Consider the following 72,089-nt stretch of genomic DNA (forward strand, 5'->3'; position numbering starts at 1 on the left):
GGTCAAGATGTTAGGATTTACAGTGATAGTGCTTTGGGTTTTCATTATAGTTGTAAGCATTGTAATAACAATCAATGTTGGTAGGAAAGATGTACACTCTTAACAGTTTGTAATTAAATGCAATTTTATGGTTTGAATGCAGTTTTATGATTTGCACTATGTTTTTCTACACTAGAATTGACTATGTTTTAAATTATATTTATTTGAATTGATTTGCAATAGCAACCAAGGTTTGTTTGTACTATAATTGAGTATGTTTTGGATATGTTCTAAATTGAAATTATATTCAATTGAATTGAATGTTTTATATGGTTTGGGTTGTATAAATATTAAGTTATGTTACTTACTACCTCGAAATATATATGATTGTAGAATACTACCTGCATAATATTAAGTTATGCAACTTACTACCTTCAAATATCAACTTTTTTTTATAATACTGCCTGTATGATGGTAGTTTTTCCAAAACACAACCTACAAATATGTCTTACGTTACTACCTACAAAATTAATAATTTTCATTTGACTACTTATATATTACACACTTAGTAACAATCATGACAGACAATGTAAAAATCACTTAATATATTGCACGTTGAGACAGAAAGACACAAAAGTGTGGCCCAAAAGGTGCACACTGCACGTTGCACATTATTTATATTTCATTGTCATAAAAAGGTACAATATGGTCCCCAAAAGATGCACATGCATCAAAATTAAATACACATTTTGTATCAAAAGTATCATAGCAAAAGTAATCCTAATAAAAACATGTATTCGCTTCTCCTTTGTTCCTGCTATGGTTTTTTTTTTTTTCTGGTGCACTTGGTCTTTTTGGAGTTGGCCCTTTTGTAATTGGTCTTTCTGTTGCACTACTCTCATCATTCAGATCTACTTGCTTCCTTCTTGTGTTTATTCCTTTGGAGGATCTTCTTGACACCAATTTTGGTCTCATGTTTCTTCCCTGCAAAGGTAAAAGGATAGTATGTATTTAAGTAATGAATTTTATTATTATTATAATATATACATTCTACTTTACTCATTGTTCAACATTAGATTCAACCACCACATAGGTTGTCTCAGCTGCAACATTATCTCTATCTGCTCCAATGTTCAGGTTTTCAACATTAGCTGGTGTTTCATTGGGTGGTTATGGTGTTGGTGCTGGTGTTGGTTGTCTACAGGTTTTGTTGTTATGTCCTTGACCACCACATCTCTTACACCTACATTTTCCATTGTCTCTTGTCAGTTTTGTTAGATTTTGGTCAATTTCACCTGGTTCTCTTCTCCTCAATTTTTTTGGTCGCCTAAGGCCCTTCTTATTTTTCCAATCTTATGACATATGGTTCAGACATCCTTTTAAAAGTCTCATCAATTAAGGAATGTCCGGACACCAGACTAATCCTTAATTAATGGTTTTGAAAATAGATTCATGGAGTCGCCACCAATATTTTACTCAAAACATTGGAAAAAGAAAAGGTTTTTAAAGATCCAACTATGGCCTTGATAACCAGAATTGAGTTCGAGGGTCGGTTACGTGTAAGGAAGGTATTAAGCACCCCTACAACGTCCTAAATCGGTACCTATGATAAAGTTAACGAGATAAGAATTAATAAATTAAATATTGAATCCCCTTTATTAATATTTATTTACATGCTTAAAATATAAATTAAGCGATTAACCCTAAAATATCTACATTATGACGTTTATTATAACAAAAAAAGAGATAAATATGAGAAATAAAAGAAAGAGAAGAAGGTTGACTGAAATACCTCTTGAACGAGCTTTATTGAATCTTCAAATATGGAGAAGGTGCTTTGTGGCAACCTTTCGCACTATAGTATGCCTCACAAATCTCAAGAAATACAATAGGAGGGAGAGAGAATATAGAGATGCGACACAAATCTCAAGAAATATAATAAAAGGGAGAGAGATAGAGAATTTTCGTGCTCAAAGGAGTCTTATTCAAAATTTCTCTGGCTGCCTGGAAAACTGTGCCCTAGTCTTCTATTTATAGGCATCAGAAGGGGTCCAGAACGGCCCGTTCCAATTTCGGAATGGCCCGTTCTAGAGTCCGTTGTGGGTAAAATAAGAAACTGGAACGGCCTGTTCCAAAAGTGGAACGACCCGTTATGGGTTTAAATTTTACTTACACAAAGCTGTTCTGGAATGGCCCGTTCCAAACTAGGGGAACGACCCGTTCCAGTTGTAGAACGACTCGTTCTGGGCAAGTTTGTTATAGGTAAAATAAGAAACTGGAACGGCCCATTCCTGAAGTGGAACGGCTCGTTCTAGGTTCAAATCTTGCTCATAACAACCTGTTTTGTAATGGCCCGTTCCGTTTTGGGAACAACCCGTTATGGTCTTGGAACAGCCCGTTTTGGGCTATCAGAAATAGTTAATTTTGGGCCCTCTGATGTCCTATCTTGTTGTTTGTATGCCCCCGGATGAAATTGGGTGTCTACAGCTGCCCCTCTTTACTTGTCCTTTGGAATAGTTGTGTTGCTTTTCCAAAGGCAAGTAAAGACGTAGACATTTCGTCTGGGTCTTCTTCTCGTCTCTGTGTTGATGCTTCTACGTTGCTTCCCTTGGATAGGTATATTTGCTCGTATCAATACCATTTAGAGCAGTTGAGTGTTGGGTTGCATACTCTATGGGGTAACACGGGTGACAAGCTATACTCCTGATCTTCAGTCTTCGAGTAGATGCTCCATTATTTTTCTTGTGATAGTGTGTCCCTTTATTTATAGCTTGTTTAAGAGGGAGTATTTTTGTAGCCTCTCCAGGCTGGACTGATATTTTAAGGCTTCAGTCAACCTCTTCTAAAGGTAGGTAATCCTCTTTGTTGTTGTAGTATTTTCATAGCCTCCACAGGCCGTAGTATTTTTGTAGTCTCTCCAGGCCGTAGTATTTTCGTAGCCTCTCCAGGCCGTAGTATTTTCGTAGCCTCTCTAGGCCGAAGTATTTTCATAGCCTCTCCAGGTCGTAGTATTTTCATAGCCTCTCCAGGCCGTAGTATTTTCATAGCCTCTCCAGGCCGTCTGCTGGTGCTGATGATGTGATTGCCCCTTGATGAAGATTGTTGGTAAGTGGTGCCCTTGTGTTGGTGGGCAAAGGAGTAGATGGTTGACAGAGATTCTGGTGCTGCCCCTGCCATGTGAGTATTGTGATGCCTCTCCAGGCGCCTTCATATGGGATGTTTGGTAAGAGTTTGGTGTTGTTCTTGTCAAGGTGAGTATTGTAATGTCTCTCTAAGCGTTGTTTGTGGTAGGTTTTTTTCTTAATTTCATTTTTATTTAGCTTCGGCTCTTTCATCTTTGAACCTTGCCTTTTTCTGCTATCATTTTTTTTGAATGCTTCGGCTTTTTTGACATTTTCGAAGCTTGTCTTTTTCTCATGTTGCTTTTGTTTTTTTATTGTCAACATTGGTGGAGGAATCTATTCTCATGATGTTATTTGCTGAATCTTTATTGGTGAGTATTATTTTGGAAGTCACTCCTGACTTTGGTTAGGGAGCCATTTATGGTCTTGGAATTCTCTTAGATCATCCTTCATTCAGTTGAGGCGTAGGGCGCGATGGCCTCTTCATGCTTATGAGCTTGCTTATTCGGTCGACTCCGGTTCTATCCCGTCTTGCAGTTGATGTGTTTTTTTCTTGGTGGTTATATGAAACCACTTGTATGGAATACCCTTGTTGGGGCTATGCTTTTTGACATGATCTCGGATTTTAAGGCACTGTATAGTTGTTGATCTTTTTTACGAGTGCTTTAGCCTCTTGATTCCTTTAGCAAGTGATGGGTAGACACACACAAATAATGCAAGAATGCAAAAGAAAATGCAAAGCAAAAATGGATTGGATTTTTTTTTTTTTAAATTTTTTTTGTGAACTTATACCCTTTTGTGCACACTTGTGCCATATGCATGTTATGCAATGATGCTTCTATGCTAATGCTTACAATGCAAATTTATTTTTACTTTCAAGAAATTAATCTATGCGCATTGATCAATGACATGGATTGTTAACCTTTAGCCTTGTCGAATTCAGTGTTGCTTCTTGAACCTAAGGTTTGTGTAGTTCAGCCCTCTCGCTTGTACCAGATATGATATGTTAGCCCTTAGATTAGGTGTACCTAGAATCTGTTCTAGGACACCTCCATCTTCTCCTTGTGAGTGTTCACTGTGTATACTCCGTATATCTCTCAAATTTATCTTAATGCCATATAGGTCAAGAGAAAAGAGAGGAAGAGGATATATATATATATATATATATATATATATATTTTGTAAAAGTTTTGGTAGAAAGGATTTTTCAAAAATGATTTATAGAAGAATGGCTGGCCGAGGTAGGCTAGTGGTTTAGGCTGATGAACAAGCACATTCAAAGTGAGGAAATCATTTTTCGTGTTAGCTTATTATTTCCTTCAGAGTTAAGCGATGACTTGGGATTGCATATTGATTAAATGATCTTCTCGAGCCGCCTTTCGGTTTTCAACTCAGGATGCTGCTTTGTCCTAACTTTTGCCTAGGTTACTGAGATGTGTTCCCTAGCGGACATTTTCTTTTGATCCTTACTTTTGCCTAGGTTACCCTTTTTAATTGTGGGTTGCCTAGCATATCTTGCCCTAAATTTTGCGCAGCTCCCTTAGTGGGTTTCCTGTCGAGCCTTTGTCTTTGCAGCATTTGTGATCATTTTTCATTCCTTCATTAAAGGGGGATGCCCCTTGCACTGATTTCGTTCGGGCTTTGATCTACAAGTCATGCCAAGTTTGATTGATCTTTATGTGTTTTTTTTTATGGTGTATAAAGTCATTATTTCTAATAACGTCCTTATTTCAAATGTACTTGTTCATTTAGGGTTTGTTGACGAGGCTTAGAGTAGATAAAAGAGAGAAGAGAAATGAAGTAGAAAAGTCTATGGCATTAAAATGGAATTTTCAATTTACACATGCCCATTTAATGTAGCTCGAGGGCCGGGCATGCCCTGAGTTCGTGATTCATACACAGAGAAGTAGAGGGAGGTTGCCCCTTAGAGAGGCCTAGGTTGTCAGACTGTAGGGCTAGTCCCACACTTGCTTGGATGTGGCACTTTAGAAGATCTCGTGTAGAGGGAGGTCCTTTGGCTTCTTCTCTCATGAAGGTGTTGCCAATCCATATCCTGAGTCTTTCCTAAGAGGTAGGAATGGGTAGAAGCGATGATAGAGCTTTCCATGGAGTCTTATTTCTCAAAAGGAACATTCAAGCTGTCTCTCGATTTTCAGCTCGAACAAACATTGTTTTTTTTTGCCTAGTATGCCCTTTGCGGGTTTTCATTCTAGCAGTTTCTTAACAAGCAATGCTTCTCTCTTGTTGAAATCATCTTTCAAGAAAGCTTTATTCACTTTGCCTTTTGAGGGATTCGTCCTTAGGTTCTCTTTCTTAGCTTGCAACTCGTTAGGAGTGTGGATTCGTCCATTCCTATCCCGCTTGGATTTCACAGTTGCACGACACGGCTTTATTTTCTTTAGGGCAAGAGTTGGCGTCTTAATGATTGTGGAGTTGTTTATCTTAAACTCTTTATGCATGGCTTATTTTCCATTATTTTCGACTAACGCACATAGGTCAATTTCCTTTTTTATTCTCATTTATTCTTTTACAAGGAGGGATATGTTCTAAATGAATGTAATGCAAACATGTTGAGAAAGTTAAGAAAAATAAATATCAGTCTCATTGATTTGTTTATCTGTGAATGCTCAAATAGATTTTGACAGTATTGAGCGAGAATTTGTATTAGATTCTCAGAAGACTTACTTCAACAAACTTATCAAAGTAAGGGTCAAACCATAGTACTTTAAAGATGATTTGGTTTTTTTTTCTTTAAAGCGCAGATACTGTTGTATATTAGAGCATTCACCTTTCTTAACTTTCTATACATACGGCAACCTAATCCTCCTTAGCTAATAAAATAAAATGAATGAAATTAATGAGCTAATCTAGAATGCATGTCATTTTTTTGCCTAATTTTTATCATGTTTCTATTATCTAAAGGGGAATGATGCACGGTAAAGATGAAATTTCTTTTATTGATTTTTTTTACACAAAGGAAACTACCTATATGATGGAATGCTGACCTAAGAATGTACAAAGGGGTATAAAATTTTTATTATTTTTATTTTTATTTTTTATTATTTGTTTGCTTATTTTTAAAATTTCAATCCATCTTATTAGAACAAAATAATACAAACAAATGCACACACACATGCTCAATCAACGTATACCCACCAACAGTCGCGTATAAATCCATGATCTGTGGTCCCTGTTAAGAAAAGTGCATTGTACAAGGCGGTTCTAATTATCCTCACTGGTCTTAAGGCCCCCAAGGTGCCCCCATTATAGGGACCCAGTATCTCTGTCGCCGTCACCTGGCAAACTCTAAGGTCTGTCACAGTATTTTGGGCTAGAGTAACCGGTTATCACCTTGAGTGTGATTTCCGACAAGGCTCGCAGGCTCCAAGGCCAAACTTGGGCCGGTCGTACGTCAACCACTCCCTATATTTAATACCCTCATGCCCCCGGGTGTAGGGGGAACTGTTGTGTGCAAAGGTTTGTGTACAATTTGTATTCAAACAAGTGTCGAATTTAAATAAGCAAAACAAATATCAAAGCCAAACAAAGAAAACAAACAAGGTAAAGAGGAAAAATTTTTAAATTTTTATTTTTATTTTATTAACTTCATCATTTATTTGGGCCTGACCCTCTTAAAACGTCCCTAGTGGAGTTGCCATCTGTCGCAACCTGAAAATTTCCAATCTCGCGACATATAGTTCAGACATCCTTTTAAAAGTCTCATCAATTAAGGAATGTCCGGACACCAGACTAATCCTTAATTAATGATTTTGAAAATAGGTTCATGGAGTTGCCACCAATACTTTACTCAAAACATTGAAAAAAGAAAAGGTTTTTAAAGATCCAACTATGGCCTTGATAACCAGAATTGAGTTCGGGGGTCGGTTACGTGTAAGGAAGGTATTAAGCACCCCTACAACGCCCTAAATCAGTACCCTATATAAAGTTAACGAGATAAGAATTAATAAATTAAATATTGAATCCCCTTTATTAATATTTATTTACATGCTTAAAATATAAATTAAGCGATTAACCCTAAAATATCTATATTATGACGTTTATTATAACAAAAAAAGAGATAGATGAGAAATAAAAGAAAGAGAAGAAGGTTGACTGAAATACCTCTTGAACGAGCTTTATTGAATCTTCAAATATGGAGAAGGTGCTTTATGGCAACCTTTCGCACTACAATATGCCTCATAGATCTCAAGAAATACAATAAAAGGGAGAGAGAATATAGAGATGCGACACAAATCTCAAGAAATATAATAGAAGGGAGAGAGATAGAGAATTTTCGTGCTCAAATGAGTCTTATTCGAAATTTCTCTGGCCGCCTGGAAAACTGTGCTCGAGTCTTCTATTTATAGGCATCAGAAGGGGTCTAGAACAGCCCGTTCCAGTTTCGGAACGACCCGTTCTAGAGTCTGTTGTGGGTAAAATAAGAAACTGGAACGACCTGTTCCAAAAGTGGAACGGCCCGTTCTGGGTTCAAATTTTACTTACACAAAGCTGTTATGGAACGGCCCGTTCCAAACTAGGGGAACGGCCCATTCCAGTTGTAAAACGGCCCGTTCTGGGCAAGTTTGTTATAAGTAAAATAAGAAACTGGAACGGCCCGTTCCTGAAGTGGAACGACCCATTTTGGGTTCAAATCTTGCTCATAACAACCTGTTTTGGAACGTCTCGTTCCATTTTGGGAACAACCCGTTCTGGTCTTGGAACAGTCCGTTTTGGGCTATCAGAAACAATTGATTTTGGGCCCTCTGATGTCCTATCTTGTTGTTTGTATGCCCCCGGACGAAATTGGATGTCTACAACCATCAATGACACCCTTTGCTATTTGTTTAGCCCTCTATGCCCTCGACATTGATATCCTAGTGAAATAATTGGCTTGAATTTCACCAACTATATCTTTCAATGCCATGTCGCTAGTTGTGGCTTTCATTTTGTTAATCAAAACCTTGGCAACCCAGGAAGACTTTGCACATCTATTATGAAAAACCCTTCCACATTGTGTTTATCATGCAAAGTATTCAGCCTGTAAGTCTCCAAATTGCTCACCTTGCTCACATACATAGAGTACTCAACACAATGTCTACACCTTGCCCTGACCCTCCTTTTTTTGTTTAAGTCAAACCTTATCTCTTTTCCATTCAACACATTGTACTCTACAATAGCTTCTTTAAACTCATTAATAGAACCAAATTCCAATTCCAACTTTCATTTGAAGTCTTTATTCAACAAATCCATATTAAACCTCTCATATTTCCTACGTAGGCCATCCTCCTCAAAGTCATCACTTTTTAGAGTCTCACTAGCATACTCATGCTCAATATCTTATTCTAATCTTTGTGAATTATAAAATTCATAAGCATTTACAAAACCTTTGTTATGCAGTCCAAAATTCTCTCTATTTCTATTATGATCCTTTTTTCTACCACCTTTTCCTTTCTTTCTTTACAACACCAGCCACATCCCCAGCACCAACATCATTTGCAACAACACCAACATCAACATTCCCAATATTACCAACATTCTGAACACCATCAACTCTTTTATGTGCATCACTTTGTAGAGCACTTGGTAAGTCAGGGTTGTGAACACTATAAGCAACATCCTCTTCATCCTCAAAAACCCAAACTACTTTAACTCTGACATCTTCTAAGTCAAGGTTGTGAACACCATGCGCAACATCTTCCTTCTCTTCCTCAGGATCATCATTTTGTTTCCTTGCAACTGTCTTTTTTTGAGTACGTTTGACTCGACCAAATTCAGGAACTTCTATATCAAATTCATCATCCAATCCAGCAGCCCTCTCCTCTTGTGAACCATCCAACCAAGCATCCTTCACAGAGTCATCATCACTATTAGAGAAATTGTTCCCAACAACACCTTCGTTGCCACCGTCACAAACTGCAAACATTTCCACTTTCACATTGTTAGTAATTGCAAAGTTTGTCATGTCTAATGCAACACTATCACAACTTATCTCTTTGAAATAAGAAGCACCAAATTTTCACCAAGCCTAACAGAATGCTTTCCATATGCCAAGTCTTCTTTTACAATTCCCAGGGCTTCAAAATAAAAACCACCTATTGATGGAGTGAGACAAGTGAAGTGAAGAGGTTTGCTTCATTTTTCTCCTCCAAGCAATCGGATCTTCTTCCTTGATGAACAATTCAAGATTTGAAGAGTGATGAACAATCAAAGATGAAAGAAACCTAGACTAGGATGGAACCATCCAAGCAAGGAATCCAAAAGAATCTCCATGGACAAGCTTAGAAACTAGGGTTCCTAAGGCTAAAACTATGGACTCTAGGTGACTTTGAGGGAGAGAACAAGGCTGAAATATTTTTAGAAATTCTCATATATGTCAAAGTGATCTTTCATGATTGAAATAGGAGATATATAGGCACGAATTTGAAGAGAAGTGGCGCCAACCAAGAGAAGCCAAAGTTGGCGCCAAGTTTGAATTCAAATTTTGAAATTTGAATTCAACTTGGACGTCCAAGCTTTGGTGCCCCATGTGGCCGGTCCCCATCTAGAAGCCTAATTATATTTTAATGTAATTTGGATTTCATTTGAAGCTTCACATGTGCAGCAACCATTGGCACAAAACATGTGACTCAAATGCAACTCTAATTACACTAAAATGTAATTAAGTTTCTATGATCCAAGCCTATTATGTATTCCTTCAAAATTCCTAATCTAATGGCTTAAATACAATGGCCAAGCAAATACAATGGAAAGGAAAAATTACAAGAATCAAAATGAGCCCAATCTTGGGTACTAAAAGTCCAAAGGCCAATGAAGCCCAAAACTAGGCCCAATAAGCCTCAAGCCCAAAAAGTCCTACACTAAGGTCCATAATACAAGACCAAACAAAATGAAATCCTACATTACTCTACATGCAATAAAGGTGGTCATCCATGTAAGGCCCAAGTGAAGAGAACCCTAAGCCTACCAAACCCATTGAGCCCACTAAGCTCTGAAGCAGTCAAATCTTCAAGTAGTCTTTTGGTCATAGCTTTAGTGGTTGGACCCTTGGTCTATGCTCTTCCATCACCTATCCATATCCATATTCTTCACACGCATTAGCTCGTTGCCCCCAGCATAATGCATCACGGGGTCTAACTCAAAATGACCCCCGTGATGAATTATCAAATTGAAATCCATCAACACAACTGCAAAGAAACCAAATCTTTGTGTAAAAAAAAAACTCATCAAAAGTACCGTTAAAGCCTATCAAATTGTAAACCCTAATAACCTAAGCAACCACTTACCTTCAACACAGATGGAGAATGACAAGGGTTTTGTCAAGAACAACTTTGGTAGTGCTTCAACAACGACAACAACTTTGTCTATTTATGGCTACAAAATCTCACCTCTTTAATAATTTTCCTTCACCAATGGTCAATGAAGAACGGTGCTTCAAATGCAAGGAACAAAGAACCACGCAGAATGTGTGTTTCCAAAATAAAGAACAACAAAAACAGGGATGAATGACGAAAACAAAGAATGAGAATGAAAACATGCAGAATTATAACTTTTGAAGAACAAAAAGGAACAAATTGGTAGCTTATGAAATTTAACGTTGAAGTTGAACACGAATAACAAATAACCAATTTTTGAGTTCGTCAAATTCCAAAACCGAATGCACGAAACAAATTTTTTTAAAAAAATTTAAAATCTGACATGACCAATAACATGGAGACTAAGGTGGACATTAAGATGATATGGCAGACGCTGTAAGGTGATGACGTGACAGTACGTCAACCATGTTATCACTTAATATAGGGGACTAACGTCAAATACTAAATTGAAAAAATAATAATTAAATAATTAAAAAAATAGTAATAATTTAAAAATCGACCTAATTTGAGACAATTTAAACATATTTAAGCTTAGAAAATCATGTATATCAAAATCTGTTGAGAAAGACATTGACATGTTTTTTAACATAAAAAAGTGGATTATATTTTTTATTCCAAAAGAGGAGAACGTGTAATATTGGTAACTCTTAAATGGAGTGTAATTAACTCAATTTTCATCCATACCGGTTGTTGAGATTGGGTCGGATCTAAAATCCAAAACGCAACTTAAACCATGAGCCCAGGTACCCATTTACCATGCGGTACATGTTGCGTAGTTAGCTTGACAAACGACAATTCCTTATTACGCAAACGTAGGTTCAGGAGCCAGAGGCTCTCAACCAGCAAATGAAGGAGTTATGCTTATATTATGCTTCACGCATGCACGCTATAGGAGAATGAATCTGTGAATGGACTCGGACGCATTCAGATTTCAGTTCATTTCCTGGTTCACATACATCAGTGAATGTGAGCAAATTCTATGATCCAATCTCTTCTCTTGTTTTTTTCATCACTGAAAGAAAATGTCCGCATCGCAATCGCTCGGAGGTCCTTCCCGCTGCGGCCGAGTTGTCGGTCCATCACTTGACAAGATCATCAAGAACGCCGCATGGCGTAAGCACTCTCACCTTGTCTCCTCCTGCAAATCCACCCTTGACAAGCTCGAATCCCTCTCTGAGTCCGAAACGTCTCCAGGCGACACCCAATACCCTATTCCAGGTCTTTCCTCCTCAGACGCCGACTATGTCCTTCAACCTCTCTTTCTTGCGCTCGACTCTGCCTACCCTAAGGTTGTTGAGCCTGCTCTAGAATGCACCTTTAAATTGTTCTCTCTCGGCCTTATCTGCGGGGAGATCAATCGCCCTGATAATTCAAATGCTTCTCAGTCCGGCGTTGTTTTCAATATGATTGATGCTATTTGTAAGTCGGGTGGCCTTGGAGAGGAGGTAATTGAGCTGGGTGTGCTCAGGGTCTTGCTCTCAGCTGTAAGATCCCCCTGCATTTTGATCCGGGCAGATTCTCTTATTCAAATTGTGAGAACGTGTTATAATGTGTACCTCGGTGGGGTGAACGGCACTAATCAGATCTGTGCGAAAGCGGTTCTTGCCCAGATCATGACCATTGTTTTCACCAGAGTCGAGGAAGACTCCATGGATGTCTTCGTTAAAAGGGTTTCTGTCGGGGAACTTTTGGAATTCACTGATAAGAATTTGAATGAGGGCAATTCCATACAAATTTCCCAAAATTTTATCAACGAGATAATGGAGGCAAGTGAGGGTGTTCCTCTCAAACCATCGTCTGCATCACCTCCTCCGGAAGTGAAAAATGTCCATCCACCATTGCCCAAAGCAGCGGATGAAACAGGTACCGAAGAAGCTGGAACTGGAGCTGATGGAAGTAAAATAAGGGAGGATGGTTTTCTTCTTTTTAAAAATTTGTGCAAACTGTCAATGAAATTTTCATCTCAACAGCACCCTGACGATCGTATCCTCTTGAGAGGGAAGATTCTGTCCTTGGAGCTCCTTAAGGTAGTCATGGATACTGGTGGTTCAATGTGGCGCATGAATGAGAGGCAAGTAGTATGATACATACTAATCCTTACAACCACTATCTGTTGAATGAAATTTTTCATCTCTATACTTTGCATAATTCACACGTTATGAACTTTTATTCTATTCAGGGGTTCTTTGATTTGCGAATTTCACTTTTGTAGAGATATTAGTGAATTTCAAATACTCACAATTTTCGTTCAGTTTGAACTTTGATCTCCTGGCATGTTTTGTTGTAGATGCTTCCACTCGAACCCATTTAAAAGACAAAAAGTCATTTATGTGTACACGTTTCCTTCTTAACAGGATCTTGGCAAATAATTTGGTGAAAATTTGTAGCCCTTAAATTGTAGGGTCATTATTTTTTCTTTGAAACAATATTTCTGGGCTTCTTCGAGAGTGCTTTGATGTGTCTTCTACTTTGGAGCAAATTTTGAATTTATTTGGTAAATAAAAACAATGACCTTAAAATTTGGTTGAGGATGTCATTTAGGTAGTCCTTTGGTGTGTTTGGGAATTGGGTGGAGCGGAATGGTCCTATCTCGTAGGAAATCTCTTTGGCCTTGAACTTGTTAGAATGGGCTTATATTCATGGTTTTCGTTTACTCATATTTGCTTCAACAGAACTGCAGATTCTTATGTTAAGAGAAACAGCTCAGCCCTGCTACAGTTTTGATTTTGAATATTCCTTCTTCCTTGTTGTATCAAGAACTCTTTATTCAGGAGGCATCTTATCCTACCCTAGTTATATTCTTCTTGTTTTCTATTGATTATTGAATAAAATTGCATTTTTCAATTAAAACAAATGCTTTATTATTTCAAGGACTTAAGTTGTCTAATATGGTATATTTTCTGATTAAAAGGATAGGGAGGTGGTAAGTTAATTAGACATATAATGAAATAATTCTCAGAAATTTACCAGCTAGCTTGCCTATAATTTCTTTATTATTTGTACTTTCATTTCTCTTTATTTCCTATTATTGGAAAATGTTTATTTCCTCCCTAATATTCTCTTTGTTGGTTCAATTTAAATTGAAGATGTTTGGTGAAACTTCTTTCAGCTACTCTCCATCTCAATATGTTGGTCTCTTTGCTTTTTAATTTAGTTGTTTTGCTTTTTTTACTTTGCCTTTCCTTTCTACCCTCCATCTGTTCAACTCTTATTAGCAGGCCTTTTATTGGTCTTATATGCACATAGCCAGACAGGTGCATTTTTACCATCTTTTTCCTCAATAGGAGCTACTATAGTTGATGATAGTATGATCTAATCATGCTATCATGTGGGTGCATAGCATCATGATAATTGATAAAAATAGATAGCCTGTTACAGAGTGTTTTTGTGTAGTGGCAGCAATTGCAGATGAGATCAAGCATGGTTTTTGGTTGTATCAACAATTAATTGATCACACTAACAATGGGCTATAAAAACCCATTTTGCCTACCCCTTCATTTTCATGATGTAATACTGTGACAAGCTCGATGTTTTACTCAGTTAAGTCCAGGAGCATAATATTTAGCCATGGAATTTGTTAGCTTTGCACTCATATGGATGAAATAATTGTTTGAAGAATTGAGATTTAGAGAAATAAAGAAGGCAATGTGAATAATATTTGGCAGTCAAACAACCTTTAAATTAACCCCAATACAATTTTACATGAAAGAACAAAACACATAAAAGTGGACTTCTACTTCATGCGAGAGATGACTTTGTCTAGTTTTATGGCACTACTAGCTTTGAAAATTTGAACAAATATGTTTGCAATTGCAATAGGAATATTTTGGGAGATAAGAGCTTCTTTAATGTATATTTTTCCAAATAGCCCAAATACTTGGTATAGCTAGGTTCTATAAAGCACCGATACTTCAATTTGCTTCACGTATCCGTATCCGATACGTATCCGTATCCGATACTCTTGGATACTTCACCGATACGTGTCAATGAAGTATCCTAGTCTTTAAAAATATTATGAAAATTTTATTGAATTCCGATACTCTTAGATACTTCACCAATACTTATTAGTGATACGTATCGATAAAGTATTCAAATTTTTGAAAAATTATAAAATATCCATTACAGCTAAATAAGATATATAAACATGTTTAATATAGAAACATAGAAATATTTGTCTTTGATGAACTGTAAATGAAAATTATCTTCTATATAGATAATTTTAAGAAAGGAACAAAATTTGTAATATTATTTCTATTTGTAAACAATAAAAAGTAATTTATGATGAAATGATTTATAATTTATTTATTTTTAGTAATGTACAATAAGTATGTTTTTAATTTGGATTTGCAAAATAGCAATTATATATTTAATGTTTATGAATTTTGATCATAATTACATGTACACAATTATTATAATATATGAACATTGATATATATGATGACACGTATCTTACAAGTATCGTATCCTATATATTTTAAAATAATCGTATCGCCGTATCGGATACGTGTCGTATCCGATACGCGTATCGTATCGGTGCATCATAGGCTAGGTTCAATGCATCTTAGAAAGTACTGGTATCCTAATTGTTCCCTTGTAAATTGTTTTGCCATTAATTAGCTTTGTAATACTCTTGAATATAAATAAGTCCATTCTGCTGGGTGGAAAAAGAACACTCAAGCACATACAGAAAAAATTCCTTTCTCATTTTCTCATAAAATAATTAATAGATGTGTTTGTTAAGTCTCTGGGGGGGGTCTTGGGTTTGTTACATTTGGTAATATCTTGGTGCATATGATTTATATGATCCAGCTTTAGGGGGAGTGTAACAATATTAGCTCATAGAATGTACTTATCTCTTTGTGATCAATGACATTGACTTAATTACATATAAAAATGTTCCTTCCCCAAGATTTTTCCTTCAATATTATCATTAATAATTTGTCATGACAACTATGTTTGCTTCTACATGGTGCAGATTTCTCAATGCCATTAAGCAATATCTGTGCTTGTCATTATTGAAGAACAGTGCCCTCTCAGCAATGGCCATTTTCCAACTTCAGTGCTCCATTTTCATGAACTTGTTATCAAAATTCAGATCAGGCTTGAAAAAAGAAATTGGCATGTTCTTTCCCATGCTTATCCTTCGAGTTCTCGAGAATGTTCTTCAGCCCAGTTTTCTTCAAAAAATGACTGTTCTAAATTTATTGGACAAAATATCTCAAGATCCTCAGATTATTATCGACATTTTTGTCAACTATGATTGTGATGTAGATGCTTCAAACATTTTCGAAAGGTATCTTGCTTTTTGTAATATTCTGCTGTTCTTTTACCTTGATAGTTGTCAGTTTTTAAGAACAGACATGGGCTAATATTTCTGAAAGCAAAGATGATAATTTAACTTAATCCACCCCTATATATTATATACGATCAGCTATCTTGCACGAGTGTTTCTCTTTAATGAGAATGTTTTTAGGTTTTTTTTTATTGATTAGAAGATTTTTTGGGATTTTTTAACTTCTTTTTTATTTCAATTTTTATTTATAAATTAAATTAATAATATTTTAAAAATAAATTATCATAATTAAAAATAATCATGTGATAATATAAATTATTTATCTTAAATCTAAAATATAATTTATATGTTAAAAATATCTATTCATATAATTTTTAAATATAATTGATATATTCAAATATACTATTGATTTGTATATATGACTTATTTTAAACTTTAGTTATATATAATAAAAATTTAGCCTATGAAATGCATATGCTAAAATACTAATTAAACTTAATTACCAAACAAAAAATGATGATTAGCCTTGTTAATGCAAATTCATTGGATTTTTCCATTTATTGATAGAAAATTTGGATTTTGAGGGGATGGGGTGGAGTGAATTTTTTGGGTGTGGTCAGTTTCAAATTAGGTTTTTTGAAATACTTTATTTACGATTTGGAAGATTGGAATTAGTTATGTTAGAAATAATATACTATAAAGGAGAAGAGTTGTGCTAGGCCCTTGATAGTCAACAAAAAACTCATTGACCTTGCTAATGTTAGTTACCTTGAAGTAACACGCTCTATGGCTAGAGTACAATGTCAAATGAGCCAGAGTCGCTTCGTCAATGCCTAGATGTAGTGTTAATTGAGCAAAAATCTTCTCATTTTCCTAGATGGGTGTGGGTAAAGAAGCTAGTTCAGAAGTGCTTGATTAGGTTTGCAACTTGAAATATTTGTACTTTGACAGGTAAATCTATGCAGGTGCTGGACATTCAGAGGAGGAGGATTAACATTATTGGCCTACCAGAGACCAAATGGGTTGGAGAAAGAAAAGCTAAGGAGCTAGATACCACATGATTTAAACTCTAGTACTCAGATGAAGTTAGAGAAAAAATGGTGTGGGTATTTTTGTGGACAAGGATTGGAAACATAGTGTGGTGGATGTAAAAAGAATTGCGAACAAATCTTATCCTAAAAATTAGTGGTGGCATAGGAGATCATCAATATCATGAGTGCTTATGCACCAGAAGTAGGATCAAAGACACTTGTGAAAGAAAAGTTTTGGGAAGATTTGGAGGGTTGGTACAAGGCGTTCCACAAGAGAAAAAGATTGTCTTAGGCAGTGATCTAAATGAACATGTTGGTAATGAAGCAAGATAATTTTTAAGAGCTCATGGTGGTTTTGGAGGACTAAATGAAGGACAAACTAAGGTGTTCGCGTGTGTTACATCTAGGCTATATAGACATGTATAAGGGACTAACTACTAGTGGGATAACTCCAGGAAGCGAGACTAAGGACTTTCCTATAGGGATAGGATTACATCAAGGCTTTGCCTTAAGTCATTACTTGTTTAATCTAGTTTTGGATATGCTTACCAGGGACATATGAATGATTATCCTTAATTACATGCCTCTTGTGGATGATATAGTTATGATTGAAGAATCAAGGGAAATATTTAACTTTAAATTTAAGCTTTAGAGACATACTTTAGAAACGAAGGGTTTCTGCTTAAGTAGGAGACAAACAAAGAATATGCATTGCAATTTCAGCAATGGACAACAGGAGTATGACTTGGAAGTAATTCAAGTAAAGATGGGAGAAGATGTCATACCATAGGTTTCTAAGTTAAAATATCTCAGATCAATAATACAAAATGATGGGTAAATTAGTGAAAAAGTCACACAAGATACGAGTAGGATGGCCAAAATGGAAAAAGGCATTAGAGGTTATTTGAGATTGCAAAGTACCTCACAAGCTCAAAAGCAAATTTTATTATACAACTATATGTTTAACTAGATCCTATAGTTGTAGATGTTGGGTTTTAAGGGGACAACATGAGGAAAAAAAAAATAGAGTAGCAGAAATGAGATGTTATGATGGATGAGTGGGTACACAAGAAAGGATAGGATGCAAAATGACTGTATGCCAGAAGATATTGATGTTGCACCGAATGAGAAAAAGATAACAAAAATTTGGTTAAGGTGATTTGGACACATACAAAGAAGGCCTCTCTAGAAGCACCAACGAGGAGATTAAATTGCATGACTTTTAGTCCTGGGAAAACTTGGGAGAGGGAAACCAAGACAGACAACGAGAAAAGTTAAGAGGGGTCTCATGTGAATATTTATGAAAAAGTGATGTCGTGTGATACATTAGCCAATCACAGTGGGAAAAAGACTTTTGTTGTTGCTGTTGTAGAAATGTAATATAAAACAATTTTTGTGTCTTCACCTAACAACTTAAGCTTTGGGATTTTTTGTCTCATGACATGATATTATAGCTTCTATGAACAAATGGTCTAGAGTTTGATCCTTTCAGCTCCCATTCTTGTAATGAAAAAAGTTGAATTTTAGCATAAGGAAGATGGACCTGTGAAATATCCTCACTTCAAGCTCAAAGGGCTCTTCTGTTAGGTAGTGTCTTAGAGATGTAATATATAACTATTCATGTGCCTTCACCATAACAACTTAAACTATTGGAATTGTTAGTTTGTAACAACTTCTGATAAAAGGTTTAGTAATTTGGAGTAGAATGTCATGTTGAAGGCAATACATTGAGCTTTAGGGTCACACCCATTTCCCTGCTTGTTTAATGAGAAGTTTGCTTATACGGTGTATTTGGAGCACTGTATGCTTCCAAAGGCTAAAGCTTATTCAAGGTCTGCTGCAGTATGAACCTAGTAGACAGATTTTTTATTTACTTATGTTAGTTTGGTTTTGCATCTTCTTTTAGTATTTAAACTCTTATAATTCCATCAGATATTTGCAGGATTGTAAATGGCCTTCTGAAAACTGCTTTGGGACCACCTACAGGGTCAACCACAGCTTTGTCTCCAGCACAGGATATTACTTTCCGACATGAATCTGTGAAGTGCTTGGTCAGCATTATTAAGTCAATGGGATCATGGATGGACCAGCAGATAACAATAGGAGATTTAGATCTAGCAAAGACCCCTGAAAGCAGTAGTGCAGCAGAGAGTCATCTAATACTAAATGGAGAAGAAGGAAATGCTTCTGATCATGAGCTGCATCCTGACGTAAATTCTGAATTTTCAGATGCTGCCACGTTAGAGCAACGTCGAGCATATAAAATCGAACTTCATGTATGTATTACTTAGCTCAGAGAATGACAAGTTTGTTATATCATCATGATGCTAAACTATCCTCTTATACTAGCTTAGCATTGGGTGATTTTACCTATATACAAACCTGTATTGTGTCTGTACAATTCTCTTTTCCATCTCTCCCTCTGCTCCCGTGAATTCCATTTATACATAAGTTTGTCTTCCTGAGCTGCAAATTTTCATATTATGTGCTGATGCTTTTTTCTGGGTCAATTGCAGAAAGGCATATCACTTTTTAATCGAAAAACTTCCAAGGGTATTGAATTTTTGATAAGCAACAAAAAAATTGGTAGTTCTCCAGAACAAGTGGCACTGTTCCTGAAGAATACTGCTGGCCTTGATGAAACCAAGATCGGTGACTATTTGGGAGAAAGGGAGGAGTTTCCTCTTAAAGTTATGCATGCTTATGTAGATTCCTTTAACTTCAAAGGGATGGATTTTGGTGAAGCTATTCGATTTTTTCTTCAGGGCTTCAGGTTGCCTGGTGAGGCACAAAAAATTGATCGCATCATGGAGAAGTTTGCTGAGCGCTATTGTAAATGCAACCCTAGTTCTTTTAGCAGTGCAGATACTGCCTACGTTCTTGCTTACTCTGTCATAATGCTTAATACAGATGCTCATAATAATATGGTGAAAGATAAGGTTTGACCTTGCTGAATCTTTTATATTATTTCTTAGGCTCAGCAGTTAAGAGTATCAGAGTAGTGATATTACTTGGTTTCTAATCTGGGTGTGGTTTTGTTTCTATTAGGCTAAAATGAATTTTAGTCGTTGGTACATCCTATTTTCCTTATGGAATTTGAATATGTTAATTTTAATGAAAGAAAATTATACTAACAAGGGAATGTGATTTTTAGATATTTATTCTGAATACAGGTCAGAAAATATCAATTATTTTCTCTATCCATTTCTTTTATCTTATTTAGGTGATGTTAGTTATGGTAAATTATAGCTTTGTGTCAGGGAAACTCAGTGAACAAGAGGAGCTATCAGATATAATATCATTTTGTAAATTAATTGGATATCATTTCATTGTTTATAATTCTTATATTCTTCTATTGCTTTACAAAATTGAGATCGTAAATTCAGGATATCTTGTTTGTGATCCTATAATGCTGAATATAGGTTTGACCTGAATTTTGTGGTGTATATTGTGTTAATGGTTTTCCAGATGACAAAGGCTGATTTTGTTCGAAACAACCGAGGAATTGATGATGGAAAGGATTTGCCAGAGGAATATCTAGGGGCACTTTATGACCAAATTGTTAAAAATGAAATTAAAATGAATGCTGATTCTTCTGCGCCTCAGAATAAACAAGCAAATAGCTTCAATAGATTGCTGGGATTGGATGGTATACTCAATCTTGTGAACTGGAAGCAGAGTGAGGAAAAAGCAGTGGGTGCAAATGGACTTCTCATTCGGCACATTCAGGAGCAATTTAAATCAAATTCACGAAAATCAGAGTAAGATAAGACATTGCTCAATGTTTGAATTTTTATTTTTATTATTATTAATTTTTTTTTGTGGAAGTGTTGCAAAACTAGACCTGCTAAGCTCTTTCTTTTTCACAATGCATTAATTCTTTGATTTAAATAGGTTTTGATTTGGCTGTGCCACCTGATGATATCTTTCAATGGATTTTTATACCCAACACATTTTTTAGAGGATTTAGAAGGTTTAGTAAAAGGATTACGGTAATGAGTAAAGATTTTCCTAGGAGTTGATCTAGTTGTTCACATGAAAGGAGTGTCTAGAGTATGGTAGAGGGTAAAACATTTCTAGATTTTGCTTCACCTTTCAATTTTACTATAGCTAGCACTTGTTTTAGGTAATGGGAAGAACATCTAATCATGTACAAAAGTAAACCGACATGCTTACAAATTGTTTTCTTTCTTATAAGGAAAATCATATACAAACTTTTGCATGGACTTCAAAGTCATCCCTTGAGAAAGCTTGACCACCCAACATAAGATCTTGGTTATGGATGTACTATTCAAGAGGAAAGTAAATAGAAATGGTCAACATAGGGTTTCAAGGATCAACGGGGGGTAAAAGAAATTAAAGAAGTATTTATAGAGAGAGGGTTTTAGAAGCATGTGGACCAAATTATATTTCATGAGGTATGAAAGGGTATAGGAGAGAAAGGCATAAAATGGGTCATGGAGCTGTTTAACAAGATTATGAGATCAATGATGATACTACATGAGTAGAAAAGTACCTCACTCCCTGTGTATGAGTTTGAGAACAAGGGTGATTTACAAAACTGGGCTAATTATAGAAATATTATGCTCATCAGCCATTTTATGAAGCTACAGACAGGGTAATTAAGCTGTCATTACAGAAAATGAATTTGGGTTTATGTCTGGGAGGTTAAACACAGAAGCAATATACTTGCTACAAAGATTGATGGATAGACATTGGAGGAATTAAAATCAATGTTTTAAAAACTGAACCAATCATTAAACTGGTTAGGATATCGTGTCATTGGTCGAATTGGTGGGCCACTAATTGAATTGTATGATCTGGTTTCTATAATTTTTTTAAAAAAAATATTCATCTCATATATATTTCATGCTTACAAGTTTCAATAAAATTCATACTATATCTTAAAGAAGCTCACAAAAAAAATTGTAATCAATATAATACTGCCAAAACAATCAAATTATAGACTGATTATACTGCATAAATTAGTATATAATTAAATATATAATTTTAAATTAAAAACATTATGAATAAATTGGTTTAGTGGTCACTAAAGTCATTAAAAAATCACATTCAATTTGGTTCAAGTCCCATCTAGTCTAAAACTACCTTTATTTTTGTTTTATATGGAGAAATACATCTAGTCCAACATAGTTGAACCACATAAATTAACATAAAATAAAAATAAAATTGATATGTATATGTATAATATGTTTGTAATTGTTATCACAAAATAGCATTTGGCTTGGTGGTAAGTCTTTAACTCTTTAAATGGGAGATGCTAGGATCGAGTCCCTCTGGTGTCAAATTTCTAAATTTTAGATTTCATTAAATGGAGATGAACAATTCCCTTAAGTGATTACTTATGGTAGAGAGACACATGTGCATCAGACTTGGAAGTTGTGCTGTGTTGCATTTAGAATTGCTCGCTCAAATAGAATTGATTTGGTTGACCCAGCTTTATACCGGTTCAATCCAATCCAATAATGGGCTCGCATTGGCTAGTTCACCCGTTTGGATAAATGGGTCCAACTGGTTGGTCCGAGCCAGTTTTTAAAACTTTCATTAAAAGGTCAATTCATCAATTTGGAAAAGCCATATGGTGGGTTACCAAGAGGAGGTATTGCGGAAAGCTTGAGAGATGAATGAAGTTTGTCTTGCTTGTAGTCAGGAAAACAAAGATATGTAAGATTGTGTCACAATTAGAGTGTAACATAAGGTGAGGCGCCATAAAGTATTGCACCAGCAATGAGCTTCAAACCCGTCTTTTTAACTTGGTCTTGGATGTTCTTATTTCTTACTGAACATATCCAAGAGCAGATGCCATAATGCATGCCTTTTGCAGATGATATGTCCTTGTTGGAGAGTTGAGAGGAGAAATAAATGGAAGCAAGAGAGGTGGAGACAAATTTTGGAAGCATGACTTTTGTTTAAGCAGAAGGGAAATGAAATTTGTTTACTGACCATGGACGCGAAATTTGGAGAATATATGATACCACAAATCAGTTTCAATTGTTCAAGTATCTTGGTCAGCATACAAAATGATGGGGAAATAGAGGGAAATGTAAACCATAGGATTCAAGTGTTATTTAGAAATACCACTCAAGCTTTTTGAACATATCCAAAAGCAGATGCCATAATGCATGCCCTTTGCAGATTATAGCATGGACATGAAATTTGGAGGCTATATGATACCAAAAGTCAGTTACCATTGTTCAATTATCTTGGTCAGCATACAGAAGGATGGGAAAATAGAGGGAAATGTAAACCATAGGATTCATGTGGGGTGGAAATCAAGGGGTGCTTCAATTGTTATTTGTGATAGAGAAGTACCACTCAAAGCTTAAAGGAAAATTTTACTATGTAACTATAACACCTGTGATGTTGTGCGAGACTGAATGCTGGGAAATGTAAGCCAGCTAGAAGAAAAGCTCAGTGTTGCAGAGATGAGAATGTTATGAAGACATACAGACAAGTTTGCAAAGGTGGTCTGAGCATCTGTAGAGAAGACATGTAGAAGTCTCAACGAGGAGAGTAGATCAGATGGAGTGTATTAGAGGTAGAGCAAAAACAAGATAAGTTATAGAGCAAACCATTCAGAAAGATTTGGATTAAATAGATTGTCTATTGATATGATTTATAATAGAATTTTACCTTTCGATTCATGTAGCTGACCCCAACTGTTGGGAAAAGGCTACAACTATTGTTTATATATTTATGGTAATGCACTGGGTCTGCATCTTACATCCTGTACATTTTTCTTTATTAAAGGTTTAATTACCCTTTTGATCCATATAGTTTTATAAACTTTACCTTTTAGTTTCTACTAAAAGTTAAAGTTAAGGAAATTATATGAACTGAAAAGAAACAAAAGCAATATGTATAAAGACTATAATGAAATACTTTTAATTATAGAGATTAAAAGGTAGAGTTTATGAAACTATATGGACCAAAAGAATAATTAAGCATTAATTACATGAGCAGTGTTAATCTTTCAATGCATTTTTGTAGTTTAGACATTCTATTCACATGTTATAATGTTATTGCAGATCTGTGTATCATGTTGTCACAGACGTGGCTATACTAAGGTTTATGGTGGAAGTTTGTTGGGGACCTATGCTGGCGGCATTCAGTGTAACACTTGACCAGAGTGATGACAGGGTAGCTACTTCTCAATGCTTACAAGGATTTCGACATGCTGTGCATGTTACTGCAGTAATGGGTATGCAGACTCAAAGGGATGCTTTTGTTACCTCTGTTGCCAAATTTACTTATCTGCACTGTGCTGGAGATATGAAACAGAAAAATGTCGATGCTGTCAAGGTAAGTGAATCTTAATTTCATTTACAGATCTGTATTCTCCTTTTGCGTTTATAATTACTATTGCTTAATGCACATTTGCACTCCATATATTCATCAACTTCATTCTATCTGAATTGTACTTCTATCAAGAAAGCTGTAATGAACTGAATGGGGGCACTTTCATTAATCCTTTGTATGAAAATAAAATGTGATTTGTACATTTTTTGTGTTTATCATGTGATTGAACCACTTAATTTCATGTATAAGTCATCTTTTTAAATCTTATTTTTGTACAGGCAATAATATCAATTGCGATTGAAGATGGAGATCATCTGTATGAAGCATGGGAACACATATTAACTTGCCTCTCCCGAATTGAGCATTTACAACTGTTAGGTGAGGGTGCCCCAAGTGATGCAACTTTCTTCACTTCACCTAATTTTGAAACGGAGGAGAAAGCAATGAAAACATTAGGCTTTTCTTCGTTTAAGAAAGGAACACTCCAGAATCCAGCCATGGTGGCTGTTGTTCGTGGTAGTTCATATGACAGTACAAGTATAGGGGTCAATGCTTCTGCAATATTAACAACAGAACAGATAAATAATTTCATTTCAAACTTGAATCTACTGGACCAGATTGGGAACTTTGAATTGAACCATGTGTTTGCTCATAGTCAACGGTTGAATGGTGAAGCAATAGTAGCATTTGTAAAAGCACTTTGTAAAGTCTCCATCTCAGAGTTACAGTCTCCAACAGATCCCCGTGTATTTGGCCTCACTAAAATAGTAGAAATTGCGTAAGTTTCTTTGTCCTTAATAAGATTGATGTGCTCTTTGTGCAATTCATTCATATCTCTCAAGTAATACTTTTTACATATGAAGCTTGCAAAGTGAATATGTACTTCTTCATGAAATATCCTAGTATATGAATATATGACCCCGGCAAAGTTTTCACTTCCTTATATTCAGTATGGTGTTGAAATTGTCAAATGTTAGGCACTTAGGCCAATGTTTGGGCTTCTGAATGTTTGGTCATACATAAGAATTATTATTCTGAACATGAAAGAAAGTAATGCCTTGCCCTGCTACATAAAATCTATTGTTTTATGATATTCATCTCAAGAAAAGTGGCTGTTAGGGATGAAACAAGTATAAAATTTAACAGAAGCTCAACTTTTGTCGTAAGGAATTTTAACATGACTGCCCCTTTATGAAAGATGAATAAAGAAGGATAGCAGCGGCTAGAAATGAACCCAAACTGTAGAAGAGTGCTTGTGAGCGATCGTACCAAGCTTATAGAGCTCGTTAAATCCCATGAAGTGCCTTATGAAGACGACAAACCAAGGATTTGTTTGAGGATTCAAACCAAATGGTTGAATCATGTACACCTCCTCCTGAAGATGCACATTGAGAAAGACATTTCTGACATCAATCTATCGAATGGACCAGTTGATAACAACCAGGTTTAGTAAATAACACGCATAATGATAGGTTTGACAACTGGTAAAACTGTTTCATTGTAATCAAACCCTGGTTGTTGATCAAACCCCTTTGCAACCAGATAAGCTTTGTATTTATTGATAATGCTGTCAGGATTTCCCTTGACACAGAAAACCCACATGCAGCCAATGGCTTTGCAGTTAGGAGGTAATGGAACTGGGGACTAGGTTATAAGACTGACGTGTAAGATGAGGATTGTTCCTTACTTATATACATTTTGTTGCCCTTATCTCTAATTGACTATCCTAGTGATTATTTATTGTTGTTGGGTCTATCATGTCATCAGTTATTGAGCCTCAATGTCTAATTATGCAAATTTCACGTCTGAGATGTTTAATCTTTGGCATGAGACAGATGTGTTGGAGATCTCATATTGAATAATGATGAAGTTATAATAATGTATATAAGTGGAAGCGAGTAATGCTCATCTTATAAGCCAGTTTCATAAGGTTAAAATCCACTTTCTAAAGATTTCCTAACATATTTATATCTCTAACTATTACATGGTGGTTCAAGAATGGCTTTATATCTCTAACTCTCATACATATTTATGTTAATTATTATATCTTAGAACGAGGGAAATGTTACTTGCCTGAAAGGGGACCCTTTGTTGATTTTATTAGACCTTAAGAAAGGGGTTGTGATTTTCTCCCAGTCATGTTCTTTGTATGTTGTAATTGGTGAATCTTAGTTATTAATCTCGTTTCTTGCACATTTATGATTAAAATTCTGATGATCATTGAATCTACTTTAGAAGTCATGACTAAAACATGGTTGCATTTGCAGGCATTATAATATGAACCGCATCAGATTAGTATGGTCTCGCATATGGAATGTTCTCTCAGATTTCTTTGTGTCAGTTGGATTATCAGAGAACTTATCAGTTGCAATCTTTGCAATGGACTCTCTGCGACAACTTGCAATGAAATTTTTGGAGCGTGAGGAGCTGGCTAATTATAATTTTCAAAATGAATTTCTGAGACCTTTTGTGATTGTTATGCAGAAAAGCAACACCACAGAAATTAGAGAATTAATAGTTCGTTGTATTTCACAGATGGTCCTTAGCCGTGTCAGTAATGTGAAATCTGGCTGGAAAAGTGTTTTTATGGTAATGTTGAAGTTGTCTTGATTCTTCCCCCCACTATGGACATGGTTTCAAACTATTTTTGCAAAATAAAAAATGCTTAATTACCTTTCTCAAAAACATTTCATTTTAGTTTTTATACATATCATTTTTGTTTTCTTTTAGTCTCTGTCCTCTATTGTTATACGGACTAAAAGGTAGAATTTATGAAATTAGAGACTAAAAGAAAACAAAAATGATATGTATATGGACTAAAATGAAAGGCTTTCAATCATAGAAACTAAAAGGCAAAGTTCATGAAACTATATAGGGATCAACCAAAAAACAATTTTGAAATTGTCAAATATTGCTCAATGTTTTTAGGGATCAACCAAAACACAATTTTGAAATTGTCAAATATTGCTCAATGTTTTTGTTTATTTACAAAAGTGAAACATATTGAGAAGGCACATTTGTGATCGTTTCTGTTCTTTTCAAGAAAAATATACATTTGATTACTTGCATACACACATTAAATATAAAGAATGCTTATAATTGCTTTTATTATTATTTTAAATTCATTGTCATTGGAACATTTCATTTTATTTTTTGTTGGGAATTTAGATAGTCCAAACGATCTTTCAGGTATGAATATTAATTATTAAAAAGAAAATAAAAGGGACATTGAGGATGCATATCTAGTCAAATAATTGAGGGTTTCAACAATCTAAATGTAATACACAAGTTTAGTATAACAGCAAATTGTTAATACAATGACATTTAGCAAGTTCGCCTCTTACACCATGTTCAGATATGGGCTTCATAATTGTCCCCATTGCCTTCCATAGAAAGAAATGCACATGTAATTGTTAGCATCTGAGAATTGAGACAATGGAACAATCTTGACTTATCATGCAGTGTTTTTGGCTCTCAGGTTTTTACAGCTGCTGCAGCTGATGAACGGAAAAACATTGTATTATTAGCATTCGAGACCATGGAAAAAATAGTGCGTGAATTTTTTCCTTATATTACTGAGACAGAGACAATGACCTTCACTGATTGTGTCCGGTGCCTCTTGACATTTACAAATAGCCGATTCAACAGTGATGTTAGCCTCAATGCAATTGCATTTCTTCGGTTCTGTGCAGTCAGACTTGCTGATGGAGGACTTGTTTGCAATAAGAAGAGCAATGTTGATGGTCCATCAGTTGTTGTAGCAAATGGTATTTCAGATTTACAAGACCATACTGATAACGATGATCATGTTTCCTTTTGGAATCCTCTGCTATCAGGTACTATGCCTTCAGATGCTATGCCCTAAGAAATTTGGTACGGTGGCCAAGCCACCACCATCATGGTGGACCAAAAAGCTTATTCTTGTCCAATAAATGTATGTACTCTGTTTGATTGATTGATTTTATATAAATCTCAAATGTCTATTGCTAACATTCCTATTGACGCTGCCCTTCATATACAGCATGTTAAGCTTTGTATTAAGTTTTTGCTATAAAATCTTGAGCGATGATTGTTGCATTTTGTCAAGAGAATTGCTTGCACTTCTCTTGTTCTATGTAGCAAATAATTGTATCTTCAGCTCCTAGTTAGTGTCTAAAAAAGAAAACATGATAGTGATTTAACCACACTTTGTGCACCAGTGAGATAGCCTAAATCTGCATAAGGATATTTCAGGCCATTTTTTTCATAAATGTTGCCTGTTTTTTCTGCTTTAAGTTAATATTTTGATTTTTTTTTTTGCAGGGTTATCAAAACTAACGTCTGATCCAAGATCAGCCATCAGGAAGAGTTCTTTGGAGGTGCTTTTTAACATTCTGAAGGATCATGGTCATCTATTCTCTCACACATTTTGGAATAGCATTTTCTGTTCTGTTATTTTCCCTGTATATAACTTGGTATCTGGAAAGAGAGAGATGAATCTACAAGAGGCCCATTGTTCACCTTCAGTATCTGTGCATAATGAAGGAAGCACATGGGATTCTGAGACTTATTCAGTAGCAGCGGAATGTTTAATAGATTTATTTGTCACCTTCTTTGATGTGGTGAGGTCTCAGCTACCAGGAGTGGTGTCAGTATTGACAGAGTTCATTCGAAGTCCTGTTCAAGGTCCAGCTAGTACTGGAGTTGCTGGATTAGTGCGTCTCACAGGGGACCTTGGTAACAGGCTTTCAGAAGAAGAATGGAAAGAGGTCTTTCTGTGTTTGAAAGATGCAGCTATGTCAACTGTGCCAGGATTCATGAAGGTCTTGAGAACCATGAATAATATTGAGGTGCCTCACGTTTCACAGCCTTCTGCTGACTTGGAAAGTTCTTCTGATCATGACTTGACAAATGATGAATTTGATGACGACAATCTGCAAACCGCCACATATGTTGTGTCGAGAATGAAGAACCATATTGCTATGCAGCTACTTATAGTTCAGGTTTACTTCTAGCTCTTTTTGTATGTGCATTAGTTAACACTTGAAACATAATCACTAAATTTCCTAGTATTGAATCTATATGGATCCACTGAGTTTAAAACGTAATTCAATGATTTTTTTCCTCCTTAGTTGTTCATGAAAAACAGATTTAAAGATATATGTAGTGCAGCTTGATATATGTTTCACCCTTGAATGAGTTCATCTTGATGATATATTTGTGTTCTATTTGCAGGTTGCAACTGATCTGTACAAAAAGCACCAGCAATCCTTATCTGCAGCTAGCATCAAAGTCCTCATTGAATTATATTCATCTATTGCTTTACATGCTCGCGATATGAACAGAGAGTCAATCCTACTGAAGAAGTTGCAGAAAGCTTGCTCCATCCTTGAAATATCTGGCCCTCCCATGGTTCATTTTGAAAATGAGTCCTTCCAGAATCACCTCAACTTTTTACAAAATTTACATATCCACGGTCATTTTGTGCATGATGAGATAAGCCTAGAACAAGAGTTAGTTGATGCATGTGAAAAAGTATTGGACATATACCTAAATTGTGCTGGTTCAGTTTCCACTTTTCACAATTCAGCTACCCTGCCAGCACCAAATCGAAAACTCCCTCTGAGCTCAGCAAGGAAGGAAGAGATAGCTGCCAGGACATCTTTAGTCATCTCAGCATTGCAAGGGTTGGCTGGTCTGAAAAAGGATTCATTCAGGAGGTATATTCCACGGTTCTTTCACTTACTGGTAGATCTTGTGAGGAGTGAACACACCTCTGGAGAAGTTCAACATGCCCTGAGTAACATGTTCCGTTCATCTGTTGGCCAAATTATAATGGATTGAGTTTAGTGTTGGCATACTTTGTTTTTGGACGTTGCTGAATATCAATCAGCATTTTCATTGTAAGCTTAAGAACGAGCCATTACATGGTCATATCGTGATTTACTCACCATTGTTATGTAGTGTTACTCTTTTTTCTTTTTCTTTTTGGTTATTGTATGTGTCATTAATGTAAATGAGAAATTTATTTGAAGCAGAATATCGAAGAACAATATATAGATGGCAGGGAGAATAATTTCGGTAGCCGCTGGCAGCGTACGGCTTGGCCTGACTTTTAGGCATATTTACTAAATGAGATGTCAAAGAATTTTTAAGACAAGTACATTTGTTCATTTTTAAAGTGTTGTTTAAGGTTGGGAAATATAAATTGACATATAATTAATATTCTTTTTTCGTTACCTTATTTGATTAATTTTTCTATCATTTAGGGTGTGTTTGGGAAAACGAATATTTTAATAATTGATCATATAAATAATGGATCTTATTATAATCGATTATTATCAAAATCAAATTTTGTTTGGATAAGTTTGTTAATAAATAATTTTAAGATGTATAATATTATTTGTAAACAAAAAAAATTATATAGTAAATAAACTTAAAAGGAAAAAAATTCTTGAAAAATAAACAAACTTCAAATTTTTAGCTTCATAAAAAAACTTATTTAATTTTTTTTTTATACAAATTTTAGTTAGTTTTCCAAACAACTAGCTTTTTTCACAAACAACTTTTTTTCCTATAAAAACAGTTGAAAAGTGGGAAAACATTTTTTTTTCCAAACACACTTATTCTTCATTTCTCGCTATTTAATTTCATGATAAAGGAGTAAAATAATTAATAATAAAGAATAGTTAATAGTCATCAACTTTTGAAATGAAATAGAAAGTATCAATTTTTTTTTTCTTCAAAAATCGACCCTTAAAAAAGAGCGGAGATAGAAAAAATTAAAACCATAATATTTAACTAATTTAAAAAGTCTTTTAGATTAAGTTTAAATATATTTTTATTTTAGTATCGCAATTATACAATTTTAGTAATAATATATATATATATATATATATATATATAATTTAATGCAAAAATTAAAAATTATAGTATATGTAATTTAAATAAATCAAAAAATGTATAGTTACAATACTTTTAAGACTAAAATCATATAATTGTGAAACTTAAAAGATTAAAATTTTTCAATTAAAATTTATAGAACTAAAATCGCACAAATGAGGAACTAAAATTGCTTAATTAAAATCTTAGAAATCAAAATCACATGATTGTAATACTCGATGAATTAAAAACATAATTAAACCTTTAGACTAAATAATGACCAACTACTAACCCCAAGCGTGTGGTTCAGCGGTAGGGGTTGATCCACGCTTAAGCAAGGTCAGGGGTTCGAATCCTGCCTTGTGTATGCAGCCGCGTTAAATCTTGGGGTCCAGCTATCCCACCCTTTGAGGTGCCTCCAACGTAGCGAGGAGATTAGTCACTGCTGTCGGCGGTAGATACTCCAGGGACGACCCAAAAAAAAAAATAATGACCAACTACTAGGATCGACTAAATGATGAAAGATTAATGTAGTATGTATTTAGATAAAAACATTATTCATATCATTATAATTCTTATGGATCAATAAAAGATTAAACAGTAAACTATTGAATAATATTATTGTTTACTTAACTATTATTTTAAGACTGTGATCATGAAACTAAAACTAATTTCTTCATACAACAAATTATAAAGATACTTTTTCAAGATCAAATCAATTTTAGCTTTAATTGAAACTTTCAAGGTTGAACATATAATTTAATAAAGTGTCTCAAACATCAAAACTTAGATGTTTTTTTTAAGAAAGGATTGAATCTCAAAATAAATTTAAAAAATCAAGTTCAAAGTTAAAACTAGTGAAACACAAAAATTAATAAAAAGAAAGATTGTAATACATAGTTTTATATTAGATCAACAACAAATCACTTGAATTACATCTAGTCTCTACCAATTTCTTGCTCACTTATATTTTTATTTTTATTATTATTATAAATGAAATCTAGTGAGCTTTCTTTGACTCAGAAAATATTAACTCTTACATATAAAACACGAATTGCTATTTTGTACTAAAACATTTTAGGAATTTTTTTTCAAAATAATTTTTATTTATTATAATTATTTATGAATTAAGTTTTAATATTTTAAAATAAATTATCAATAAATAAAATTAATCTTATACAATAATATAAATTATTTATCATAAATTTAAATTATAAATTATATATTTTAAAATTTATTTGTACAAATTTTAAATATAATTTATATATTTTAAAACATCATTTATTTGTATACATAATTTATTATAAATTTAAGCTATATAGAATAAATATTTAATATGTTGGGACAAAATTCATTATTTTTTAAATTATTGAGTAAAACTTGTGAAAATAAATCTAGAAAGCGAAATTCGTGAAATTAAAAATTTTGGAGATAAAATGTGTAACTAAAACTTGTTTTTATTAAATAATACATTAAAGTATATTATAATTGTACTATAACTAACATTATTTAGTTTCAATATATTTTATTTTCTTAACATTTAAATTTTGCTATTGTCAAATTTGATCCGAGGATCTATCTCTTAAATAAAGCTTAAGGGGGGTGTATTGGTTTAGGATTTCGTAGGATTTTAAAAGACTTTTTTTGAGTAAAAAAGTCCATTGGTATTCAATCAGGATTTTATGTCACTTAAAAACAATCCAGTGGTATTCAATCTGGATTTTTAGGATTTTTTAAAGAGTCCATTAAAATCTACTGATATTCATTTGAGATTTTTTACAACTTAAAAACAATCCATTGGTATTCAAAAATTTAAGGATTTTAAAGGATTGTTGTCTGAGAGGGATTTTGAAAGACTTTCTAGTGTTATCTATAAATACCAGATTCATAAAACAATCCCATCCAAACCCATCGGATTTTGAAGGATTGTTTGAAATGATTTTTCAAGTGTTTTAAGAATTTTCAAGTGAGTTTTTCATCTTTTTTTTCTATGCTCCTGTCTTCTCCATTTTTTCTCTACTAATAATACTACACTATTAAAAAAAAATCGTTTTTATCAATATTTCAATGTGTCAAAAAACAACTTTTGGTTAAATATCTTTTTGTTTGGAAGACGAGAGCAATAAGTTTATGTTGAGAGAATAATTGGCAGTTGTATATTCTGCACTCTGCAGTTTGGTTCGAGGAGTTGTCATTGTATAATTTCTGGTTAGCATATTCTTCAAGGGCTCTCTTCTTACTGTCACACGACGGTCAGTTCTTTTCCATAACTCATTGCTATGCTAAATTTGTAGTCTCTGCTTTCGTTCGTTCTACTTCTATATGAATTCCACATATTGCCTATCTTGATTGTACAACTAGTATTTGGGATGGATAACGAGGTGCTAGAATTTGATATTGGGCTTGGAGGGGGCGAGGGAGAATATGACGACGACCACGGAGGGGACATTGAACACCCAATTGATGAGGAGGAATTGGCTGATAGCAGTGGTGTTGGTGCTGTAGCCCCCGGAGGCGGTGAAATATATCTTCCTGAGGGGGACCTTTTGGATCTTGAACCTTACGAGGGCATGGAATTCGAGTCTGAAGAGGCTGCCAAGGCCTTCTACAATTCCTATGCCCGTCGTGTTGGATTTAGTACCCGTGTCAGCTCATCCCGTCGTTCAAGGCGCGATGGAGCTATTATACAGAGGCAATTTGTTTGCGCAAAGGAGGGTTTCCGCAACTTGAATGAGAAACGCACCAAGGATAGAGAGATCAAGCGCCCACGAACAATTACTAGAGTGGGATGTAAAGCGTCTTTGTCTGTCAAAATGCAAGACTCTGGCAAGTGGATCGTGTCTGGGTTTGTTAGAGAACATAATCACGAACTGGTTCCGCCAGACCAGGTGCACTGCCTTCGCTCTCACAGGCAAATATCTGGAGCTGCCAAGACGCTGATTGATACTTTACAGGCTGCTGGGATGGGTCCTCGTAGAATTATGTCTGCTCTAATTAAAGAGTATGGTGGGATCAGCAAAGTCGGGTTTACAGAGGTGGACTGTAGGAATTACATGAGGAATAATAGGCAGAGAAGTTTAGAAGGGGACATTCAACTTGTTCTCGATTATTTAAGACAAATGCAAGCTGAAAACCCTAATTTCTTCTATGCTGTGCAAGGGGATGAGGATCAGTCCATAAACAATGTTTTCTGGGCTGATCCCAAGGCAAGGATGAATTATACATTTTTTGGTGATACTGTAACTTTTGACACTACATACCGGTCTAATAGGTATCGGTTACCATTTGCTCCCTTTACTGGTGTAAACCATCATGGGCAACCTGTTCTCTTTGGTTGTGCTTTCTTAATTAATGAATCTGAAGCATCATTTGTGTGGCTTTTCAAGACATGGCTTATGGCCATGTCTGGAAGGCCGCCAGTGTCAATAACAACTGATCATGATTCTGTAATTCGGTCAGCCATAATCCAAGTCTTCCCTGAAACCCGCCACCGTTTCTGCAAGTGGCACATCTTTAAAAAATGCCAAGAGAAGTTATCTCATATTTTCCTTAAATATCCAAATTTCGAAGCTGAATTTCACAAATGTGTTAACTTAACTGAGTCGATTGAGGAATTTGAGTCTTGCTGGTCAACACTTGTAGATAAATATGATCTCAGGGACCATGAATGGCTTCAAGCAATATATTCTGCTTGCCGGCAGTGGGTACCTGTATATTTGCGAGACACATTCTTTGCAGAAATGTCCATTACTCAGCGAAGTGATAGCATGAACTCTTACTTTGATGGGTATATAAATGCTTCAACCAATTTAAATCAGTTCTTTAAGCTGTATGAGAAAGCACTTGAAAGTCGCAATGAGAAGGAAGTGAGAGCAGATTATGACACAATGAATACTTTGCCAGTGTTGAGGACCCCATCTCCAATGGAGAAGCAAGCATCTGAGCTTTACACAAGAAAAATTTTCATGAGATTCCAGGAGGAGTTAGTTGGGACACTAACATTCATGGCATCCAAAGCTGATGATGATGGGGAGGCCATTACATATCATGTAGCTAAATTTGGAGAGGACCATAAAGGATATTATGTTAAATTCAATGTTTTGGAAATGAAAGTGACTTGTAGTTGCCAAATGTTTGAATTTTCAGGCCTTCTTTGCAGACATGTTTTGGCAGTCTTTAGAGTAACCAATGTGCTTACTCTCCCATCTCATTATATATTGAAACGTTGGACAAGAAATGCGAAGAGCAATGTAATATTAGAAGAACATTCTTGTGATGTATTTACTTACTATTTGGAATCTCATACAGTTAGATATAACACCCTCCGACATGAGGCCCTTAAATTTGTTGATGAAGGTGCACGATCTGCTGAAACTTATGATTGTGCAATGGATGCTTTACAAGAAGCTGCAAAAAGAGTTGCTCAAGCAATACAAAATGATGGAAGAATTCCTATCAGTAATGGAAAAATAAAGAGTCACGTGCTGAATAATGAAAGTCATGCTAATTACAAAAGTGGGTGCCAGGAAGAAAGCATGAGCCAGCATATGTCTAAGGTTAGATTTCCATTTGATAAATATTTTTCAACCTCTTTTATGATGGCTGTATTGAGTGTGTTTTACTCTTTCATCCACCCTTATATAAAACCAATCTTGGGCCTTCACCTGATGGCTTAACTCCTAAAAGGCTAAAACCAATCTTGAAATGGTTCCATATCTGCTATGACCAAATGGTTAGGAGTTTGATCCATGCCTCTCTCATTCTTATAAATAAAGTTCAATTACATTACAAGATAAGATAGAGGAAACTTGTGTGCTGACATGTCTCGAGCCCTAAGGAATTGGTGTGAGGAGGTTATAGATATAAAACTAGTCTTGAACCCTCATCTAACAGTTTAATATTTTAAGAAAATCAATCCTTGGCACACACTTGTTAGCTCTCAAGGTAAGGCTGGTTACTTTTTCACTCTTGACGCTTCAATCACCTTTAGTTATTATGACTGCTTTTGTAGATTTACTCTATTTAAATCCTGATGTATAATCATTTCAGTATTTGGAAGAAAGCTCTGTTTCCTTTCCATGATTTGCATATGAATTACAGGTCCAATAAATAATGAATACTGTACACCAATTTAGGAGCCTAAATTGGAAACGGCTAAACCTATTAATGAAATAATCTGAACAGATTAGAATCAGGAGGGATTTTATGTACAAATAATCCCTTTAAGGTAAATAGACAATTCTACAGCTGGTCCGGAACCTGGGGAAAATAGAATCAGTCAATTATTGCTGATTAATATTTTCAAATCAGTGTCAAAACTCCCCCTCAAACTAGGTGATAGATGCCTACCATACTCAGTTTGGATCTTAGGTTCTCATAGTTTGATCTTGGAAGAGCTCTGTTCTTTATTCAGCATGGTCCTCATACATCACCTTGGATTAGGGAAAAAGGATGAGATGGTTTATATGATTGAATTGAGTAAGAGTTACTTGTATGCTCAGGTTGTTGGCAAATTTAGCATTCAAATGATTTGTAGTTCTTATTGAAAATAAAGGGAATAGCTTCTTGTCTTGAGGTAAACCAAAATAGGATGTCCTAAATGATAGGAACACAACATAACAAGATTTTCTGCACTTCTAGTAAGGGATGAGGCTACATGGGTATTTTTATTTAGTTTCCTCATGTAGTCATCTACATCAACTTCAAGGAAGTAGAGTCCTTCACATTCCACAACATCGTCAACCCTCCTCCTTGAATTCAAAGCCTGAAATTCACGCACGTAAGGACTAAGGAAGGAATTTAGTAAATACAACTAAGGTCTTGTGTTAGTTTTCATATGGATAGTAAATTGCAATCCAATTTGGGAACATGGGGAGTAGGATTATGGGTGATATATTTTGGGACAACTTGAACCTTTACCTTAGAGATTCTTCTATCTGCAATTCATACTGTGAAGTTATTTTGACATGGGAAACATTTGTCAAATATAGTGATGTCCCTAGTCATATGGTCTGAGGCTCTAGAATCTTTTATCCATTTGTTTGTCCCTCCTTGACTAACATCAAGTACACTTATATAGTATTTGGTTGGAGAGGAATGAAGGGGAGGGAAGGGGTTTTTATAAACTTTAATTGTTTAGTTCAATTTTTAGGGTGGGAACGGAGGAGAGCAAAATCCATTCTCATCTAATTTTAGTTCCCCTCCAATATTTAGGGGATTTGGAGGAGAGCTGAGATATTTTAAACATTTTTAATATAATTTCCAAAATATCCTTTCTTATATCCTTAAATGTAAAATTATAAGGATACCAATCTAATTTTAGTTCCCCTAGTGAGTCAAACAAGAAAAGAGCTATCTCTCTTTCCCTCCCCGCCTTTTAATCAAATAGATCCTTAAGGAAATACAATTTTTAGTTATACAACTGTCGCCAAATAATAAATTATCGAATCCATGAGGACCGCATGTTTGACTTTGTAATTATCACTATTTGACTAAATTAAACAAACAAAAGGTTGATTGTTATGAATTGAGTTGACAAATTTTCAAAAATTAATTAAAAAGAGAATTAATTAAGATTAACAGAACAATTTAATTAATGAAATTTAATGATAATATTTCTAGCATTAAGGTTCACTCAATGAGTCCCTATCTGATTAATTGTTGTATTTAGTATTTACAAATAATCACTTCATAGAAGGTAAATAAACAATATTACACCTGGTCCAACTAATGGTACCTGGGAACAAAAGAATCTATTAATTAAGAATGATTACTATTTCCAAATCAGAATCCAAGAATCATCCTATGTTGTCCTTCTACATCTGTGATTTTGGAATTGGAATCTTCTCACTGTTGACTTGTGACTGAATATATGAATGTATGTTCTACTTGAATAAAAACATGGAAGCACTCATTTCAACACTTTTCTGTGTAGTTTACGGTGAGCATATTAGTTATTGAATTGTACGTGTTAGTTATAGGGGAGTTAAATATTTATAGTAGATTTTCTGCGTTAAACTGACTATTATTTTCTCCCTGAATAAATGATTTTGGGAAAAATTTACTTTCCACATAATATTTACATCAATTGGCTACAAGTAACATAAATCTTGAAAAAAATTTAGTCCTCCAAGGATTGGGCTTACATCAATTATGTCTCATTATGATTTATTGAGTCAAACACAGACTTAATGTAAATAATCTTTTGAAGACTAAATTCTTGTAACTTATCTTTTAAGAAGCAAATTGGTAGTTTAATATATTTAGAGAAGAAAAGTAATATCTTAATTTCATGGTTGAGCAAAGTTGGCTTTTCCACATATAACTCTCGTTTTCCTTATTTGGTCTTACATCTTACCAAGTTCTTTGCGATTTGGTTCTTTCATCCTTGCAATTCAGACTTCAGAGTGTACACATGAATAAATCTACTCATCAGTTTTCCTTTTTCCTCTGGGATTGGTATTTTGCCATTCTGATTACTGCACTCAGTATTTTGATGTGCATTCTTTCCCCCTTATTTAATATAATTTTCTTAATTATGACAGAGTTAATCAAGTATGCTTATTGTGTTGAGCCTAGTTTTCATCTGTAATGTTTTCCATGCTAATATGAATAATACTTGCACTCCATATCATCGCACAATCTTCAAGATGTGGTCTGAGTTGTGGGTTTTAAGCAATTAATGTTGATTACATTTGCCTGTAGATGATGTACATTGTGATTTTTGGGTGATGAGGTTATGTTTGCTGTATTTGGGAGCACAAATGCACAGTATTTTGGTATTTTGAGGTTATGTTTGGTTGTGGAAGATTTATATTTTGTGCGGTATGGTGACAAGAAAAAACAAGAGAATCATCTAAACAAATATTTGAAATAAACATTTGGACTTTATTAAGCCAAAGTATACATTAACAAAATTACATGATCTGTGGGAATATCAACCTTTCTTGCTGTGCAGTAGCTGGATTTAGGCTTATTTAAGTACCTTTATATGGTTATTCATTCTTCAGGATGCATTTACGATCTCATAATTACGTACCTATTGACTGGGTATATCCTCTTCTGCTTAAAATTTTGTAAACTTGACTGTCTAGCTTCTACTATTTGTTTGAACAGAAGCATGTGCATATTCGTGTCATTGTGAAATTTGTCAAAAAGTGGTTACAGGTCCATACAACCATCTTGTTCTTCCATAGGTGCATTTGGTTGAGGAAGGTTAGATATTAATGATGGTGAAAGAGATATAAAATCTTGGTTACTGTTTACATTGCGTATCTTTCCATTTTTCTATTTAGGAGGATTTATTATTATTCCCCTGGATGTGCTTTCTCTTATTTCTTTCAAATATATTCTTTCTGAAAAAAGAAAACATTTTTTGTCTAACAGATTTTGTAGTATCATTGGTTTTAAATATACAACCATCCATGCAAAGGTATGCTTTTGTTTATTTCAATTTCTTTATGCCCTGCAGGATGATATGGATAAGAATATTAGAAAACTTATGAATGAGCTTGAGTGTGCAAATCGGAAGTGTGAAATTTATCGGTCCAACCTGCTTTCCGTTTTGAAAGCTGTTGAGGATCACAAGTTAGAGTTGTCAGTTAAGGTGGAAAACATCAAGATAAGCATGAAAGACGGCATCTAAAAACTATGGAGTATTATCATTGCAACAGATTAGGAAAACATGAAAAAGATACTTCCCTTCCATTTTCCTTTTTTGTAATCCAGTCGCGCATCAATAATGATCCCTGAATAGGATTTTTCCTCCCCACAGGAATTGATAGTCTATTGAATCTGTCTTGTAGCCTTCTTATGATGTATAAAGTTGGTTTGCTGTGTAATTTTTTTTTTATTTTTTATGGTCAATTCGGTGTTAATTGTATTTTAGTCAACTTTTATAGTTCAATTTTTTTTTATAAATAATTTAGCACATATATGTCTTAATTTTGTACTTTTTGAAGTTCAATAATTGGTTACATAATATTTAACTCTAGTTGCACAAAATGAAATAATTGATTTGCATAAAATCCAAGTGTTTTTATTTTTCATTCTAAAAAACAAAGTTCAAGTGTTTCAATAACTATTACAAATATTCTGAATACATTAAGAAGAAAATATTAAATAAAAAAGTAAATATATTTATTGTTCTTTTTCTACAGTGAATATATTTATTGTTTTAGAAACTTAAAATGTGTTCAATGTTTTCTTTATTTAGCAAGATGATTAATAAGAAAATTTTGTAATACAAACTTTACACAATTAATTAAGTTTCTTTATTTCTTCTATTTTAGGGTTTGAGATTGAATTTGATTTCCCTTGTATTTTAATTCTTAAAAAGGTTGATGATTTGCTCCATCTTTGTCATAATATAAACTTTTAATTACAAAAAAATATTTGACTCAATGAGTGTAATTCAATTGGCAACACATGATGAATATGTGGGGGGAGGGAGTTTGATTTAGAATACACTCTTGGTGAGAGGAAATAAACTTTAAGTGTGATTAAGTCCTATGGACTAGTATGATAGCTAGTCCAAAAGCATCAAACTTGTGGGGATACCTTAAGCACTGTTAGGAGCCAAAATAGTAGTACTAAAAGAAATCATTTTTTCTTTAATCATCATGGCATGTGCTTATCTTATTTAACAAGTTAAGACTTTGATTGCATAGATGGGCTATGAAATCAACTTTAAATTCAAATTTACTATATCATAATAATTATTTAAGAGAAATTAAGATATTGACTGAAATGTTCATTTATCAAATGTCTCAAGATTTTACGTTGAACATTTATTTGTATACTATTAGTATGGTATCGCGAGCCTACAACTTCTAATACTTATTAGATAGTTTGAGATAATTATTGTTAATTAATATATAAGATGAATATAATTTATATATTTAAAAATATTTATTATACATTTTAATTATATAAAATAAATATTTATTTCATGCATCACACACATTAAAATACCGATTATATTGAATGAACTAACAAGAGTATTGCTATCATTTTACATTTTTAAAATTAGAACTTTTAGTTCCAACTCATCTACCCTTGTAGAAATAATTTTACAAGAAACGTGTAAAAAGATGAGAAACAATATTTGTTAAAACATTTTTTTTAATTATGCCAGACTTGGACAACGAGTATTCCCAACTTTATATTTAGAAAACTTGTTATGCTTCCTTATAGTAACTGCCTTTTCTTATGTTACAACTCTAATGTAATGGGAAAAAGATAGACTTGGGTGAAATGCTACAAGATTTCTGTTAAAAATTACAAAGAAAAAGTTAGGTTTTATATTAAAAATTGCAAGGTCATAATGGGAGTACTATGATATTGCAGTACCAAATTGATCCCTGCAAATTAAATATTGGACAATTCAGGTAGCATCATCAGATTACAGGGGTTCTCTCTTGGTGATCTACTTATATACTTACATGGAACATAACTAAACACGTGAACGATAATGAACCTATTTTTACGTACAACCTCGGAACCACGTGGCATGATTTAATTTGACGTGTTAAAGGCAGATAATCGAAAATTGCTAAAAAATGGTTTCATAATTGAAAACCGAGAAATATCACATGAAAGCAGAATCTTCAGCCTCCTAACGGTGATTAAGTGCTAGCGAGGAATATTAGCTGAGGGACTGTCTGGTGGCCAAAGCACTGCACTTAACAAAAACAAATAATTACGTTAAGGCATAACATACAAACAAAAAGCATGGAAGAGAATATAGTAATATCCTTTTTAGTTTTTAACCCCAAAATGCTTTAAATGAAGGATGATTCTCCACTTTTCTCTCGACGTTTTTTTCAACATAATGTTGCTTCTAATCTCCTGAAAAGCTTCTTACACCTATTCCGTTTCTTAAATTTCCTCCCAGACCATTGACTCATTTTAGTATATCTAGTTTTTTATTATTAAGGAATCTGCATCTCTGAATTCCACGTTTGAATTCATGATTTTCCGATCAAACCACATTTTGGCACTATTCTGTCGTACATTTGGTTAGCATCCCATGTCATGAAGCACAGTTCAGCAAATGCATTGAAATTTACCCTTCGAACTCCAAGATATTCAAAATTCAAATCATAAATTCCAAATGCACTCCAAATCATCAAACCTATGAGGAACATCTAGTTGAATCTTGCCCTCTAGTGGCAACTGACATCTTTATAAGCATTTGACTAATCTACATTTTCTACTGATACTTCATGTTTAAACAAAACCTAGACATACAAGGTATATATCCATCTGTATTAGCGTGATATATTTTTCTTTACTGTTTTAAATTCAATCCTTTTGAAATAAGAAATTAATGTGAATTAAAATACATATTGTACATTTGAGAAAGATTTGCGTTCCTGAATGACAAAACAAAGTTTATTAAAAGGAGAATGTAGAGGATACAAATAAGTCATTGGAAAAAAGTAATAGCACCTGCATGTTAGACTGATACTTTCAGGGTCTATTATGCCAACTGGATATATTCTTTCATAGATATTTCTCACAACTGGAACTTGATTGAGTCCACGATCCTTCATAATCATTTGAGCATAACGAAGTTCCATATCAGGCGTAGCTGTCCATGGCACGCAGCATATTTCTCCATTTAAAAGGCATAATTCAGAAACTAAAAGCTCCTGCAAGAGGAAGAACCAAATAATCAGATTTGTGAAGCAACAACAAAATAGTTTACTTCAGAACTTGCTTTAGTAGTATCTGTCGATTTTAGCAAAGCCCCCCAAATTCTACTGTAAGCATTTCTCTGACTGATTTAGCTGGATTAAACAATCGTAAAATGGTCACATCCTTACGTTGTATGGAGACCAGATAGGCAGCAATTTTTTTTCCCCCTCGAATATTTTACTTATATAGTGCCACCAAATATCTACAAATGAAACAAAAGAAATACAAAAAGAGAGGGGGGGTGGGGGGCAGATACAATATCTTCAAGCAATTCGTCCACAAGGCACTTTTTAAACTTGTACTTGTGCATCCCAGGTCACATTACAAGCACAGAGAACCTACATTTTTTATTCCTACTTGCTGGTTTTCAATCAATGATTAGTTATGTGTGTGGTATCAGAACTTAGTTTCCCAATTATGTATTATCATAAGTGTCCGACAACTGCAACTGATGGCATCAGAAGTTCATGATTAACATACAATTTCAATAGCATACCCATCACCTATTATCTTAGGATTTATAGATTCAATGAAGTTTTTGTGACTATTTTTTTCCTCCTTACAATATTTTGCTTCTAATTGTAAATAACCTAGATTGCCTCAAAATATCACATCATTGAAAAAAAATATATAGATTTCACATTCGATTAATATTAAACTTGGATTCTTGTACCTTATTTTTTTTGTTTCTTGCTTTGGCAAATTTACCATACTCTTGAATGTCTCTAAGCGTCAAAAAACCGATTAAAGTATCATCAATATCAACAATTACTGCACAAGACTGTTTCTCAGCAACCATGAGATCTATTACTTCCGTAAGTAGTGTGCACATTGAAACCGTCACATATCTCGTCTTCATGGCTTCTGAAACAAATGTTTTCCGCACAAAATATGTTGTTTCAACATTATCATCCTCTACACAAAGCGAACTTTCCACTTGACACAAGTTACTCACATATGACACATCTTCAGCAAAGGTATTACCAGCAGATGACTCAGTAGAACTACCGGAAGATATTTCTGGAAGTAAAGCAGAATTTGAGTTTTCTAACTCAATTTTATTTGCCCCTCTGTCGTCTCCTCTTTTTGTCTGTACAGATGAAATCCACGAAGACAAACCTACTGCTCCAAGTAGTGGTAGAACAATCCTATAGTCTTGTGTCAATTCAAACAGAAGCAAAACTGCAGTAAGTGGTACTTGACAAACTCCTGCAAGAGTCGCAGCCATTCCAACCTGCAAAAGGAACTTCAATATGATCATCTATGGCGTAAGCATAGATAGCCAATTCATGCATTATCTACGTGAGGGACATTTGTAGGCAGTGAAGAAAATTCTTCAGTATTTGAAAGGAAGCTCAAGAAGAAGGCTGCTCTGTAAACGGAGATAGAGACTCTCTATGGTGGTATACTATACACTGATGTAGATTATGCAAGGTCCACTTAGGGATATTGTATGAGATAATATATTTTGTAAAAGCTTATAAATTATAATATTTTTCTTTTGTGAAAATATTAAATCCGATACTGCTCTTTGTGCTATAGCTATAGGTCTTTTGGGAAAAAGCTATCTATACATCCTTTCCAAAAGATTAACCAACTTTACAACCATTGAATCAAGAATTGATTGTGGACCATGCAAACCATTAGCATTTCCTATAGGCCCGCCCTAAAAGAATTGATTTCCTCATCCAATGCCCTAACACTTCCGGCCAAAATGTTTCAGAAGAAGCAGAATTTCTTTTTCATAACCAGCGTTAATAGAATTGCCTCCTGGAAAACTATTATTGTCCTCTACAGTATCTCGTAAGTCTAGAAGTATCACTTACTTGAACTGCTTTGTTGTTGAAAATGCTCTTTCTCTCGTAAGTTACAGCCAAAGTCTAGATGCACTCCCTGAATATTTTATTGATCAACTAAACTTTTGTCATTAAACTACCCAAAACAATACCTTTATTCTGTTCAATATAATCATTTCCTTTATGGAATCTTGGAAACCTAAACTAAAAGTTTATTAAGACAAAATCGACAAGGACAGCCCAAGGCTTATAAAGACTATATTGGTCATATCTCTAGCTTATGTGAGATCTCAACACACCCCCTTCACACATAAGACTGCGCATTTGGAGCATGGCCAAATGCAAGTAGCCCAATAACAACACCTCACACTTAGGAATAGAAGTCTAGAGCATAAACAAATAATAACAAAACTAAAATAGACTTTAATATCATCTTTAGAATTTGGACTTCGGACTAAGATTCCAACTTTTATCTCACAAAATTAACTTGTAAGTGAGGATAGTAAGAATGACTACATTGGTTATATCTCTAATCAATGTGAGGTCTCAACAATGTTAATAGGTGACTGTTCTAAAACTAATAAACTCAAGCCATATCATTATAGAATAATGCTATATGTATAATAAGAATTGTACAACATCACTTTTGTATCTATCTTTCTCCATAATAAATGAAGTGATGGAGAGAGATAGACACAAAAGTAATGTTATACAATTTTTGTTGTACATGTAACATTATTCATCATTATATACCATGACTATTGACAATTGCAAATGCAATGGATAATGCTATATGTAAGCTTGAATTGTCTTAAAGAAGTGGTTTGAGCTTAAGGGTGATAATGAATCGAACCAACTTAATAATAGTTTGAAACTCGATTTGATAATTAATTCGTTGAACTTAGTCATAAATCAAATGAGTTGAACTTGAGCTTAAGATTGAACTCAATAAATAAATGAGTCAAACTTGAGTTTATAGTGCGACTTGTTTAGTTTATAAATCAACTCGACATATAAATATATAATTTATATGATTAACTTTTTATTTAATTTTAACTTATTAAAATTTGAAATAATTTTCAAAACCTAGTTATAAGTAAATAATAAAAAAGGAGAACACTTTAGAATTTCATGGTTATGGATTAGATTGTTTATTATTTTATGTAAGGTGGCGTAGTTTTAATTTATACATACGTTAGTTGTGATCATATTTCTTTAGAGTTATACCTTGTAATCTTGCAAAACTAGTAGAATAAGTTATGTTTTATCTTTAAAAAAGAAATTGTTTTATCGAAAATCTGTTATTAAATTAAAAATTTCAAAAATAAAATTGAGTCTTAGTTCATGTGATTTGAACTAACGAGCTAAACAAAGCTTGAACTGAGTTAAGTTCAAGATGGAATAAAAGGTTCATGTCGAATTCAAACTTGAGTCGAGTTGCGAGCTTAGCTAAATGTTATCGACCTAAGTCAAGCTCGGCTCAACTCGACTCATTTTCAACCTTATTTAGAGCTAACTCAACCCTACAAAATCGACTTATAAGGTAAAGGTTGCCTCCCACTTATAAACCTTTTATTTGCCATATCTTTAGATGACGTGAGACTAAAGTTTTTTCCAATACACTCCCTCACATCCAACACTACTAGGTTTGATATGTGGATAAATGGTAGGTGGCATTTTTAATGATTTAGGATAGGCGAGACTTGTGTCCTCACCAATACATCTCCTCATGCTCAACATTATTGGACTTGGTGCATGTATCAATGATATGTGACCCTTTTTAATGATTTAGGATAGGCGAGACTTGTGTTCTCACCAATACATCTCCTCACGCTCAACATTATTGGACTTGGTGCATGTATCAATGGTATGTGACCCTTTTTATAGGGTGAATATATAATAATTTTGATACCATCTTAGAAAAGTAGTTTAAGCTTAACTCAACCCTACAAAACCAACTTATAAGTTGAGAGTTGTCCACCACTTATAAACTCTTTATTTATCATATCTCTAGTTGATGTAGGACTTGAATTTTCCGTCATAAAAGTTGAAGCGGAGAAAAGAAAACCCTAGGCTCTTGATACCATGTTGATGTTGGAATACTGAATTGTTTGAGAGAATATCATTCTGTTGTATATAGCTGAAATTACAGAATGTACAAGTACAATTGATGCCTACTCTCGATACAAGAGTCCTATTTATAATAGAGAGATAGGCAGATGACTGGTTGTTATAAGTGATTTGTTAGTCAGTTATAACAATTATAGCAATAACAGAAAAGTAAACAAGTTTGAGTTTACACCAGAAAATTTACAAGGTACCGAAAATACAGGGAAAATAAAATTGACAAATGATATTTTCTTACAAATTGAGGCTTATGGAAATTCATGCCAGCTAATTGTCCAAAAATAAGCTTTATGATATCACCAAAGAGTAAGGTTCGAATAGATGGTACTGATTTGTTAGGAAGTTTAGAGGTTGTATGGTTTGTTTTCTATTACACCATTTCCTTCACAAAATCTTGAAAGTAGGGAACTGAATGAAAAGAAAGAGAGTACCTTTCATTTCTTTCCTTCTTTCATTTTCCTTAATACATTTATAGCCTAAATTGCCAAGTTATGCATATGACATTTATTGCACCCAGGGCATCATTCTTTTAATCAGGCATTTAACAAAAGAATTTACTTCTAGAGAATAGATTACAGGACAGATGTCGAAGAGATTCTCCCAATATAACATAAGAAAACTGAAGAGAAAGGGTTACCAACAAACTAGTAAACCTTATGGTCCCTATCTAGAATTAAAGTTCTGAAATAGTAAAAAAATCATGATTAGTTACACACAGAAAAGAGAGTTCCTCTAGGAAAAGGGCCAAAAGGCTCATTTGTACACCCATGGAAGTCATCTTGGAAAAATATAATTAACCCCAATAATAACGATCATGCCAATCATAAAATACAGAATGGTAAAAACCATATAGCCAGAAAGGAAAGAATAGTACCAGGCCATAAGCTTGTGGTGATGCCACTTCCAACACAGAGAGATTAATTGTGGGATTAGACTCGGCAACAGCCAAACTAATTAATTTTCCATAAGCCATCCCAGTTGCACCACCAATAAAGAGAGACGGGGCATAATACCCTCCCACTAATCCAGAAGCCCTGCACAGAGAAGTTGCAACTATCTTGACAGCTACTAGCTGAAGCAATAGGTCAGTGGAAAGGCCTTTAACAAATGGCCGAGATTCTAATAAAATGTCAACATTCTCAAAACCCCAGTAGAGGATTTCAGGATATATCAATGCTATCAACCCAACTGATAAGCCTCCCAATACAGGGAATGAAGCTCTTGGAATGCCAGTGGTCTTGTGCAGATTTTCAACAATAGTCAACATATATGATGTACACCTAGATAGGGCCAATGACACCAGGCCACATAAAATACCCAGCAATAGATACAGCGGGAGCTCTGAAATCAAGTTGAATACTCTAACTTTAAAACTTACCCATCAGATTGAAAATAGCAAGAAATGTTCACAAAGAATTCAGTTTCTGTTTCAGAGACTAAAAAACCAATAGAGAATATACAATACCAAACCTGAATTTTTATAAGCAGTATTTTACAAATGAAATCACACTGAACTACAACAGAAGATTTTTTTTTTTTTTTTTTTTTTTTTCAAGTTCAAAATCATGCAAAAGTATGATAATGCCATTAATTTATTGCTCTGCTTCTGAAGTTCTGATGGTCAAACCAGGAGATTCATGAGGAGTGACGCTGTGCACCTGTGACTCTTGTAGATTTAGTAGTCAAAAGATTTTGACTGCAAGCAGTATAGACAATTCTTGAACCAAGAATGAAAATAATAGCAGTGGCAGCAGCAATGTTTGTAATAAAGAAAAATTTTCGGCAGTCAAAAAGGTGGAGCTGTGAAGAATCATTAGTATTAGCTTGCCTGACAATGAATCAACGATGACAACAATAGTGACAAGATGAGCATAGTCGGAGAACTGTTATTATGTATTGAAGCAGATAGGTAAAAGTACAATAGCCATACTATGAAATTTATGCCAAGTAATTCAATGATCCAATTTGACACCCTAATAAAGGGATAATTTACTTGCCTTTGGTTGCTTAAATCTTCGTGGAGGAGAAAAGGGACTAGCTTACTAGGGGCTTCCACGTATTATTATACTTGACTAGATTTAACCAAGTTAGTAAGTAAATGACCAGGTACAGCCATCCGTAGTTAAATGTTTGTAAGATAGGCACAGTCAGTTAAGTCAAAAGTGCTTTGTTAAACCAATTCAGTACACATGTTAAGACAGATACACAAATGGCAACACTTCACGTATTGATATGTTTGACAGGACGAAAGGAGCAAAGCAATAAACAAGAGCGAGAGAATGAAGCGGTGAAAACAGTACATATGTGAAATTACCACTTGGGGAGCGGAAGTCATACTCGGGAACTTTAAAGGCTGGTTGAGAGCCAAGGCCAATCTCAGAAACTACAGAAGCTATGACAGCACTAAGTATGACCATGGAAGTATTGTTTGTAAGTGGTAAAGATGCATCTGCAGGCGATGGCCACAAGACAGACTCGACGGCGAAAAAACAACCGGCAACAGCAGCATTGAAACCTGATAAGAAATATAAATTAGGGAAGCAAGGAAAATCATGAAATTGGTAAAAGTAGCACGTAGATACCGGCGGAGAGGCCAGCAGCAGATCCAGCAGCCAGAAGGGAGAGCATTCTGGCGGAACTCTTTCCATTGTCAAAGAAAGGAGCAAGGCCCTTGGCAATGGAAGTACCAATGTCGACGCTGGGACCCTCTGGACCCAAGGAATTACCGGTGCCTAAAGTAACAGAAGCTGCAATGGCCTTTAAGAAAGGGCGGGATGCAGACTTGAGGTAGGTAGATGGAGTCTGGAGGAAAGGATCTTGTTGAACAGCGGAATCAAAACGCTGACGAAGGAGGTTTAGCCCAGACACAATAACACCTCCAAAGGCCGGAACTAGTACTACTCGTGCCCATGTTGCCTGAATAGGCGCTTCTCTCAACCATGAGGCGCCTCGATTGGGAATCCCATCCCAGAAGAAATCACGAATTTCATGGACCTATAAGGCAACAATACAGATATATAATATGAATAGAGAAAGTAGAGTATCGGTTTTGGCAAGTTAACTTACAGCATAATTGAAAAGCACGACAGCGACACCAGTGAGGAGACCGATAAAGCATGAAGATATTATTCCCGAATCTCGAATCCGTCTGGTTAGGAGCTTCCATTCTAACTCTAGTTGTTCCGAAGTAGAAGTGGATGGTTCAACGTCTCTACTGTCAGGCTCAGGCTCAGGCACACAACGCGGACGCCTGATCCTGAGCCTGAGCCTAATTCGGCAGCGGTATGCAGGGAGCAGAGACCACGAGCGTGCCTCTTCGGATTTAGAAGCAAGGATTCGATGATGCCGCCAGCTCGGGTGAACTCCTACTCCCGCTATGCATCCTAAGCCAACCATTTCTCACCATATTCCGTCTTCCATCTTCTTCCCACGCAACACTAACTAACAACTCTCTTTTTTGAGTTTTTCCCTCCCACTAATTGAAAAAACCCAAAAATACAAAAGATCCAGAAGAATGCTAAAATTATTTTTGTTATTAACACACCTCACTGTAATTTCCTAATTTCAAATATTAAATAAAAAATATTTATTAATTTCTGAATCAATATTTTTTAAAACACTTATTAAATAATAACAATGTTCTATCTTTTTTTTCTTCAAAATTCTAATTTTTCTCTCTATTTTATCATATTATTCGTTATTTCGTTACACCTGTTACTCTTTCTTCCTCCTTATTTCTTTCTTTTTTCAATAAGTGCATGTACTTCGAGCATGAATTTTTTTCCAAATTCTTTCTTTTTTTAAGGAGAAAAAGAAAAATAACATTGAATTACTCCAGAGTTAATGTTGCAACAAGAAAACATAAATTACATCTTGTGATTGATTGTACTCAAATAGATTTTTATTTTCTTTTGGATTTAATGTCTCGCAGTTCTCTCAACCATTATTGGATATTGAATTCTAAAATCTCTAATCACATGACACCATTACTTAAACACCATTCCACAAGATCACAATGTTTGGCAAACTGGTATAAAAGGATAACGAAGATGAAAGGGAAAATCAAAGGGTGAAACGAGTTTATTTTGATAAAATGAAATGGGTTAGTTTGTGAGTGTGAGGTTAGGACAAACAGATTTTTAAATTTGAAATGGTGATAATTCTTTGAAAATCTGATTTTTCTTATTATATTTTTAGAGAATTTTGAGTCATTTATTATAAATTTTAATTCATTTATTTTGTCCTCAAATAAATAAATTTTAGAATATTAGAATTAAAAATGTTACTTGCTTTGAGGGTCTTGACCATTCAGAAAATGGCGTAATAGAATTTAAAGACTAAATTATATCATTTAAAAATATCGTAACCAAATTGAATTCTATAAATAAATAGACAAAAATATATTTCAGCCTTACTTACAACAACCAGATACACTTATCGAATGATGTTTAGCTTTAGGCTTGAACTTGGGATGGATGCCCTACGTTTATTGGTGCCAGACAAGATTGTCTCACTTCGGGGGGAAAAAGGAAGGGGAAAAACACAGTCTGAGTCTCACTTCATAGAGAAAGGCCAAGCCAAAGTAAATCTGTCTAAATTTAAATTTGTCTTTAAACTGTAAAAGTGTTTTCATATTTAAATAATGATGGGTCGAGACTTGAGAGAACAAAAAACTGGATAAACATAATATTTCTTACTCGACAAACTCACTTCAGAGTTCAGAAAAAGCGTTGTCCTCGGCCCTTCCTTTGACATCATGCAAAAGAACCTCATGTTTGTAAAGGTTCCATAAACAAAGTCACATCCTAAACTAAAGTCACCCGCCCCCTTGAAAATTTTTGGATGGGGCGAGGTAAGTTATTTCATTGCCAGGTCAGGGCAACGTCAAAAGCCTCAACAAGAGCTTCTACAGGAACTTCCATCTCACGCATCAAGAAGCGCAACGGAGACAATCGAACCTAAGACTGGTTCCATCCTTGTTGAGATATACATACGAAGATAGATTTCAAAATATACACTATTACAATGAACTAATAGATTTAACATGTATTCGTTTGCTCTCGAGGCTAAACAACAATGAATAAAAAAATCCAGTGTAGGACAAATAGACGGCAGAAGTCATGGTTATCATCTTTGTATCTTCCCAGCAGAGTGCAGATAAATTGCAACAGAGACAACACTGAACGTTTATTCAAGTGAAAACGAAAAAGAAAAAGGTACATAGCAATTTATGCGAAACAGCAAAATGAAGCATTAAAAGCTATCGCCCCACGGAATGCACATTAAAATGAAGCATTTCAAAATTTAGCACAAGTTATGTGAAACAGCTATTGCCCCATTAAAATTTAAGCCTGGTTCCATCCTTGCTGAGATATACGTTGAGATATACATACGAAGATAGATTTCAAAATATACACTATTACAATGAACTAATAGGTTTAACATGTATTCGTTTGCTATTGAGGCTAAACAACAACTTAAAAAAAAATCCAGTGTAGGACAAATAGAAGGCAGAAGTCATGGTTATCATCTTTGTATCTTCCCAGCAGAGTGCAGATAAATTGCAACAGAGACAACACTGAAAACATAATTTTACAAACTTTTATTCAAGTGAAAAAGAAAAAGGTACATAGAAATTTATGTGAAACAGCAAAATGAAGCATTAAAAACTATTGCCCCGTAGAATGCACATTAAAATGAAGCATTTCAAAATTTAACACAAGTTATCAAGAGTCAAAGCCATAAAAATACTAAAAAAAAGTTCAACATTTTAATTTCAGTTGTTGGTATAATTTGATGTATTAATGTATGTGCAATACTTGGATCATGGGAAGAAAAGCACAATATATGACATGGCAACTTGGCAAGCACATTCATGATATAATAAACAGCAACTTACACTGTGCCCAGAAAGAAGGCGAGGGAGAGATGGAAGCCAAAAAGGAACACAGAAACAACTGCTGTAAGAAGCATTGCAACTGAAGTAGAATACACCTGTGCCAATTGGAAAGTTAATCACAAATTTGAATTCCACTTCAAAGGTTTTTGCTTGAGCTAATAAAGGAGTCATAAGGTTTGAAAAAACCTAAGAAAAACAATAAGAACACATAGATCACATTTAATGAAAGCATTCATCATAATGCAGCTCCTATTTTAAACAGTAGGTACAGAATAAAAGTCGTGCAGTTCATTAAGTGAGATCTAAAATTCTACAATCATTCTGATGCAACAATTTCTAGCATAATTTTATTGTCATTTCACCATTTATGTATTGAAGGCATGTGACCATCTATTACATTTGTAAGAAAAGAAAGATATTTTGTATTGAATCTGATAAAACGTACAAGTCACTGAGTTACAGGTCTATATATGCACTCTCGGGACTCAGTTGTTGTAATAGAAGTCAGTTATAACTGTCTGAGAGTGGCCGTTTTAACTGACAGGAAACATACAACAGAAGCTACACAGCTAGAAAGAATACAACGAGAAAAGTATTCTCTTTGTATGCATGTTTAATCACAACAACGAACAAAATAATAAAATGTGATTTTGGATATAGCATGTTTAATCATATGAATAATTCCAACTATAAAAATTCCATAATCTTAATTAAACTCAAGAAAGTTTCAAATTCTATTGATGAAATTAAGTGGTAGAAGTCTCATAACACAGTCATAAACCCAAGTCTTACTTTCACAATGTTGTCAGCAAACTTCATTACCATTGATACAGCAATTCCACTGCAAAAAGAAACAAACACGGGATACCACACTAGTAAAATTAACAAGAAAATGAAAACTTCAAAAAAAATAAAATAATGAAAACTTTGCTTGCATTCACTTGAGGGATATTCACATTTTTTGTGTAGTGAAAAAGATACAAACAGACACATAAAAAGAGGCAGAGACAGGAAAAGAGAAGAACCTGATGAGTAAAAGGAAACTAGCTTAAAAACGACAACAGTTGAAAGTAGAAATCACCAAAGATAAAGTTGAAATAAGGCCTGTTTCATGCAATTGGTACATGGCCCTTCCGGAGATTTGCTTATTCACAGTTTCATCAACTATCAGAACTCATTGTTGTTTTATCTTTTTGCCTCATATACTCCACATCTCAAGTGACCTTCATATCAGGAAGAAACAGAAGAAGCAGCCAAACTAGGGGTAAAATGGTTGAATATAGAATGCCAAGAACCTTCTTTTTTGCCCCCTTAATAAATTCCTGCTCCTCTCCCAACTGATTTGTCGACTCAGCATAACAAATTCCCCTCCCTGCCTTGAACTTGGACTAGGCCTAACTCAACCTCAAAAGCTAGCTTGTGAGGTTAGAATTGTCCAGGCCTTTATAAGCTCTACTTTAGCTATATACATAATCATGTGAGATCTCAACGAACTAAATCCCAATAATAGTGGCCTTGAGGAATGGGTGATCCACGGCCCTTGGCCACCCCCCAAACTTTTAAGGTGTATTTATTTATACTGTTCAAAAAAAATTGGCAACCCCTAGCTATGTACCAAAAAAGGAAAAAAAATGCTTTATCTATCGTGTAATTTATTCTATTTCTTCTCAGACACAGTACCCTACTCTACCTCCATTGGGTTTTCTTCTTTGACAGTTCAAATTTTCCTCAGTTCATACTTCATCTCATTCTTAACTCAATCCCTCTCTATTTTCCATGGTACGAATCTCGTGCTGCTAAATGATAATTTTATCATTTGTTAGTGATTATATTTAGTTTCTTTTTATTTTAGTGAATAAAATCCAAAATAAACACCATACTCCCATACCTTTAAGTTTCAAGGAAGGAATACTAGAAAACGAGTAAAACTGAAAATGAATAAAATCAAGAAACAAATTGTGAACCCTCATACAAATTGTACCAGTTCGTTTGAAAACTTTAACATATTAGGGAACAATGTTAAGCATGGTATATTCAATACCTCTTGTACTCAGTTATGTATTTCTTTTACTCAACAAAATGTTAGTTATATATATTAATTTTTTTTGCATGTTATGTATGTGAAAATTTAAATTTTTAAACTAAGTTATGTTTTGGGGTCTTGGCTCCCTTAAATTAAACTTTTGGCTCCACCCCTGCCAACAACTAGATACACAAGAATAGTAATTAGGAAAAAACGTCCAGCCCTCAATAAATTTTATAAAGCTAGTCATTTACCTGAGTGCATGGTTGAAAATCATAAGAACCGTAATGAAAGAATATCCATGGAAGAATCCCCTAAATAAAGACAATATAAGACATAAGGCATATATTATTCATGTGACACTTTAGGCCTTATAGCTACAATGGAAATAAACATGATTGTTCACAATAGTTGGTACTGATTACTGACTTATATGATCAAAAACAACATATATTAAGTGTTATTCATTTTGATGAAAAGATTTTCTTCAAATATGAACACAAGAAAATAGGAGCAAAGATCAAAACAAACTGAAAATTGAAATCTGAAAGAAGAAATCAAATTACTTGTTCATCACTGCATCAAAATCTTGAACCAACATTGCAACAGCATTGAAGCACATGCCAAAGACATACAACCAGAAGTTCTGAACATTTATGTTCCGTGAAGGACGTTTTTTAATAATAGCCTGCCATAAATTATGTAAGAAAATTATTAAGCCATGATTGATATCATCGCTAAGAAATGTTACTCAGTGCTATAGTAGAAGATCTCATAAAACCTTATTTAAGCACACTGGCACATCCCCAATGACTAATCAAATTTAGCTCAAGCATTTATAAGTTCAGATAGACTTATTAAATAAATTGAACTTAATACAAAAAGTGTTTGAATATTAAACAATTTTTAAGCAGCATATTCCATCAGTCAACAGTGATCAATAGTACACAGCATAATTTTGGTTGTAGATTGGACATTGGAGTGGATTGTCATTTCATAAAACCTCGAGGGGGTTAAAGTAACTGCTCTAAACTAAATTACCTCAGTATATACTCCTGCAAAACCACTCAAGAGAGCCATGACCTGAAAAGGAAAAGTTCATCATGATCAGTTTCAAGCCATAATTCAGCTTATAATACTTTATATTCCTAACATGAGAGCTCCAAAACTGTTATCAACTCACAATTGCCATCACCCAACCTTGAAAGGGAGTTTGAAGAACATGATCAGAACTGAAAACACAATAAAAAAAATTTCAGAAAAAATATATCATATAATTATCAATAAAATGTAAAACATCTGCAATAATTTTCTTTTTTTGTGAAATAAGTGTTTTAATTATAGATTTTAAGGTAGAAGGGAAGGAAAAAAAAAGGTAGAAGGGATGAGAAAAGAGACCTACACTAACAGGACACGAAACTGACATGGTGTATCATGATATGATACAAAAGACAAAGAACCACCTTAGTTTATATTAAGAATTAGGTTTCATGGTACATTCCAAACACTAATAAACTAAGAGAACAAATAACTTTCTAACAGCAAAATAAAATCCTCAAGAATAAGACAAGGTTTCTCACAGCCTTAAATTAAATTAACACAATTCACCTTAAAATAACATATCCTATTCTATTTTGGATCATTATCTCCCTGAAGTACTTTGCAGATATTCTAACACTCCCTCTCAAGCTATTAGCCTATTACTAAGCTTTAAGTTGTAGTTATCAATACCAGATAGCAACAGAGAATGGCAGACCACAAGAACACTATAGCAAGATAGAAAATAGCAGGATGGCCACTATAGGAAATATTTTAGATAAAACACAAGATAAAGAATTTATATAAAAAAATGATTAAAACCCCAAGATTAAAGACATATTCGTAATTAATAATCATATACACAGAATCATCATCAATATAAGGCATAATTCAAAATTGACAAGTCAGTAACAACTTAAGTCGAGGAGCATAAGGAGAAGAAAAAGGAAAATGTCAAAATGATGGAATTAATTATTAAAAATAACTCAGATTAAAATTAATGGAATGAAGTAAGCAACATTGAATAAAAAATAGAGACTTCCGACAAACTCCAATCTCCTCTGCCAGCGTATTTTTCTGGCAAGATTCAATTGTTGGCAAACTTCAATCAGCCACAAAAACCACCAACCAACCTAAACCTAAAGATCCCAAAACTACTACCTTTGCACACACCCTAAACAATTGTTATGGCAGTTTCTCTACACACCAGGCATCAGAGCTGTGAAGCCTCCTTCAGCTACCGGAATTCTCAAGCTAACTCATTGTCCCCTACTATTTTCCAATCTCACTTTCCTCTTCTCAGATCATTACAACCCACAAACCCCATCTGTCTTTATTTTGTTTATTATAGCAAAAAGACACACATTAGGCCTTAGCTTTATTTCCCCACCTACTGTGAAAAGATGATATAGACAAGGGGAAGTATCCAAAAAAGAGAATGCCCCTGTACAACAGACTTCCCAGAACCAAATGTCAAGAACCATCAACTTCTTTTGCATGATATGAGCAACAAGCTGTTACTGTAATATCAAAGATCTAGTAGTCACACTTGTTACAACACCAACCTATCATTTATGATTCATTTGTTACATTACGACTTGTACATAAAAATTTCATTAACACGTTCATTATTAGAAAACATATATACAACAGTCATGGGAACATACAAATACACAAGTGATGGCCACAAGTTAGGCGTGAATTATTCTTACTTTGAATTCAACTGAGCTGTAGTGCACCCAGCAGTGAGTAGAACAAAAGCAGCCCACTGAATCTCACTTAATCTGAAATGTAACAAGAACACAATCCAAAACAGCCTCAAGAACCATGAATTTTGGTGATGTAATCAGTCCAACTAAATAGTACCATTTCTCAGTCATTAGGCTTAAAACAGTTAAATATCCAATATAAAGACTAATAGCGGTTAGTTATGTTCATAGAACATTTCCATAACACAAGTAACTATAAAACAAGTGAAAGTAAGATGGGGAAGGAGGAGGCTTTTCCTGCTTATTTTTGTCCACATAAAAGTTTGGCATACAGAGGATATGACTTGAATTGATCCTTCACTAACACTTCTCATGAAAGAAGAAATGACAACAATTTTTTCCTTGCATTTTAATAAGAGAAAACAAAAGACTTACCTTCTCTTGAGCATAATTCTGTACAGGACACCTGTACTAATTATATTTAAGTTCTTTAATATTTGGTAGCCTGGAGCATCTACATATGCAAAGATGTAATACTGCCATAAAATTGAAAAGCAAATACAATCAGATTTCTGAAAGCATATATGTTGCAATAACAAAGTTGTAGAACAATCCCATTGCCACTATAACAAACATAAACTCGCCATCACCAACCTGAAGCAAATTTTTGACAAGGTAAAGTGCTGCTGGAATAGGATACACTATAACTTCATCCAAGGTTGTAGTCAACCTAGGTCCAAGGAAAAATACACATCAAGTTATTTAAATTCATTCTATATAAAACACCAACAAGGGAAAAAGATAAGGCTTCAATAAAAAGATGAAGTTGCAAATACCTAAACACCACCAGGACAACTTAAGAGAACCCACTTGCCTACTCAAAACACCATTAAAGTTCTAGCCTCATGAACTCTTCTCTTAAAGAACACTGTTCACACTCTCCCCCATTCACACTCATAAAATAATACCATATAAAAGAATTTCATCTGTTTTTCAACATTAAAATATCAAAAAGTAGTGATGGAGCAGTCATGGGGAATACAGTTCAAAATCTCATTAAGACAGTTTTTATCTTCAAAATTTACCTTGTAAGATAATATAACCCATATGCTTTGATTACCTAGTGCAATTGTGCTTATTTGTATATGGCAAAGAATTAAATAGTCAATCAGATTCACAAGGTACACAACTACCTGTCTCTTCCTAAGAATTAACCATCCAAGGTTATTTCTTCAGGGAATACGGAAGCCCAAGAGCTTACAAATGCAATTAACAGTCATGTTAATCCAGTTCCAAAAATGTCAAAAAGATTGGGTTAAAAATCTTCACAGCTATAAATAAAGATACAATCAACTGTTAATATATTCCATGACTTGCTCCTCATTATTGCATAGTAGTTCAGACATAGTAGTATTTAAAATATCTATAAAAATAAATAAATGTCATCGAAGATCACCTATTGTCCTCATTGACACCTTCTTTATTCCATATTCTTCCCAAGGCCACCAAGGATATAGCACATTTTAAAGTCTCCACCTATAACCAAAAGAGTAATCAAAATAAATTAATAAAACACGTTAAGTTTTAAGGATCAACACCAAGTTATAAAAGATAATGAAGTACAAACAAGTAAAAGAAAAATAACAGAATGAGCGAATAGGATATCAGGATGTGAAATATCCTCACCAAAAAGTTAGCAGTGGTGACACTATACTCATACTTGCCAGCTCTCTTGGACCAAACGATTAGAATGGCTTGCGAACTTGTAAGAATAGTCAATGCAAGTGTAACAACTGACCTATATCAACAGAGATAATAATCAAGAAATCAAACAAGAATTGAATTTCACTTATTATATGTCAACTGCCATACTTGCGCTTCCACTTTGCTTTCGTCCTGTGGCTGTCAATTTTGGTTTCTCCTCCGGAAGGCAAATTGTTATCTGGGACTGGTAGAGGAGAACATAAAAGGGGAAATGTTCGTTTGGAAGTAGAAACACGAAATGGATTTTACATAAACACAACTATCCAACCTAGAGAAGCGATTAAAAAGCATACCGGCACCTGACAACGAAAATGATTTTTCAACGTCCTCAACCACCGGATCCCTATCTTCATCCTACAACAATGCATCAAAATCAACATTATTGTACTATTAATTGAAGAAATCAATCAGTTGATGAAAGAAATGTGATAAATAATTGTTCGTCAACACAGACACCTCATTTTTGATTTTCCGGTATTCCATTTATTTCGTGTATATCACACAGATCTACGCTTTACTCTTTTGTGCATTGAGAAAACAGAGTTCTAAACTTCAAACTCTAAACTCTTATTTCCCTTGATGCAACGGCAACAGATCTCGGCTGCCCAGAAACTATAACAGTGCCACGCTATCTTACTCAGCAATCTCTCTTACCACGCGTAAAGTTTTTTTTTTTTTTTTAAATAACAAAGATTACAAATTATTTAAAAAAAATAATAAAAAAAATTATTCGTTTTAAGTTATCTATAACACATGATAAATATTTATTTTTAAAATTAAATTTTATTATAAAATATTTTAATATTTATTTTTAAAATTAAATCCTAAACCCTAAACCCTAAACAAAATATTTTCCTAAGCGAAAAAGCCACTAAAACAAGGACAATGTCTGGAGATGTTATCATCAATAATAAAGAAATCAAGAATTTCTCGGTTCAACTCTCTACAAATTGTGATATTTTTGGAACAAAAATTTTTATGACACGAGCAGATGTTATCAACTTAAAACCTGCTGGTGAAAAAATGATTTTAGGCCTCGATTTTATTATTGCTGAAAACAGGTCTATAACCATAACAAAAGATTACTTGATTATTTCTAATCAAGCTCAAATGTCACCTATCTTAGACGAAATCTCATCAGAGTTACGAGCTAAGCATGGTGATACCCCCTCAATAAAAACTACTGAGTGTCCGTGTGAGATAACTGGCAGTTGTAAAATAAAAGAAGCCGAAATTCGAGTAAAAAATTACAAAAACTCGGAAATACTCGACACTATTGAAGATGTTGAGAATTTCTACGAATTGGCTCTAACACAAACCAATATTGACTGTTATAACTGCATTAAGATTAATAAGGTTATAACTTTTGACAATATCCAACAAATTATTGACAGATTAAACAAATCTAGTATAATAGGAGAAGATCCTACTAGATATTGGGAAAAAGATCCTGTCATTTGCAAATTAGATATTATAAATCATGATTTTATAATAAAAACAAAAGATATTCCTTATGGGAACTTCGAACAAGAGGAATGTAGGATTCATATAAAAGCTTTGCTTGATCTTAAGGTTATTGAACCAAGTACAAGCCCACATAGAAGCCCAGCTTTTATTGTGAATAAACACTCTGAACATAAAAGGGGAAAAACAAGGATGGTTTATAATTATAAACGTCTTAATGATAATACTCATATAGACGGTTATACTATACCATCAAAAGATGTTTTAATAAATAGAATCCAGAAAGCAAAATGGTTTTCAAAATTCGATTTAAAATCAGGATTTCATCAAGTAAAGATGCACCCTGATTCAATAAAATGGACTGCTTTTTCCTGCTCTAAAGGACTTTTCGAATGGAAAGTAATGCCCTTTGGTTTGAAAAACGCCCCACAAATATTCCAAAGAAAAATGGATAACATTTTTGGAGATTATAAAGAATTCAGTTGTACATATATTGATGATGTGCTTGTTTTTTCAAAAACAAAAGAAGAACACTTTCTTCACCTGAAACAAGTTTTACACCTATTTGAAAAATATGGTCTAATTGTTTCAAAATCTAAAATGGAAATATGCAAAACTCATATATCCTTTTTAGGAACTAAAATTGGGAATGGAAAAATAAAACTCCAACCTCATATTTCACAAAAAATTCTTGCTTTTCCTGAAAAAATGGAAGATGTAAAAACGCTTCGAGCCTTTTTAGGTCTTCTAAATTATGCAAGAACTTTTATAAAAAACTTGGGTAAATTTACTGCACCCTTGTATAATAAAACCAGTTTGACAGGTCAAAGAAAGTTTAATTCTGAAGATATAAAATTGGTTAAACAAATTAAAGAAATGGTAAAAAATTTGTCTTCTCTAGCATTACCATTAGATTCAGATTATTTGGTAATTGAATGTGATGGATGCGAACTAGGATGGGGAGCTATCCTAAAGAAAAAGAAAAATAAATATGATAATATTTCTGAAGAACAAATTTGTAGATATGCTTCAGGAAAATATCACACAAAACCTCAGGTATATTCTACTTCTACAGATTACGAGGTAAATGCTGTTATAAATAGTTTAAAAACTTTTGAACTATTTTTAATTAACAAAAAGGAGATTACTATCAGAACTGATTGTGAAGCGATAGTTGCCTATGGTAATTCTCAAATAAAATCTGACAAAAAACCCCATAAAAGATGGCTTTTGTTTCAAGAACACGTCTATCATAATGGGATACAAATAAACTTTGAACACATTAAAGGAAATAAAAATATTGCTGCTGATATTTTATCTCGTTTTGCAGGAACAACAAATCATGAAACCCTCTAAGGTCTCATACCCCGGTGTTCGACAAAAAATGAAGTTTGGGAACCAAGAGCTTCCCATCTTGACAAATGAATTTCTTTACCCTGGTAGAGAAAGCACAAATGAAAAGTTCAACTGCATAGTTGACAACATCTGGAACATCCCCAGATGTACAGAAACAAATGAACAATTAATTTGTTCAATAAAGAAAGGCATTATATGTGCCTTGTATAAATTTTGTATAACAGACAATCAAGGAGTTCCACTCCTAAACAAAGCCTCTCCTTCTGGGAAAGGATACACATATTTTGTCTTATTATCTGGCCCTTATAAGGGTATTTATACAAATTTTACCGACTTGTGCACTGCCAAAGAAGGTTTACAAAATCCCTGTTACAAAGGCTTTTACTCTCGAGAGGAGTCAGAAAAGGCTTTGGAACTGGATACCACTGATATGACAAAAATAAAAAGGGCTCTAAATCCAGAACCTGAAACAAATGTCATCCATACAAATTTGCGAAAACCTCAGCCAAATTCGTTTAAGGAGGCTGTGAGACAAAACCCTAATTCTCCCCAGGAATTAAACCTGAAGAAGTTTTTGATCTTGCAAAAAAATTTGTTGAAAGCACACAGGGAGCCTCACTCAGTTACAGGTTTATATGTAGCAGTTAAGAGCTATTTCAATCAAAGGTTTGCCTGTATAGAAGAATCTCCCCTTTGCAAAGAAATCAGAAACGAGAGATGCCCCTGTAAAATCAAGTTCTTGTTCAGAAAAGCAAAACTTGATCTAGAACATTTTAAGCCCGTCATCTTCGAGGACTTACCTATCAATATCAAAACATTACTGGACTATGGATGTTTAGACTCGGTTCTTATTCATCCTACTAAAAAATTTGATGGTTTTGACCCTTCAATCAGTGAAGCCATCAACTCAATACAAGCAATTTTCATGTGCCACCTTACCGTGAAGATTGTTACTTGTCCAAGTAATTTTTCAACAAACCAGTATCCAACTCATGTAATAAAGCTACTTACTGAAGGACATAAAGAATATCCAGGAGTTTTATACCATGATGGGTATGAATCATGGGATGTTCAAGGCAATTCTCACTACCAGTATTGCTTATACAAGGCTCAAGTAATGGGTTATAATTGGTTCTTCTCAACTACTGATGAGGAAGAATTCAACCTAATTAAAGAGTCGCATAACACAAAGTTGTTTCTCCCAACTGAAAATGGAAAGTTCTTCATCCCCTTTCAAACAGAAAACAACAACAAACTCGTGCAATTTTTTCAAAGAGAAAAAAGGCACAAAGAAATCTATGAAGACGGTGGATATTTTGGACAACAAACACCCACTGATACACAGTCTATGGCCGGATCATCAGAAATGCAAGACGCCGGAGAAGATGAAGAAATGTTAGTCTCAAAATAGAAGACTAAGATCTCGACAAAAGGACATCATCAACAGTAAAGACAGCTGTCTCTACAAAACCCTTATCTAAAAATAATCTACTTTAGTTCTCAAAAGATAAGGCGTGTTAAATTTCTTTTAATTTCTGTCAGAGTCTGTCGCCCTGTGAAAGAGTAAATGTGGGGTAGCAATTACCTCATTTGACTGAAGGGGCATAAGTGTCTTTGTCTTTTGTTTTGTCTTTTAGTATCTAGGTTTTCTATAAAAGAACCCTCTTTTGTGCATTGAGAAAACAGAGTTCTAAACTTCAAACTCTAAACTCTTATTTCCCTTGATGCAACGGCAACAGATCTTGGCTTCCCAGAAACTATAACAGTGCCACGCTATCTTACTCAGCAATCTCTCTTACCACGCGTAAAGTTTTTTTTTTTTTAAATAACAAAGATTACAAATTATTTAAAAATAATAATAAAAAAAATTATTGTTTTAAGTTATCTATAACACATGATAAATATTTATAAAATTAAATTTTATTATAAAATATTTTAATATTTAAATTATCTAATTATTAAATTTCATAATAAATATATTTTTAAAATATATATAAATTATATTATGAAATAATAATAATAAATAATTTAAATTATAATATAAGATTATTTTTATTATTTTAAAATGTTAAATTAAATTTATAAATAAAAATAAAAGAATGTCAATAGAAACCAATATAAAAATAAAATAAAATAAAATAAATAAGTGATTAAAAATGTTTAGAGAAAAAATGTTTGAGAGAATAATTTTGTTAATTGAACAATAATGCGTAAAATATTCATACATAAATGAGAAAGAAAAATATAAAATTAAATATAGAGTAAAATATGTTTTTATTTTTCTAAAGTTTATCAAGTTAGATTTTTGTCCTTAACAAATTTGTTGTTCTATTTGGATTCATCTAACTTAAAAATACATCATTTTTAGTTCTTAAAGTGATTTAGATAATGCTTAATTTATAATTATTTTAAATGTTAAGTAAATTATTTTGAAAACTAAAATTAATTTATTTTTAAATTAGAGAAATTAAAATTATTTAAATACAACTATTTTACTTAAACATTAATAAAGATCAAGATTAGGATGCCACTCTTGAAGAAAATAAATATTCACTCATATTCATTGAGAAAACAAAAAAAGGAAAAAAGGAACATCCAAGCTCAAGGTAGAAAAGAGAAGAGGAAAAATCATCCTAAATCCTTTGCTTAGAATCATCGCCCCTCCTAAGATTTTTCCCAAGTTGGACACTTATTAAAATATAAGATTATTGACTTGGTGTCTTCACGAAGGTTACAAATAATTTTGTCTATGAAACTTTTTGCATTGGCTTTGTGTCATCTTGACTTTCACAACTTAATATATGCTAAAAATATTGCACCTATGTGTGGCTAATTAGCTAGAATGTCAATTTTAACTTTAAGCCTAATTTTTTTATATGATCCATGTTGGATTGTATATGAATCTCTTCATGAAAATTTTAGTTCTTTATTTAGCTTTCCAAAACATTGTGTGTTTTTTTTGGATTTACAAGCAAATGACATTTCTTTATTTGAATAAAAAAGCTATGCACGTGAGTATTAAAACTCAATAGTCATATTTTTATTTGTTATTGAATTAATTTCATGATTTCACAAAAATCTAACAACATCTTTTGCTAGCTATTACATTAACAAAAGATGAAAAATGATAGATCCATTATCATAATCAAAATTGTAGTGACAACCTGCAATTTCCAATTCAACCATGTTAAAACATTTCTTATTGAAAATAAAATGATCTTTATAAATAATATAACCCTAAATTTCTAAATTTATTGGGCTTGACCCAATAATTAAATATACTTACATGATAATTCTCCAATCCAAAGTGGATTACATGATAAAATACATTGAGTGTTACCTAACATATATTTTTCCTGTAAAGTCCATTTTTATTATGTGTTCTATTTTAGATTTGGGAATCACCATATAAGTATATCTAATTAATGGGTTAAGTCCAATAAGCAAGTGTGTTAAGTTTTATGCATAATTGGTTTAATATATGTAATGAGTGATTATTAAGTTGCGATTTTAAAAATAGAAAATATGATATTTCACTAGACTCTTATAATTTTTATAACTATCATTTTTGCTTCATCTAGAAGGCAATAGTGACATAGAAGGATTTTGGTGTAAGAGTTGTTCTTGATGTACACAATTAAATACATGAAAAATATTGTGATAACAAATTCACTACAAAAATATTTATAAGAGATAAATAATTTACAACAATTGATAAATATTGTTATGATGCTATAAATTATGCATCAATTTAGTAAATATTTCTAATAGTACTTTCTCATATGTTTATTGAGATAAGCATAAAATACATATCTATGTTGATGAATGCATGATTAGCTCTGTGATGTCATTGTTGTGATTAAGGTACTTGTAACATTGTAAAAAAAAAAAAAAAAAAAAAAAAAAAAAAAAGGCTGATTCAGTAGCCCAGAACGGGCCGTTCCCAAACTGGAACGGGCCGTTCCACACTACTGAATTGAACTACATATTGTAGTTGAGAACGGGCCGTTCCGGCAAGGAGAACGGGCCGTTCTAGGAAGGAGAACGGGCCGTTCTAGGAAGGAGAACGGGCCGTTCTGGAGGGAGAATGGGCCGTTCCGGAGGGAGAACGGGCTGTTCCTGAGGGAGAACGGGCCGTTCTGGATGAGTCCCGGAACGGGCCGTTCTGTTTTCAGAACGGGCCGTTCTGGGCGTGGATTTTGTGCGTGATCTGGGAGTTCAGAACGGGCCGTTCCGGTATCGGTACGGGCCGTTCTGGCCACTCCGGATTGCCTATAAATAGGGGTGAAGGGGGGGCCGTGAGGAGTTATGGTTCTAGAGAGAAGTTTTAGAGAGAAGGTCTCTGGGTCAGTGAGCTCCTTTCTCTCCCAAATTTCTCTGTTTAACTCCTTTTCTCCTCTAGATCAATAACTCCTTCTGTCTTTTCTTGAATTTCAGATTAGAAAGCTTGTTTTGGGAGGACTGAAGTTTCGAGTTGAGCCTCAAGGGGAAATTATACTTTTGATTCAGTCTTTGGCTATCTGAGCCAATCTTCAGGTAAGGGAAGCTAGATTGTTTGCATGTGGCTGAATTTGTTAGTTTGGATGAGAATTTTGAACTCTCTGAATAGTTTTAGGCCGGGCGCAGGTTGAGCGTATCAGGCGTGGAAGAGCTTAGAGCTCTTGGGTTGGTGTTAGGCCAGGCGCGAGTTGACGGCACTGTGCTTGAATATATTTATGAATGAATTGATGCTTATGCATGTTTAAAGTTGAAGTTTTAGATCATGTATGTATGATATATGATGTATGGTGAAGTGTGATTCATATGTATGCTTTGTGATGATATATATGAATGTTTGAATATGATACGTTCATATGGTATGTATTGATCATAATGGTAGGTAGACCATTTATGATGTATGATGCATTATTGCATGTGATGTCTTATGACATGTGTATGGTTGTTGATCATGATGGTGGGCAGACCATTATGATGTATGATGCATGATTGCATGTGATGCCTATGGCATGAGTCTAGCCTAGGACTTGAGGAGAGGAAAAATATTTCGAACTGGAAGAGCTCACATAGAGTCTCTTGAGAGTGGTGCTTGGATGGGCCACTAATATATGAGAGTGGTGCTCTGGGAGGCCACTGGATTTGGGAGAGTGGTGCTCAGATAGGCCACTGGGTTGGGTGAGTCTCCTCTAAGTCCTTAGCTAGTGTTGGAGCGGGGTATGAGGTCGAGGGTTATTCCCTTAACCAAGTACTCGGGAAGGTGCGTGGATCCTTGCGGATAGTCGGTGGGCGAACTCCACAATTGACTTGGTTAATGCATGCCAAGGTCGTGGTAAGCCCGTACACAGCTGTGCTATACCTGACGGTGGATCTGGACTTCCAAGTGTGTAAGTGACATCATCCGAGTAAACCCGAGTGAGGATTATATATCCTGTTTAGCTGTGACCGAGCGGGCGCATTGGGCGTGAAAACGGTTGGGGTGGTTTCGGTAGGATGGAATGTCACTTATACAGCTCTATTGTTATGGAGATCTCCTAGGTGTATGCGTGACGACGCATTAGATGATTGATATGTATGCCTATCTGTCATGAGTTGCATTCATTGCATGATTATTAATATGATGAAGTGTGGTGTTTGACTTCATGTTTGGTGAATGAATGATTGATTGAGATGAAAGGTTCCTTAGGGACAGGATTTGGGATGCATGTGTAGTATAGAATTTTTATTCTGTACTTGTATTATTGATCTTTGAATTCTAGCTTACCCTTCTGTTTTCCATGTGGTGGAACTGCGATGATCATACTTGGTATGGGAGCAGGTCAGGGATAGCTTGGGAGTAGAGATGATCGTTGTGAGACGAGGAGCTGAGTCTCGTGTTTTGAGTTACCATTCTGGGTAACATTTTTTTTGTCAGTGCTTGACCGGCACTAAGGAATATTTTGGGATGACTGTACATATATGGTGCTATATTTTATATACAGAAACTTAATTATTTCGATCTTTATATTTATGCTTGTATGTATGTGTTATCCAGTTTAATATTCTCTTAGTTAACTAGTTGTAGTGCGATTCCACTAAGTGTAGAGACCGTGGCGGGTCGTTACAGTACTCACTCGTGATGATGATAATGTTTTCAATGTCAACCAAGTTAATGTTTAAAATTTATACCTATCTAATAATTAACTTTTATGGGAAGATGTTAGTTCATCGTTCAATGACGAACATAAAAAAAAAAAAAAACATTTTTTGTGAGTGATATGACACTATTTAAGTTAATATAAATAGTATTTTCATTGTCAAATTTTTAACAAGACACAAAATAAAACATAAAAAGTAATTATCATCAAACTCTAAATCCTAAACATAATAAAATAATTGTCATTAAAATGGCCTAAACATGATTGAGAAAGTACAGTAAAAAAAGGATCTTTCGAAGAATTGTAAGAGGGATGTGCAAGCACCTAGTCTAGAGACGTTCTTCTCCATATTTTTTAAGAGATAATAACACAAAAAATAAAAATAAATAAATGTTTAAAATATAGAAGTTTTAAGACTAATGTATTTTATGGAAGAAAAAAAAGTTAATAAAAGGACAAATGTGGATCATGATATAACTATTCATGATGAATTTTGCTATATTAGGAGAAAATGTATGAAGTAATATATATTTATTTTGTTTAAGAGCTTGGCATTTAGAAGTTACATTAGAGCTGAACCACATGGTGTGATGCCGACAATTAGATTGGCAACCAATGAACCATTTACTGCTCTCCTCTGGATCTATTAATCGCGCATTTACATTGGCATACACATACAAACACCTCACCAAACCGTCATTGGATTCAATGAGACGACACGAGACAAGTCCAAGTCCAAGCATAAGAAAAAGTTAAAGAAGAAAACAAGTAAAATAGCAACACATGACCAACACAAGGCAATGGGTGGAGAGTGACCCCACAAAAAGAATAAAACAGGCTGTGGTAGAGCTGTGAACGATCCATTTCACCACTCTAGCTTATGACATTAATATTATATAGTATTTATTAGGAAAACTTAGCTTTCATCAATGAGAAGAGGCAGAGCATAAACGGAGAGAAAGAGAGGCAGAGGCAGCGAGTGAAATCATGAGCTCCATCGGTGAGAACTTCTTTGGCAGTAGAAAGGCATCGCTTCCGGTGTCGCGTTCAGATTCAGGAGGGCTTCGTAGACGTCTTTCTTCGCTATCACTGAAGATCCAAGGCACCCCGGTTCAAACAACATGGTCATTTCCCAGATCCAAGTCCCTCTCATCCATGGGTGACTATGCGGGCACCTCTATAAGGAAATGGTGGGACTGGAGCTGGGCCTGGGTCCTCTCCAGGAAACCCATATTTGCCACAGATCTCGAAATGAACGACCAGGAAACCAAGCTCCTCGGTTCCCACAACAGGGGCACTTGGAGACATGTCTTCTACAAGCTCCGCTCTGAGATCAGAAGATTCGTCACTTCTGATCACGCCACTCTACCCTCATAAATATAATTCAATGCAAATCTATGCCTTATGCTTCCTTTAAATAATTTAGTCTTTCAGATCCACCGTGGTGCAATTCGTTCCTTCTTTTCACTTAATGTACACACGCAATTACGTGCATGTATAATTGTTATTCTATAATCTATATTGTGGATTGCTATAAAATTGCCTCAAGGATGATCTTATAATTTTTTCCTCAGTGTTTAGATTCAATGGGTTGCAGGATCTCCTCAGCCTCAGGGAGTGTTTGTTGCATATTATCTTGTAACTTGTAATTGTATGGTGAATGTAGAACTTGACAACGTACAAAATATTTTTTTGGAGTACATACAGCATCCTAGATGTTATTTAATTATTACAAAGAATCCCCAGTTACCATGGCACAATGATTAGTGAATTCTAATTGTTACTATAACTTCCAATCCCATGCCGTGAGATTCAAGTTTCCTCTCCCACGTTGTGCTTAATTTAGTTTCTCCACATTTCCGTCGTCTGTACGTGTGTTGCCGTTTTACGTGGCGGTTATGACACAAGATATAAGCTGGATTCCACGATTCCAGCGCATACCACAGGACACAATTATTGACGTCATCTCGCCACATTGGATTGCTTTGCTTTGTGTCGGTGGCGGTGCACTATCTCGTTTCTGAGTGTTTTCATTTTTTTTAATAAGAAATATATTAAATTAGCACATAACTTTTATAATTATTATATAATCAATAGTTTTTAATTAAATAATTATTTTTAAAATTTCATTATTAGATAAAAATATTTTACTTATATATACAAAATTTTATATTAATTTCAAAACTATTTAATATTATATTTATATACATCAAAATTGATGTAATATATATATATATATATTAAAATATAGATATTATGATTGTATTTAATTTTAATAAAATTTGATATATATTTAAGGTAATATAAAATTATATAATTTAACAGTTAAATAAAAAAATATTTTATATAAAATTATTACACAGTCCAATAATCCTAAAAATTATAAAAGTATAATTTGATTACTTTAATATATATATATATATATATAATTATTATTTTTTATTTTATTAATTTAAATTGACTAATAATTATAAAAAAATATTTTATATATTGATTTAAATATATAATAAAATATTACACGATTTTCAAAATTAAAAAAAAATAGATTTAATTTATAGATTAAAAAATTTAATTTAACAATTAAATTATTAAAATTTAACATAAAACATCAATTATTAATTAAGATAAGTCTACTAAAATTTATTTTTAGAGTAAGTAAATCTTTATATATAGAGAGAGTTGTGTTCAAATTTGTCGGTAATTAAAATCAAAATAAATAAATTGAGAAAAATTAATAAAATTATGCTACAACTTTGATAAATATAAACCTATATAACATTTCAATTACAAGAGCTTTGTAGTTAAGAAAACAGATACTCAATTTTGAGTGAGTAAACAAAATATTATACTCGATATATATTGAATTAAATTTCACCTTAGCTATTTGCTATTTTTTTTAAAAAAATATTATTATGAGTAAAGAGAAATTCTATGATACCCATCTTATTTGAGAGGGTACCGGTACAATTTTTTATATTTTATATTTTTAATAATTTATTTAAATAATATTTATGATATTTTATTCTTTCAAATTTTAAATTATTTAGTCAGTTTATTTTTATTTTATATATTCTAATTTATTTATAATAATATTATTATATATTTAAATAATTTAATTTTAATAATTTTTTAAGTATATTTTTATCTTTTACTTAAAATTTTTGAATTTCTATATTTTAATTTTAATAATTTTTTAAGTATATTTTTTGTCTTTTTGTCTTAAATTTTTGAATTTCTATATTGTAATTTTAATAATTTTTTATTTCTACTATTTATTAATTTTTTTCTTTTTTTAATATTTTATAATATTATTAAAATCTTATAATTTTAATCTCTATAATTTTATCTTACTTTTTATTTTATAAGTATAATTTAGATTATTCATTTTATAATTAAATTATTTTTTTTAAATTTTTTATGAATTTAATAGAAAAATGTATTGAAACCCCTCGATCTTTGAGGGTACCGTAGCAATTCCCATGAGTAAATACATCAATTTAAGTAATGTTATGACTAACTTTTTCTCCTAAATTTTTATTTAAGGAAAATTGGATCAACTACATTTATTCGATAGTTATTGGTTAAAAAGTTCCTTTAATTTCTTTGTTCCACATTAATTACTTAAGGAAATTGGATCAACTACATCTATTTCTTTGTTCCACATTAATTAGTTCACCATAAGATGAAAGAGACCAAAATATACAATTTATTTTTAAGAAAATTAAAAGTATTATTGTTCCTTAAATATTATAATTGTGTCATTTTAATCTTTAAAGTCTTAATTCAACAATTTCAAATTCTTAAATATTGCACTCGAAAGATTTGTTCTCTCAAAAATCATTTGAATAATTTTAGTCTCTTAAGTATCGTAATTGTGCAATTTAATATCTCCATTAATAATTATTGATATTATTTTATCAATCATATTATATTACTAGTAATACATATAAATTTTATTTATTTAGTATTAATGAATGTATCATGTGTAGGGATGAAAATAGAACAATCAGGTCATGTTTTAAATATATAAGTCATGTCTGTTTTATAAAACTAAAGCCTAAATTTGACTTATTATATATTATATGTTTTTTTTATAAATCTAA

At 33.8% G+C, this 72,089-nt stretch overlaps 5 protein-coding genes across 10 annotated transcripts; 3 read left to right on the top strand and 2 right to left on the bottom strand.

Moving 5' to 3' along the window:
* Positions 1–11,238: 11,238 nt before the first annotated feature.
* On the top strand, positions 11,239–30,257 carry LOC109789940 (brefeldin A-inhibited guanine nucleotide-exchange protein 1). 4 transcript variants are annotated; one of them, XM_020348999.3, is made up of 11 exons: positions 11,239–12,545; positions 15,450–15,767; positions 18,741–19,074; positions 19,315–19,737; positions 20,267–20,559; positions 23,848–24,121; positions 24,397–24,896; positions 26,386–26,707; positions 27,597–27,954; positions 28,421–29,100; positions 29,333–30,257. In XM_020348999.3, exons 1-11 carry the CDS (start codon positions 11,497–11,499, stop codon positions 29,939–29,941), a joined length of 5,160 nt encoding a protein of 1,719 aa, XP_020204588.2. In that variant the 5' UTR covers positions 11,239–11,496; the 3' UTR covers positions 29,942–30,257. The 4 variants fall into 4 exon arrangements, with proteins under 4 accessions (XP_020204588.2, XP_020204590.2, XP_020204589.2 ...); XM_020349001.3 differs by lacking the exon at positions 11,239–12,545 and having other exon boundaries at positions 15,595–15,767; positions 18,731–19,074; XM_020349000.3 differs by lacking the exons at positions 11,239–12,545; positions 15,450–15,767 and adding an exon at positions 16,783–18,630 and having other exon boundaries at positions 18,731–19,074.
* Positions 30,258–33,088: 2,831 nt separating this feature from the next.
* LOC109789937 (protein FAR1-RELATED SEQUENCE 5) lies at positions 33,089–39,910 on the top strand. The gene is made up of 2 exons (XM_083063107.1): positions 33,089–35,535; positions 39,450–39,910. The coding sequence occupies exons 1-2, from the start codon at positions 33,349–33,351 to the stop codon at positions 39,621–39,623; spliced, it is 2,361 nt and encodes a 786-aa protein (XP_082919233.1). The 5' UTR covers positions 33,089–33,348; the 3' UTR covers positions 39,624–39,910.
* A 1,347-nt stretch (positions 39,911–41,257) lies between these two features.
* CLC-E (chloride channel E) lies at positions 41,258–50,092 on the bottom strand. The gene is made up of 7 exons (XM_020348996.3): positions 49,669–50,092; positions 49,185–49,596; positions 48,917–49,117; positions 47,477–47,943; positions 43,353–43,913; positions 42,431–42,633; positions 41,258–41,655 (listed from the first exon to the last, which is right to left on the bottom strand). Exons 1-7 carry the CDS (start codon positions 49,996–49,998, stop codon positions 41,625–41,627), a joined length of 2,205 nt encoding a protein of 734 aa, XP_020204585.1. The 5' UTR covers positions 49,999–50,092; the 3' UTR covers positions 41,258–41,624.
* A 1,824-nt stretch (positions 50,093–51,916) lies between these two features.
* Positions 51,917–59,687, bottom strand: LOC109789936 (CMP-sialic acid transporter 4). Of its 3 annotated transcripts, none has more exons than XM_083063109.1 (15): positions 59,492–59,687; positions 59,329–59,389; positions 59,144–59,213; positions 58,958–59,069; positions 58,728–58,807; positions 57,926–58,001; positions 57,707–57,807; positions 57,275–57,346; positions 55,708–55,756; positions 55,566–55,607; positions 55,091–55,212; positions 54,779–54,838; positions 53,294–53,342; positions 52,502–52,596; positions 51,917–52,180 (listed from the first exon to the last, which is right to left on the bottom strand). In XM_083063109.1, the coding sequence occupies exons 1-15, from the start codon at positions 59,516–59,518 to the stop codon at positions 52,129–52,131; spliced, it is 1,068 nt and encodes a 355-aa protein (XP_082919235.1). In that variant the 5' UTR covers positions 59,519–59,687; the 3' UTR covers positions 51,917–52,128. The 3 variants fall into 3 exon arrangements, with proteins under 3 accessions (XP_082919235.1, XP_082919234.1, XP_020204583.1); XM_083063108.1 differs by having other exon boundaries at positions 59,304–59,389; XM_020348994.3 differs by having other exon boundaries at positions 59,144–59,219; positions 59,492–59,685.
* A 9,111-nt stretch (positions 59,688–68,798) lies between these two features.
* Positions 68,799–69,686, top strand: LOC109789939 (uncharacterized). The gene has a single exon (XM_020348998.3). The coding sequence runs from the start codon at positions 68,974–68,976 to the stop codon at positions 69,361–69,363; it is 390 nt and encodes a 129-aa protein (XP_020204587.1). The 5' UTR covers positions 68,799–68,973; the 3' UTR covers positions 69,364–69,686.
* Positions 69,687–72,089: the final 2,403 nt, after the last annotated feature.

Source organism: Cajanus cajan, chromosome 9 (assembly GCF_000230855.2).
Source record: "Cajanus cajan strain Asha chromosome 9, NIPB_CcT2T_4, whole genome shotgun sequence".
Lineage (NCBI taxonomy): Eukaryota > Viridiplantae > Streptophyta > Magnoliopsida > Fabales > Fabaceae > Cajanus > Cajanus cajan.

Bases quoted from the DNA above. Each gene is read 5' to 3' on its own strand.
- LOC109789940 (XM_020348999.3), top strand. From the start codon at position 11,497: ATGTCCGCATCGCAATCGCTCGGAGGTCCTTCCCGCTGCGGCCGAGTT. The intron at 24,897-26,385 runs GTAAGTTTCTTT...TTGCATTTGCAG, and splicing joins ACTAAAATAGTAGAAATTGC to GCATTATAATATGAACCGCA. The intron at 27,955-28,420 runs GTACTATGCCTT...TTTTTTTTGCAG, and splicing joins TTGGAATCCTCTGCTATCAG to GGTTATCAAAACTAACGTCT.
- LOC109789936 (XM_020348994.3), bottom strand. From the start codon at position 59,518: ATGGAATACCGGAAAATCAAAAATGAG. The intron at 57,808-57,925 runs GTTGGTGATGGC...ATTTTATGGCAG, and splicing joins TTGTCAAAAATTTGCTTCAG to TATTACATCTTTGCATATGT. The intron at 53,343-54,778 runs GTAAATGACTAG...TTCTTTTTGCAG, and splicing joins ATTTTCAACCATGCACTCAG to TGGAATTGCTGTATCAATGG.
- CLC-E (XM_020348996.3), bottom strand. From the start codon at position 49,998: ATGGTTGGCTTAGGATGCATAGCGGGAGTAGGAGTTCACCCGAGCTGG. The intron at 42,634-43,352 runs GTACAAGAATCC...TTCCTCTTGCAG, and splicing joins CAAGAAACAAAAAAAATAAG to GAGCTTTTAGTTTCTGAATT. The intron at 41,656-42,430 runs GTGCTATTACTT...TGTTAAGTGCAG, and splicing joins AGTATCAGTCTAACATGCAG to TGCTTTGGCCACCAGACAGT.
- LOC109789939 (XM_020348998.3), top strand. From the start codon at position 68,974: ATGAGCTCCATCGGTGAGAACTTCTTTGGCAGTAGAAAGGCATCGCTT.
- LOC109789937 (XM_083063107.1), top strand. From the start codon at position 33,349: ATGGATAACGAGGTGCTAGAATTTGATATTGGGCTTGGAGGGGGCGAG. The intron at 35,536-39,449 runs GTTAGATTTCCA...TATGCCCTGCAG, and splicing joins TGAGCCAGCATATGTCTAAG to GATGATATGGATAAGAATAT.